This window comes from Puma concolor, chromosome A1 (genome assembly GCF_028749965.1).
Source record: "Puma concolor isolate L17-30 chromosome A1, mPumCon1.1.hap2, whole genome shotgun sequence".
Classification (NCBI taxonomy): domain Eukaryota; kingdom Metazoa; phylum Chordata; class Mammalia; order Carnivora; family Felidae; genus Puma; species Puma concolor.
The window spans coordinates 210995257-211067345 of record NC_141667.1 but is presented as its reverse complement, the minus strand read 5'-3'; the positions used below and the strand labels follow the sequence as shown (position 1 = coordinate 211067345).

Sequence of the window (72089 nt, the reverse complement as noted above, 5' to 3'; positions counted from 1 at the left end):
TCATGAGCTGAGCCATGAGAACCTGACCTGAGCTGAGGTCGGATGCTTAACTGACTGAGCCATCCAGGCACCCCTTATATATATATTTTTTTCAATGCCTTATTTCACTTGGTATTGGTTGTATAGTTAATTCCCTTTTATTGCTGAGTAGTACCCCAATCAATATGAGTATATATATATATGTATGTATATATATATACACACATACTTTTTTTTCATCCATTCATCTGATAGACATTAGAATGGTTTCCAGATTTTTGGTTTTACGAGAAAACTGTTCTAAATATTTGTGTATAAATGCTTTTATTTCTCTTGGGAAAATATATGAAATGAGACTGGCTGCTTTACATATGATAGGTGTATGTTTAACTTTTAAATAACTGACATACTGTTTTCAAGGTGGTGGTACAATTTTAAATTCCTAGGAGCAGTTTGTGAAAGTTGCAGCTGACCCATATTCTCACCTACACGTGGTTGTCATTTTTCATTTTAAACATTCTAATACATGTGCAAATGTTAACTCATTGTATCTTAATTTGTATTTTTATGATGAAAAGTGTTGTTGAGTATCTTGTCATGTGTTTAGTTTTTATCTGAACACCTTCTTTGATACAGTGTTTGGTCAACTATTTGACCTTTTGAAGTTGTGTTCTGTGCTTTCTTATTTATATATTCTGGGTATGAGCTACTTATGAGATATTGATCTGTTAATATCTCTAAGTCAGTGACTTGTGTCTTTTCAATTCTCTTAACAGTGACATGTAAAAATCAGATGTTCTTTTCTAATTTATCAATATTTTTCTTTTAGGGTTTGTGTTCTATTTAAAAATTTCCAATCCAGTGTCACAAAGATGTCTTGATTTGTTTTCTTCTACAAGTATACAGTTTTAGATTCAAAATTTAGGTTTGTAATCCATTTTGCATTTACTTTCAATAAAGAATATGGTTCGAGGTTCATTTTTTGCATATGGATCTCTAATGGTTCATTACCATTTGTTAAAAATTAGACTCTGTATTTGTTGGTCTGCTTCTACGCTATTCATTTTGTTCCATTGATGTATTTATCTTTATGGAAATGCCACACTATGTACACCATATTTTAGTAAACATCATTATCTTATATATTATTAGAAGAAAAATATTTCAGTGTACTTATGACATTATAATCAGGATATACAGCATGTAACTATTTATTCTTGACAGTTTAATATTCTATTAATAGAACTCAATATCTTTGCAAACCTTTTAATTTTTATAGAAGAAACTATAAATATGTAGTTGAAATAACTATTTACTATAGTTAGCATTAACTATAGCATTTACTATAGTATAGCATTAACTATAGTTTAACATTTTAATATTAAAAGGTATACATGAAGTACTTATGATAAATTGGAAGCTTACACTATTTTTATGGTATATTCTAAAGACTGGGCTCTAGAGCCATTCATTTCACTATTTTTAGTGAATTCAACTACCACTTAGAGAACACTATGGTATCGGTCACTGAATTATACACACACAATCACTGAGAATTTCACAGTAGACATAAAAAGGCATATATATTTGACATACAATTATAATATTCTAACTTATGTCTGCATTTTAATTGAAAACTGTTAACCTCCTAAAGTAGAAATTTGATCACGTCATTCATAGGATAAAAATATTTCAACAATTTTCTTTCTCTATAGAGTAATATTCTAACTACTTACCTATCCTTTTATTCATTTCATTAGTGGCCATGAGTATATTTTTAGACTGATATGCCTCTGCATCAACCCTCCTATATTATCTACATCAAGGCGTTTGTATTCTCTGCATTTCTCTATTCCGTATTGCTTTGTTTTATGAAATTTGTTTTATGCAAATTTAAAGTATTAGGGGCCATCAAAAATGTGAGAAGTAGATCTAGAATCAGAAACTTTCAAATGAAAAATTAGGTATATCTCCAGAGAACTATAACTTGAAACTTACAGGCTTTGAGGTCAGTTTGTTTGTTTGTTTGTTAATATTTGTTTTTATTAGCCAATCTAACTTTCCCTGATTGGAGTCTGGTTGCTTCCATACAGATTATACTACACGTTACGGTTCAATTACATTAAATATAGTAATCAGTGGTCCTCTCTTGGTTTGATGAAATCAAAGGAAATGCAAAAAACCTACAAGACATGACTAAAATTCATGTTGGTCTGAAAATGACTGTAGGTACTGCCAATTCAAATTTTATAGGAATGATAAAGCTAATATAGCAGCATTTTTTACTGTTTAACAAAATTAAGTAAAAGGACTCAAATATTAAAATAGAGCACTATGAAAAAGACCGTACAAATATACAACACAGCTTCTAGGAATAAAACAAATAATGCATTCCCTTAAAACTAAAGAAAGGAGGGGCGCCTGGGTGGCGCAGTCGGTTAAGCGTCCGACTTCAGCCAGGTCACGATCTCGCGGTCCGTGAGTTCGAGCCCTGCGTCAGGCTCTGGGCTGATGGCTCGGAGCCTGGAGCCTGTTTCCGATTCTGTGTCTCCCTCTCTCTCTGCCCCTCCCCCGTTCATGCTCTGTCTCTCTCTGTCCCAAAAATAAATAAAACGTTGAAAAAAAAAAATCATTAAAACTAAAGAAAGGAAATACGCATTATATTAGGAAGAATTGAAGATAGGATTAGTTTGAAGATATCGCAAAAAAATTCCAAATGAAAAATAAAGATGTTGAAAATGCAAGAGTGCTTAAGAGAAATAAGGGAAAAGTTGAGGTCCAGTTATCTTTGATAATGTTTACATAACCCATGATGAGAAAAAATGGGGGAGAGGCAATATTAAAAGAGAAACTGGCAGGGTATTTTCCAGAATTATAAAAAGTCTTAAAACCTCAAAATCAGGACACAAATTGAGCACTATAGAGGCCAAATAACAGGCAGTTAAGCAAGACAACATATACAAAGATAAATTCCTCAAAGCAATCAAAAACAAAGGAAAGCTTACATACAATAATCAATAACCACTGCACTACATGGACATCTAACTAGTCACAGCAATAATAAAATCCAGATGATAATGTAGTGCAAGAAAATGGCAGTCAGCTAAACCTTTTAAAACATTAATAGTGTAGGTTAAATATAGATATATTTAGACCAGATTTGAATCTTTAACAGACCCTCAATGTGGAAGATAAAATAATATATGCTTTAGGAAAAAGAAATTTATTTATTTATTTTTTTTTAATTTTTTTTTTCAACATTTATTTATTTTTGGGACAGAGAGAGACACAGCATGAACGGGGGAGGGGCAGAGAGAGAGGGAGACACAGAATCGGAAACAGGCTCCAGGCTCTGAGCCATCAGCCCAGAGCCCGACGCGGGGCTCGAACCCACGGACCGCGAGATCGTGACCTGGCTGAAGTCGGACGCTTAACCGACTGCGCCACCCAGGCGCCCCAGGAAAAAGAAATTTAAACTTTGAAGAGTGGAGTGAAATGCAAGAAGCAGTGATGAAAGTAGTGACTTGGGTAAATTTAAATAAGCATTGGCTAAAAATATGGTAGTAATTATAATAGAAAATGTTTGAAATAAAAGGTAGAAATATTGTATTGAGTTAACATTGGAAAAAGAGAGCATCCTTTTATTGATTAAATTTGACTATATAAAATTAAGTAGTGATAGTAAAATTTTAAGTGTAATTGTCAAAAGAACAAGAATATAATATGTAGCTTTCAAGCTAGATGTAGAATAACAGATTTTAGAAACCTTATTATCCACGTAGGCCCAATGTAATTGCATGAGCCCTTAAGTGCAGACACCCAAACAGGTTGTACAGAAACCAAAATGGCAGTATAAAGACGACTTAACCCTCTATCACTATCATGTGCCAAGGAATGCAATTGGCTTCTGGAAACTGGAAATGACAATCAAACGCAGAATGCTCAGAAAGGAATGTGGCCCTGCTCAGACCTTGATTTTAGTCCAGGAGGACCTCTCCAGGACTTTAGACCTCAAGGACTGTAAAATAATAAAATTGGCTGTTTTAAGCTACTAAATTTGTGGCGATTTGGTATAGTATCAATAGAAAACTAATACAATGATGGGACAGTACCCTTTATTATTATATGGTGTCCTTTTTTTGTATCCTGTTACAGTCTTTGTTTTAAACTCTGTTTGTCCATTATAAGTATTGCTACCCCAGCTTTCTTTTGACATTAATTTACATGATAAATGTTTCTCTGTCCCCTCACTTTCAATCTTCTGGTGTCTTTCCATCTGAAATGAGCCTTTCTCTTGTAGGCAGCATATGGGTCTTGTTTTTGGTTTTGTTTTATACACTTTGTGACCCCTGTGACACCACCCTGTGGTTTTTGAGCATTTAGTACATTTAAATTCAAAGTAATTATTGATAGATATGTATTTATTGCCATTTTGTTATTTGTCTTGCTGTTGTTTCTATAAATTTTCACTGATCCTCTTGCTCTCTTTCATGGTTTGTTGGCTTTCTTTAGTGATATACTTGGATTCTTTTCTCTTTATTCTTTCCATATCTATTACTGATTTTTGATTTATGGTTACCACAGGATATAACAATTATGAATATTTATGAATTGTTTTATTTATTTGGGTGCTCCCATGTTGGGTGAATAAACATAAAGGAAATAATCAGTAGTGATACTATGTAAGTAGGGAACATTAACACTCCACTTACATCAATGGGCAGAACATCAACAAATAGTGGCTTTGAATGACACACTGGACCAGATACCTCTAACACATATATATTCAGAACATCCCATCCTAAAACAGCAGAACACATATTCTTTTCACATGGGATGTTCTCCAGAATATATCACACATACTATCTCACATAACAAGTCTAAATAAATTCATTCAGAATCATATTAGGCATCTTTTCTGACCACAACACAATGAAACTAGAAATCAACCACAAGAAAAAATCTGGAAAGATCTCAAACACATGGAGGCTAAATAATATGCTACTAAACAATGAAGAGGTCAACCAAGGTCAAAAGAGAAATAAAAAATTACATGGAAACACATGAAAATGAGAACACAATGATCCAAAGTGTTTGGGATATGGCAAAAATGGAAAGTTATAGCAAAACAGGCCTACCTCAAGAAGCAAGAAAGATCTTATACAACCTAGCCTTATACCAAGAGGATCTAGAAAAAAACAAATAAAACTCAAAAGAAAGGAAATAACAAATATTAGAACAGAAATAATTGATATAGAAACTAAAGAACAAAAACAATACAACAGATCAATGAAACCTGGAGCTGGTTCTTTGAAAAGATCAAAAAAATTTATAAACTTCTAGCCATATTAATAAAAGAGAGAGAAAGGAAGAACAAAAATCCCAAATGAAAGAGGAAAAATAAGAGCCAACACCAATGAAATATAAACATTTGCAACAAAATATTGTGAAAATTTGCCTGCCAACAAATTGGACAACTGAAAAGAAATAAATTACTAGAAGCATTCAACTTACCAAAACTAAAGCAGAAATAGAGAATTTGAATAGACTTATTACCAGCAGTGAAATTAAATCAATAATAATAAAAAAAATCCCCCACTGCAAAATAAAAGTCCAGGACCAGACAGCTTAACAGGTGAATTCCAAGAAACATTTAAAAAAAGAGTTAATATCTGTCATTCTCAAAACTCTTCCAAAAATTCCAAACATAAAGAAAGAAACAAAGAAAAGCTTCCAAATTAATTCTATGAAAGCAGCATTATCCTGACCAAAGCCAGAGAAAGACACTACAAAAAAAAAGAGAACTATAGGCAAAGTCTCTTAGGAATATAGATGCAAAAATCCACCACAATGAAAGTATATTAGATTTTTTTCATAATATTTTAAGTACTTAAAAAATAATTAAGTATACTCCCAGGAAGGGAGGTAGGCGGGGGAATGGGCTAAACTGGTGATGGGTATTAAGGAGGGAGGGCTCTTGAGATGAGCTCTGGATTTTATATTAAGTAAATAATCTCTAAATTCTACTCCTTAAACTAATATTACACTATATGTTAGCTAACTAGAATTTAAATAAAAACCTGAAACATTAAAAAAATAGTAAAAAGTAAAAAAAAAATAAAATCATACACCACAATCAAGTGGGATATATTCCCAGGATGCAATTGTGGTTCAATACTAACAAACAATCAACATGATACATCACATCAATAAGAGAAAAGATAAAAGCCATATAATCATTTCAGTAGATGCAGAAAAAGCATTTGACTTAGTACAACACCCATCCATGATAAAAACCCTCTGCCATGTAGGTCTAGAGAGAACATACCTCAACCTAATAAAGGCTGTATATGAAAAAATCACAGCCAGTATCATGTCTATTCTCAAACCACTTTTATTAACAGGGTACTGGAAGTCCTAGTCACAGCAATTAGAGAACATAAGGAAATGTTAACACTTGAATTCCATGATACAGTTAAAAAAGAGTTAACATCTGTCGTTCTCAAAACTCTTCCAAAAACTACAAGAAAGAAAGAAAGAAAGAAAGAAAGAAAGAAAGAAAGAAAAGCTTCCACATTCATTCTATGAAAGCAGCATTATCCTGACCAAAGCCAGACAAAGACACCACAAAAAAAAAAAAAAAAAAAAAAAAAAGAGAGAACTATAGGCCAAAGGCATCCAAATTGGTAAGGAAAAACTCTCACTATCTGCAGATGACATGATAATATATGTAGAAAACCCTGAAGACTCCACCAAAAAACTACTAGAACTGAATAATTAATTCAGTGAAGTCACAGTATACAAAACCACTGTACAGAAATCTGCTGTATTCATACACATTAATTCTGAAGCATCACAAGGTGAAATTAATAGATGAATCCCATTTATAATTGTACCAAAAATAGTAAAATACCTAAAAATAAATGTAACCAAAGAAGTGAAAGACCTGTACTCTAAAAACTATAAAACCCTGATGAAAGAAATTCAAGATGACACAAACAAATGGAAAGACATTCCATGCTCATTAGTTGGAAGAATGTTATTGAAATGTCCATCATACCCAAAACAATCTACAGATTTAATGCAATCCCTATCAAAATACCAAAAGCATTTCTCACAGAACTAGAACAAACAATCCTAAAATTTACAAGGAACCACAAAAGACCCTAAATTGCCAAAGCAATTTTGAAAAAGAAAAAAAAAAAAAAAAAACACACAAGACTGGAGGTGTCACAATTCCAGACTTCAAGCTATATTACAAAGTGGTAGTAATTAAAACAGTATGGTACCTGACACATAGACGCATGCCTCAATAAAACAAAAAACCTAGAAATAAAGCCATCATTATATGGCCAATTAACATTCAACAAAGGAGAAATGAGTATAGAATGGGAAAAAGACAGTCTCTTCAAAAAATGGTGCTGGAAAAATGGAAAAAGTAGACAGCCACATGCAAAAGAATGAAATTGGACCCCTTTCCCAGACCATACACAAAAATAAACTCAAAATGGATTAAAGAGGTAAATATGGGACCTTAAACCCTAAAAATCCTTGAAAAGAGCACAGACAGTAATCTCTCTGACATAGGCCTGAGAAACATTTTTCTATACATATTCTGTGAGGGAAGGGAAATAAAAGCCAAAAACAAACTATTGGGACTACATCAAAATAAAAATTTTCTGCACAGCAAACAATCACCAAAGCTAAAAGGCAACCTATGCCATCAGAGAAGGCATTTGCAAATGACATATCTTATACAGAGTTAGTATCCAAATTATAAAGAACTGACACAATTCAATACCCAAAAAATAAATACTCCAATTAAAAAATGGTCAGAAGACATGAGAAACATTTCTCCAAAGACATACAGATGGCCAACACACACATAAAAAGATGCTCAGCATCATTCATCCTCCGGGAAATGCAAATCAAAACTACAATGAGATATCAACTTCACACCTTTCAAAATGGCTAAAATCAAAAACATAAGGAACAAGTATTGGCATGTGTAGAAAAAGGAACATTCTTGCACTGTTGGTGGTACAAGCTGATGCAGCAACTGTGCAAAACAGTATGGAGGTTCCTCAAAAAATTAAAAATAGAACTACCCTGTGATCCACAAGTCACAACACTGGTTGTTTAGCCTAAAAATACAAAAACACCAATTCAAAGGGATACATGCACCCCTATGTTTATTGCAACATTAATTACAATAGCCATAGTATGAATGTGTAAGGAAGATGTGAGGTACACACACACACACATATATACATACATATATATGCATATACATATATACACACACATATATATTTGCTTTTATTGTGTGTGTGTGTATATGTATATATATATATATATACATATACACACACACACATACACACAATATTCTATATACAATAGAATATTATTCAGCCATAAAAAAGAATGAAATCTTGCCATTTGCAACAATGTGGATAGAGCTAGAGTGTATAATGCTAAGTGAAATGTCAAAGACAAATACCATATGATCTCACTCATATGTGGAACTTTAAGAAATAAAACAAATGAGCAAAGGGGGGGGGGGGAAAGAAAGACACAAGCCAAGAACACACTCTTAACTATACAGAACAAACTGATGTTTTTCAGAGGGGAGGTAGGTAGGAGGATTGGGGAAATAGGGAATGGGAATTAAAGAGTACACTTAACATGATGAAAAAAATGAAATAAAAAGAGAACTAATACAGTGATGATAAACAAAAATAAATACATGGTAATTGAGTAAATTTCCACCAACAAAACAAGGAACACACATAATTAGAAAATATAATTTTGAAAAAATCTATGATTTACAACACTTCTAGGAAATACAAAGTAGGAAGGAATAAATCTAACAAGACATTAGAAGTCCTTGGAGAAACATTGTTTTTAGAATTATAATATCTCTTTGGAGAAAACTTGGACAATATATATGTCCACACGTGCTCTAAATCTGAGCACATTTTTCCAAGTGCCTAAGTGGAGATCTGAAGCCTGAATTAACTCTCTGAAGAGACGAAGGCGGGGAGAAGTGTTCTTGAAAAGGAAAGATTTTTTATTTTCCCGGAACTGAAAAAAGCATGTTGTTGGTGCTAGAGAGCAGAGTGGAGAGCCCACACTAAAGCTTAGAAGGGGAACCTGAAGCCAAATTTTACAGACATTTTATTAGTCCAAGTTTTGAAGTTTATACCTCATCTTTCAAGCAGTAGAAGGACAAGCAGGTTGAAATAACTGAGTGACCTGGAAAGGTTTGCATGTTTAAAACATCTAGAAGGCTGCTTTGTGGATTGAAAAGGGTGTGAAAAATAATTGCAGCATAGTCTCTGCCTTTATTCATTCAGTTGATCAGTCAGTCCAGTCTAGACAGTAGACCTGCCTTCCACGATCTTTTGCTGTACTGGAAAAAGAGACAGACACTGAACAAGTGAGCACAATATATAGCTTTTCAAATGGCAATAAATGCCATGGAAGCAGGGAAGGAGAGTACAAAGTGCAGGGGTCAGGACAATTAGAAAAGTCCCTGCTGACACTTTGGTAAGGACTGACAGGAGAGAGTGAAAGATGGCTGGGGGTAGAGGATGTTAATTATATTTCACTTAATTTTCAAGCTGAGAAATACTAGAATACACTGTACTTCAAAGAGCCCTGTGTCTCTGGGTAGCAGTAAGTAGTGGTTTCAGATACCCACTTCTTTTTGGAACTCTCTGCACTTTCCACTTCTAGCTCTTAAGAAGCTTCTGGTTCTCTTCACCAAAAGAACTTTGCTTCCTCCCTTATTGCTCTATAATGACTGTGATGTCAAGGACTATAGGGTGGACTTTTTGCATCCCCAGACCCTGCCTACAGGATAAATAAATGACTGTAGAGCTCTGTGGATTGAAAGAAAAACCTTAATCTTATTTACACCATTGTAAATAATGTTTGCTTTGAGTAATATATTCCTGAGGTATTTTTCGTGCTCCTTTGAATTAATTTGTTCAATATTCATTCAGAAGTTACTTATTGATCACCTGCAATGTACCAGGCACCAAGACTAGCGTTGGGTTTTCAATGGTGAAGATAACCATGGCCCCTTTGCTGATGAAGCTTCTCAGAATTTAATAAGAAAGGGTACATATCCTTAACAGCTACTGATAATGTGCTTACATTTGGAGAGGAAAGCTATTAAATTAAGGAATGTGTTTTGATTCAGCAGACCAATGTGAGTGTTACCTCCTTGACAAGCATTGTGGCTGAAGTAACAGAGATGAATGAGACTCCATTCCTGTCCTAATGGAGTCATAATCTAGCAGAAGATATTGACTACAGAACTCAAGTAGAATGAATTATACTGTGATTGTGTGACTTGAGTCTGTGGGAACATAGAGAAGTGAGCAATGTTATCTGTTTGAAGCTATGGGAAAATTCCCATGTTATCTAGGAAAGCTATGTGTTATCTAGGTCTTGAGTCTGGAACTGATTTGCTAAGTAAGATCTCTACAGGACATTCTCAGTGAAAGCAAATAAGTCAAGTCCAGCATGTAGTGATTTTTCAGAATTATTAACCAGCCTTGATATCCATTAAATATTTAAGGAACAGCATCATATCATCTAAATTGTGTCAAAGCCTAGTTAAGTGGTGAGAGTTGCTATGGGAATGTGACTCCCTTATAATTGGGATTGCAGGTGAAGCTATTTCTCTATTTTAGTCTCTTTTATAAAGTGGCCTAAGAGTTATAGTGATCAGCATACAGCTCACAAAAATAATTACCTCTTTGTAAATTAGCAAAAATAATTTTTGTGTTTTTTAACATCCTTAAAAACAACTACTCTATTAAACCTTTCCATTAATTGCCATGAATTAGTTTAACCCAAAGTCAATTTACACACTCACCCATCCTACCTGTATGGATTCAACATCAGTCATAATTGTTCTTTATTCCATTTCATGGAGAAATGTAACCTTGTAGAGACCCACCTCCATTATAGTACTGCTCACTCTGTTAAAGTGGGTCATTGGGCTTATTTATATCTCTGGTACAGAGTGCAAATTGCATGCAAGAATATGTTTATTGATGCAATTTGCATTTTTCTTTGGAGTTCATGATCTTTCATTAAATTCTCAAAAGGAACCAAAACCTGATAAAGGCTCAAAAAGCACTTGAAATTCTTTTCATGTTTGCTGGTTCTTGGCAAACTTGAAAAGACTCCAATCAAATGTTTTCATGAAAACAGTAGAAGTTACCTTAAAACATTTTTCATAAATCAAAAAAGAAAAAGTTACTTCTCATAGAACCCACTACAAAACATCCATAATGCCTATTCTTTTCAGTGGTCTGTGGATTACTCTAGATTATCAACTGCTAATGTCTGAGATGGAATCCTATTTGTGTAGTGTATCTGGTATTTAGTACAATATACGTCACACCTTCATAGATGTGGAAAATTTGAGTAAAAAACATAAGTTCCATTCTGTCTTCAATGTTCCTGGCTAAGTGTAAGATGCCATGTAAACCCTAATCGTGCTGCCCTGGCATAGGTTCCGCCCCCCTCCTCCGCATCAAATTTGTTTATTTTTGGGAGAGAGACACAGAGTGTGAGCAGGGGAGGGGCAGAGAGAGGGAAACACAGAATCTGAATCAGGTTCCAGGCTCTGAGCTGTCAGCACAGAGACTGACGTGGGGCTTGAACTCACAGACCACGAGATCATGACCTGTGCCCAAGTCAGATGGTCAACTGACTGAGCCACCCAGACACTCCTGCCTTGACATAGTTTGTTTTATGGTTATATCCATTCTGTGACATGAACTATTAAGGTCATAATCCCTGGTTATAGTAAATGTTTAAATAATATAAATGTATAATAACTACTTAACCAAAACAAACAAATTGATGACTAAACCTGCTTTTGTTTACTTAAAGACAAACAAAATATTCAACATATTTCACCTTCAGGTATTCTAATTATTTGTAACTCTATTTTCATCATTCATGACTCATTTTGTTGTCCTTTAATATTATAAAGTTGCCAGTGGGGAGTCTAAGCTGAAATGCCTGCCACAGGAGGATAGGACTACATTTTAATGAAATCAGCAGAAGTAAGTCTCAGTGCATTTTTATCATAATTTAAGGCCTAGTTGAAGCATGATAAATGATCCTTGTCTCTGATCATTATGCTACCTGAACAGCGATATGTCATTCATGTCTTCCCATTGTACTTTTGGAACTGCCACAGGGGTAGCAAATGTACAATAAATATATCACTTGATTAAATTTATATTTCAGAAAAATTCAATGTGTTAGAAAAATAGGAGTACTAAACTTAAATATAGTTGAGAATACCAGAGTGAAAGAGATTTTACTGACCACCCTTGGCTCCATCACTTATCTTATGGCTCAGAAACAGAGATTCAAGTATGTTGAATATTTTCCCCAAGATGATAACCAGTTACTATTTGATCTAGAACTAGAACACAGGTTGTTCACTCATATAGTCAACCCATAAGCATTTATTGAGTGATTGCAATGTTCTAGGCACCATATACTGAGTATATATACTCAATATACCATATACTAAGTATATATTGAGTTAAAAGACAAATTATGCTCCGTAAGTTTTGGGTCAAATAGGAGTGACCAATATTTTAGGAATAATTTCAATACCGAGTAAATAAGAATAACTCCAAGGCACTTACATGGTTCAATTAAGGCCATAGAAAATTCAAAAAGGTCATTTTCGTGAAATCAAGGAAGGGTTCATACAAAGCAAATGGGTTGAAAGACAAGTAAATGTAATCTAAAAGAGGAAAAGGCTGAAGGAACTACATTCTGACCATGACAGAACTTGTAATTCAACTAAGGAGTATGTACTTGAAAATAAAGGAAAGTCACTGAAGTGTTTTAAGCAGGGAATAAATACAGTAATGAAGTAATACATCTTCTGTGTACAGAAATATTTCTGGTTGCAGTATGGAGGTTGGATTGGAACAAGAAGGGGAGTGAAGGCAGAGTCACCATTGAGATGCTTTTGAAGGTATTTAGGCAAGAAATGATGAGTAGCAGGGAATGTAAGGGTGATAAATGGCATGGTATATACCATGAGTAAGACTAAGGATATGAAAAGCATAGAAAAACAGGCAAAATTTTCTTCCAGATTGTTGGCTTGGAAAACTGAGTAAACAGTGGGTCTACTTGAGGCAGACTTCCAGAATTCCATGTGTTTTGCTAACAGGATTATACCAGCAATTCACTAACTGGGACATAGATGCCCTTGCAAGTGTGCCAGGGCAAAGGAAAATCTTTAGGATAAAAATGACACTCTGGCTAGGCCACTGGTTTTATTCAGTTATAAATAATTTAGAGCAGTATTTTTATACTAACATAAACTCATATATGTATGAATTACAATATCTTTATTGTAAGAAACAAAACTTCAAAGAATTTTGTAATTCGAGGTATGTGACTTAAAGCAATGTATCCCACAGATTTAGTTATTGAAATTTCTCTTTCATTTGGGTTCTTTAGTAGAATATGTGAGAAAAACTTAAAACACAAAGGTTAATTCATCCTGGTTGCTGAGAAATGTGGTTGTTCTGTGTGATTCTTGCTGTTTTTAACATTATTTGCAATGCTGCACAAAGTCATTTATCTGTTTTTTGTTTTAAAGTGAGAAAAGGCCTTCTTACAGGATTTTTGTGTTGCCATAAAATGTAAAGAACATCTAGCTAATCATTGATTTCTTTAATGTTTCTTATTTATTATTTATTTTGAGAGAGAGTGCAAGTGGAGGAAGGAGAGAGAGAATTCCAAGCAAGCTCCACACTGTCAGCACAGAGCCCAACATGGGGCTCAATCCCATGAACTATGAGATCATGACCTAAGCCAAAATCAAGTCATTTGCTTAACCAACTGAGTCACCTAGGCACCCCTGATATTTTTTGGTTGTTGCTGATGTAAGTATATCCTGAAATATAAAATCCAAATTTAACTGTTATCCTGTATTTTTGTTACAGTGGATGACCCATTTGTTGTTGAAAGCTATTCCCTATTTATAGACTGAGATTTTGTGGTGTTTTAAAACATCTTGTTTCTTTAAACTTAAGCTACCTTTTTTTTTTTTTTTTTTTTTACAAAATTTCAATGAACTACTGTTTAAAATCCCATTAAAAATATATTATTTATTCTATATAAGTACCTGGTACAAATTTTTTACAACAATTAGTGTTTACATTAACTTCCCAAATTAAGGTAACTTTGTCTTCATTTTAAGTGAATTGAGATAAACTAACTTTTATTTAATTACTTTTTAGCCCATGTTCTGTCAGGATTTCTAAAGGAAATTCACGCGATCTACACATTCAACTTTGATGGTCTGACCCTTAAGTGTAATTCCTACTTTATTTTTCTGACACCCCAATTATTTGATACAATCAAATCTAGTGTTTCTAAGAGTAACAGTAGGACTGCTACTACTCTAAAACTCTAGTAGTAACTAAATAACCATCTAAAGATATTGATGTGCTTCCTTAGACACTTTGCCCCAATAGTAGATGAGGTACTACCTGTAATCATTAGCTGAAAGTAAGTATAGACAAACAATATTCTGATAATTTATAGCTGATGTTGTGCTATATATATATATTTTAAATAAGACTTACTAGATTCTAGGAAATTTGTTGGAGTAGGAGCAACCATAACTCAAATCGTCCCGTGAATACAACTAGAAAACACCACATCAATGTAAGTAATGCAGAAAATGAGCCAAAGTCTGACAGAACAGAGTCTCCACTGCTAAAGGTAGGGAAGTGGCCACACTGAAAATGATAGGATGGATAGAAACATAGTCATGAACCAGGTCAGACCTGTGAGACTGTCTGCAGGAGGGAGGGCCGTTGCAGGCATGGAGAATGAATGAGAAGCAGACCCCACACCAGTCACAGGACACCCATACTGGGAGATGAATTCCCATAACATTTGGATTTGTAACCCAAAGGGATTTAACTTTCCAAATTATTACAATCACTAGGACCACCTGGAACTTTGAAAATCAGGGGGGGCTCAGCACTGGGAGAGCCTGGAGGGAAAGAAGAAATGGAATCCCAACCTTTAGAGACACATCACAACAAACAGGCCTGCTAAGATACAGCATAGAAGCAGCGCTTTTAAAAAATCTGAGGTATATGGGAAGGAGATGTGTGTATTAATCTCAGCCTGTGCTGGACAGGCAGGAATCTTTGGGAGATTTCTCCAAGAACAAAAGGGCTGGCAGATGCCATTTCCATCCCCTGTTCCTCAGTCTGGATACATGGATACTTATGGGAATAAGCACATCATGCCCACTCTCAATAGGTGGCTAAAAGCATGCCCCACCCCATACTCCTCTGTGGACCTAACCCTGCCCACAATAAGCAAAGACAGCCATTTGCAGATGACTGGACTGAAGACAAATGTGGCTCAGCCAAACAGTAGGGTGCATGAAACACACATAGCAGACATCCCTGAAGTACCAGGTCCTGGTAAACAGGGGACATTACACTACAGGGCACCACAAGACCTCTTCTTCATAAAGCCCCTACTTGCAAGAGCAGAAGATGTAGCTGACTTTCCCAACACATAGAAATAGAGACTTAGATAAAATGAAGAGACAGAGGAATATGTCCCAAATGGAAGAACAGGGATAAATCACAACAAAAGACCTAAATGAAAACAGAGATAACTAATGTGCCTGATAGAAAATTTCAAGCAGTGGTCATAAAGAGAGTTACTAGACTTGAGAAAAGAGTGGAGGATTTCAGCAAGACTCTAAACAAAGAGATAGAAAATATTAAAACAAAAACCAATCAGAGATGAAGAATTCAGTAACTGAAGTTAAAAATACACTAGAGGAATAAAAAATAGACTAGAAGAAGAAGCAGAACCAAGCAGTGACAAGGAATAGAGAATAACAGAAAGCAATCAAAATGAACAGGACGAAGAAAAAATATTAACAATACATGGGACTAGATTAAAGGAAATCAGTGCCATCAAGCACATTATCAAGCATAGTCACATTCACATTATAGGGATCCCAGAAGAGGAGAAGAAAACTTGTTTGAAAAAAGTAGAGTTGAACACTTCCTAATCTGGGGATGGAAACAAAACTAGATCCAGGAGGCACTAAGAATCCCCCACAAAATCAACACATACCAAGACACATACCAGCGAAAATGGCAAAAGGTAGTGGTAAAGAAAGAATTTTAAAAGCGGCGAAAGAAAACAGCTACATACAAAGGAAACCCCATAAGGCTATAAGCTTTTTTTTCCCCCCAGCAGAAAGTTTACAGGCCAGAATAGAGTGGCATGATATATTTAAACTGCTGAAAGGAAAAAACCTGCAGCAAAGAATATTCTATCCAGCAAGACTATCATTCACAGTAGAAGGATAGATAAAAGTTTTCCCCACAAAAGTTAAAGGAATTCATGATCATTAAGCTAGCTCTACAGTAAATGTTCGTGGAGACTCTATGAGTGGAAAAGAAAGATCCTAAGTAGGAGTAAGAAAAGTAGGATAGACAAAAGCACTAAAATTAAGTGTATCCATAAAAATCATTCAAGGGACTCCAAAATAAAAGGAATTAAGGTATGACAACATATACCTAAAATGTTGGGTGGAGGATAAGAAAAATTTAATGCTTTTATAATGAATTCAAACTTAAGTAGCCATCAAATTAGTATACATTATTATATGCAGAAGATGATATACCCATCATTTGTGGTATCCACAAATCAAAACCAGTATAGATATGCCAAAAATTAAGAGAAAGGAATCCAAGTATATTTCTAAAGAGAGCCATAAAACAATGAGAGAAGACAGCAAGAGGAGAAAAGGTTAAGGAGGGCATTACAAAAACAACAAGAAACTAAATGCTAATAGATACCTATCAAGAATTAATCTAAATTTAAATGGACTAAATCCTCCAATCAAAAGACACAGGTGATGGAATGTATAAGAAAACAAGAGCCATCTATATACACCCTATAAGAGACTAATATCAGATCTAAAGATACAAAATATACTATAAAACAAAGACTGTAAGGGAGACAAAGAAGGACAATATACAATAAGAAAAGGGACAATCCAACCACAAAGTATACCAATAACACATATTTATGAATCCAACACATGAGCACCTAAATGCATAAAACAGTTAATAAAAATATAAGTGAACTAACCAATAGTAACAAAATAATAGTAGAGGGTGTTAACACCCCACTTACATCAAAGGACAGATCTTTCAAACTGAAAATTAACACGTAATAGAGGCGTTTTTTTTTATTTTAGAGACAGAGAGCTTGAGCAGAGGAAAGAGGCAGGAGCAGCATGAGAGGGAGAGAGAGAGAGAAAATGAATCTCAAGCAAACGCTAACACAGCATAGAGCCCAACACAGGGCTTACTCTCATGACTCAAGCTAAAATCAAGAGTCTGATGCTTAACCAATTGAGCCACCCAGGCACACCAGTAATAGTGGCTTTGAATGATATACTGGACCAGATGGATCTAACACCTGTACATCTCATCCTAAAACAGCAAAACACATTCTTTTCAAGTGTACATGCAACATTCTCCAGAACAGATAACATATTAGGCCACAAAACAAGTCTCAAATTCAAAGGATTGAAATAATACCTTGCATCTTTTCTGAACACCAGGCTATAAAACTAAATATCAACCATAAGAAAAAAATCTGGAAAGAGCACAAATACATGGAGATTAAATGTCTTGCTACTAAACAATGACTGGGTCAACCAAGAAATCAAAGAAGAAATAAAAATTACATGAAAGCAAATGAAAATGAAAACACAATGGTGCAAAATCTTTGGGATGCAGCAAAAGCAGTTCTGAGAGGGAGGTTTCTAGCAAAGCAGGTCTACCTCAAGAAGCAACAAAAATCTCAAACAACCTAACCTTATACCTAAAGGAGTTAAGAAAGGAGAACAAACAAAATGCAAAAACAACAGAAAGAAGGAAATAATAGAGTAGTTAAATGAAATAGAAACTAAGGAAAAAATAAAAGATCAATGAAACCAGGAGCTGGTTATTTGAAAAGACCAACAAAATTGATAAGGCTCTAGCCAGACTCATCAGAGAGAGAGAGAGAGAGAGAGAGAGAGATTGAGAGAAATATGCAACACCACAAATGAAAGAGTGGAAATAGAATATTATGAAAAATTATATACCAACAAATTGGACAACCAATTGAAAGAAGAGTTAATAGCTATTCTTCCCAAAACTATTCCAAAAAATAGAACAGGAAGGAAAACTTCCAACTTCATTTTATGAGGCCAATATCACCCTGATTTCCAAAACCAGATAAAGACACTACAAAAAAAAAAAAGAGAACATGCCAAGATCTCTGATAAAAATAAATGCAAAAATCCCCAACAAAATATTAGCAAACTGAATCCAACAATATATTAAAAAATCATTCACCATGGTCAAGAGGGATTCATTCCTGAGATGGGAGGGTGGTTTAGTATTCACCTATCAATCCACATGATACATCACATCAACAAGAGAGAGGATAAAAACCATATGAACATTTCAATAGATGCATAAAAAAAATGGAAAAAGTACAACATCCATTCATGATAATATCCTTCAACAAAGTAGGTTTAGAGGCAACATACCTCAAAATAATAAAGGTCTTATATGAAAAACCCACAGAAAAAAATAATATTCAACGGGGAAAAAAATGAGAGTTTTTCCTATAAGGTCAAGTAAACGTCCACTCACAACACTTGTATTCAGCATAGTACTAGAAATCTTCACCACAACAATCAGACCACAAAAAGAAATACATCCAAATCTGTAAGGAAGAAGTAAATTTTTCACTATTTGCAGATGACATGATACTATATATAGAAAACCCTAAAGACTCCAAAATACTATTAGAACTAATAAACAAACTTTGTAAAGTCACAAGATACAAAGTCAATACACAGATATCCATTGCATACCTATACATGAAAATGAAACATCAAGAAGTCAAATTAAGGGGCACCTGGGTGGCTCAGTGAGTTAAGTGTCCTACTTGGGCTCAGGTCATGATCTCGCAGTTTGTGAGTCTGAACCCCTCACCAGGCTCTGTGCTAACAGCTTAGAGCCTGGAACCTGCTTCAGATTCTGTGTCTCCCTCTCTCTCTCTGCTCCTCCCCTGCTTGTACTCTGTATCTTATTGTCTCTAGAATAAATTAAAAAATTACTTTTATGTAAGTGAAATTAAGAACACAATCCCATTTATAATTGCCCCCAAAATAATAAAGTACCTAGGAATAAATTTAGACCAAGTGGTGAAAGACTTGTACTCTGAAAAGTGTAAAATAGTGATTAAAGAAACTGAAGATGACACAAATGGAAAGACATTCCACGCTCATTGATTAGAAGAATAAATGTTATTAAATTTTTTAATCTTTATTTTTCAGAGTGAGAGAGGCAGCGAGCAGGGGAGGAACAGAGAGAGGAGACACAGAACCTGAAGCAGGCTCCACGCTCTGAGCTGTCAGCACAGAGCCCAATTCAGGGCTCAAACCCACGAACCACAAGATCATGATCTGAGCCGAAGCTGGACGCCCAACTGACTGAACCACCCAGGCACCCCAGAATAAATGTTATTACAATGTCCATCATACCCACAGCAATCTACAGATTTAATGTAATCCCTATCAAAATACCAACAGCATTTCTCACAGAACTAGAACAAACAATCCTAAAATTTGCATGGAACCACAAAAGACCCTAAATAGCCAAAGTGCTCTTGAAAAAGAAAAAACTGGAGGTATCACAATTCCAGACTTCAAGTTACATTGCAAAGTGGTAGTAATTAAAACAGTATAGTATGGCAGGAATCAATCAATCAGTATGGTACAGGCACAAAAATAGACACATACCTCAATAGAATAGAACAGAAAATCTAGAAATAAAGCCAACATTATGTGGCCAATTAACATTCAACAAAGGAGGAACAAATATACAATGGGAAAAAGTCTCTTCAACAAATGGTGCTGGGAAAAATGGAAAAAGTAGACAGCCACATGCAAAAGAATGAAACTGGACCCCTTTCCTAGACCATACACAAAAATAAACTCAAAATGGATTAAAGACCTAAATATGGGACCTGAAACCATAAAAATGCTAGAAAAGAACACAGGCAGTAATTTCTCTGGCATCAGCCATAGCAACATTTTTCTAGATATGTTCCCTGAGGCAAGGGAAATTAAAGCAAAAACAAACTATTGGGACTACATCAAAATACAAAGCTTCTTAACAGTGAAGGAACCCGTCAACAAAACCAAGAGGCACCCTAATGAATGGGGAAAGATATTTGCAAATGACGTATCTGATAAAGGGTTAGTATCTAAAACCTATGAAGTACTTTTACAACTCAACACCAAATAAACCTCCAAATAGTCCAATTTAAAAAATGCACAGAAGACATACAGATGACCGACACACACGTGAAAAGATGCTCAACATTGCTCATCCTCAGGAAGATGCAAATTAAAATTACAGTGAACCATCACCTCACACCTGTCAGGATGACTAAAATCAAAAACTCAAACAAGTGTTGGTGAGGTTGTGGGGAAACAAGGAACCCTTTTGCACGATTGGTGGAAATGCAAAGGAGTAAACCTACTGTGGATGACAGTATGGGGTTTCCTCAAAAAATTAAAAATAGAACTACCCTATTATCCAGTAACTGCATTACTGGGTATTTGCTCAAAAAATGCAAAAAACACTAAAGGGATATATGCATGTACCCAAATGTTGATTGAAACATTATTTACAATAGCCAAACTATGGAAGCAGCCCAAGTGTCCCTCAATGGATGAATGGGTAAAGAAGACTTAGGGGATGTGTGTGCATGTGTGTGTGTGTTATGAAATATTATTCAGCCTTTAAAAAGAATGAAATCTGGGACACCTGGGTGGCTCAGTCAGTCGAGTGTCTGACTTCAGCTCAGGTCACGATATATCACGGTGCATGAGTTTATGCCCTGCATCAGGCTCACTGCTGTCAGCAAAGAGCTCACTTTGCACCCTCAGTCCCTCTGTGCCCTTCTCCTGCTCATTCTCTCTCAAAATTGAATAAATATTTATTTTTTTAAAAGAATGAAATCTTGTCATTTGTAACAACGTGAATGGATGCAGAGAGTATAATGTTAAGTAAAATAAACCAATCAAAGAAAACAAATACTATATGATCTCACTCACGTGTGGAATTTAAGAAACAAAACAAAACAAAGGAAAAAAACAAAAACAACAACCCACAGAAAACAGACTCCTAAGTATAGAGAACAAAAAGATGGTTACCTGAGAAGAGGTGGAGTTGAGGATGGGTTGAAATAGGTGATGGGGATTAAGAGTACAATTATCGTGGGGCACCTGGGTGGCTCAGTAGGTTAAGTGTCTGACTTCAGCTTAGGTCATAATCTCACAGTCTGTGAGTTCGAGCCCCGCGTCGGGCTCTGTGCTGACAGCTCAGAGCCTGGAGCCTGTTTCAGATTCTGTGTCTCCCTCTCTCTCTGCCCCTCCCCTGCTCATGCTCTGTCTCTGTCTCAAAAATAAATAAAAACATTAAAAAAATTGTTTTTAAAAAAAGAGTACAATTATCTTGATAATTGCGCCGAGTGATATATGGAAGTGTTGAATCACTATATTGTACACTTGAAACTAATATAGCACCGTATGTTAACCACAGTGGAATTAAAATAAAAAAATAATAAAGTATCAGAAGATTTGCTAACAAAAAGAAAATTGCTGTGAGTTAAAGTTAAGTGTTCCCACTGATGATAGATAGATATAAGCATATGAAGTGATGGATCTGTTAATTGACTCATTGGGGGAAATCCTTTCACAATGTATACATATATCAATTCATCACCTTGTACACTTGACATATCTTACAATTTATTTGTCAATTATACCTCAGTGAAGCAGAGGGGAAAATATTTATATTGGGTTAGGTGAAAATTAAATGCCTAAAAGTAAATTGGATTCATCTTTATCCTCACTGACAGGAAAATTTTGATCAGGTTGAAGACTCTTTTATAAATTTTGCACATAAATAATGGGGCAATTTCTTAGGAATTACCCTAATACTTAATGACATTATAATAAACATCAGGATGCCCTATAAAGACAAGAGGTTTTGTCTAAAAACAAAAACAAAAAGTTGTTTTCCCAAAAATACTTGAGTCCCTTCACAGGCAGAAGTGAACATCCCTCATACTATGGGAATGCTTGTACAATCATGAACATCCTTCCTTCTGTCTCTGATTCTTTATTCCAAGAACTCTTGATACTTATAGTTAGTGAATGACTTGAAGTAGTATCTTTTTAGTGACAACACTGGATTTAATTTAAAACGTATGGCAGAAAATCCATCGCTTCAGTAATGTACTTACTTTGTGTCTATTAAGGATGGCCTTTGCTCCCAATAAAGTTATGTAGGCACAGTTGTTCTCTAGTCATTATAACATTATTTTCTTAATGAGATGGTTTTACTTTTACTTCAAAATGAAATAAAATATATTTTATTGTACTCTCCTTGGGTCTATTCAAATTATGAAAAGCATAATGCTTATTAATGACAAGTGAAGAAAGCAATGGCTAATATTCTCTCATCCTTCCTGCCTGCCTCTGAAAATGATAATTACAATTTTAATTTGAACACTAGGCATACTTTTGAAATGTTCACCATGTGATACTTCTAAGTTGACTCTATAGTTATTTTTTATTATGAATCATACAGGCACTATAGTTTGAATTAAATTTTTCAATCATAAAAACATTTATATTACTACTATTGATTTAAACATTAAGAGTTTCAAGATGCAGTCTTTCCCAGTTAGTGATATTTATGGTATACACTTTCATAAATTTAATGGCCACCATTGCAGAGGAGATTACTGCTATTATGAAGCGTTAAAGGGGTCTGGCTATTTTCTCATAAGCAAACGCTGTGCCAACAAAGCTCAGCAGAGTTATCTGTTTTCATAGGATTTTTCTAAATCAAAGATTACATTTTATTCAATGGTGAAAATATGTTATTTACAAACAAAAACAGAGGAAAGAATTAGCTAAAATTAAAAACATTTCTTATTTATGTAGAGTACCACTTATCTTAAAATGCATTACATTTTTTAATTTTTAATATAAATATATAGTTATCAAATTATTTTGATAATTATATTATTTTTAAAATATTGTTCCTAAAATCCTTTTAGACTCAATGAAAAAAAAGTGGTTACCCATAACAAAGTTGCAGTAAGAGCAAACTTAAAAGCCTTACTTTAGACATAGAAGTGTGGCCTTTACCTTCAGACTAATGTTCTGAAATTTTTATGTAATTTTATATTTCCTTATTACCTCTTTATAATTCCTCAAAGAATTCTTATTTCATATGTATTTGCTTAGAATGTTTTTCTAATAGCTTCTTTTCAATATGCCTTTAGAAAACTTCTTGCAAAAGGTAGCCTACAAATATATTACATTAATTTTAAAACATGTACTGAGTAAAATATTCACCAACTTATAAAATTTTCAACTATTTTTATAATTTTGGGCAATAGTGGAAATAGATCACTTTGTTAACATTCTTTTTTGTTATGCTTTTCATTACTTTGAAATTTCCGTAATGCATTTTATTCATCCCTGGCAAATATGTCCCATATCCACCTCTGTGAATCCTGGATTACAGATTACTAGGTGGTGCTTTGTTTTGCTTCATGCCTTGGTTCAGAGTATTAATTGTGGATATCATAGTTCTGGTGAAAATTTTTCTTATTAAAAAATCTTCAGGGCACCATGAGAAGATGGCAGGATAGGAGGACCCTAAGCCCCCCCTGGACCTTCTGGTATACCTAGATAACACTCACATTGGCAAAACCCAAAAGAAATGATTCAAAGACTGGCAAAACAAACTCCACAACTAAAGATAGAGAAGAAACTATACCAAAAAGATAAGAAGGGGGAGATGCAGTTTGGGAGCAAAATGGACCATGGCCATCCAGGGTGAAAAGGGAGCGAGTGGCACAGAGAAGGGCACAGAAATAGATTATCATACTGGGGAGCCCAAATGGGGAAGACAAATCCCCATCATATTTGGCTTTAAAAGCAAGAAGGGCTGAATTTTGTGAGTTCTTACAATCAGGAAGACTTAAAACTTGCAATTCAAAAATTAAGTGGGCTAGGCTCTGCGAGAGTCTTGAGGAAGCCAAGTTCCTGCCCCTAAAGAGACAGCAGGACAAACAGCCAGAGGAGACACAGTGAGGAAGCAGCAGTTTGAAAAATGACTGGGGCAGAAGGGAGGGAGATTGTTTAGTCATCTCAGAGCTGGCAGTTAGAGGCAGGGATCACCTTGAGACTGCTGCAGGAACAAAGGAGCTAGATGACATTTCCCTCCCCCACCCCCCAATGTAAACACATAGCCACCTGCAGGAACCAGCACAGGGCTAACACTCCCTACCAAATTTTCTTCCGTGAAGCCCAAAACTTCCAAAGATCTGCCTCTGCCAATTACAATTTCTTCAGTCCTGGCACTGAGGACCTCTTCCTGAGAAGACCAGCACAAACCCCCACCAACACCTTGTCTCCTGACCTGTACACTTTGCAGGGCTTCAGTTCCAGCAGCAGTGGTGGACTAGCACAAGCAGACTAGCACACCCCTTGTTAAAACCTGCCCCATATAGCCAGGGACCAAACAGGGCCCACAACAGGCATAGTGAGCTTCTCCAGACAACTGGACTGAAGGGAAAAGAGTACACTCAGCACACATAGGAGATGCTCCCTCAAGTGCCAGGCCCTGGGGAAGAGGAGACACTCCACTGTAGGTCACTACAGGACCTCTTCCCCACAAGGCCTTTACCTTCAAGATCAAGAGATGTAGCTGACTTTCCTAACACACAGAAACAGACACAGTTAGACAAAATGAGAATCCAACGGAATATCTCCCAAATGAGAGTGTATAAAAACAAGACCCTAGAAGAGACTCATTTCAGTCCAAAAGACACCTGCAGATTGAAAGTAAGGGGATAGAGAAGCATTTGTCATGCAAATGGTTGTCAAAAGAAAGCTCAAGTAGTAATATTTATATAGGACAAAATACACTTGAACACAAAGACTGCAACAAGCGACAAAGAGGAACTATATAATCATAGAGGGGATAATCCAACAAGAAAGCATACCAATTACAAATATTTATGCACCCAACATGGGATCACCCAAATATATAAAGTAGTTAATAACAAATGTAAATGAACTAGTCAATAGTAATACAATAATAGTAAAGGAAGTTAACACCCCCACTTACATCGATGGACAGATCATCTACATAGAATCGACAAGGAAATAGTGGATTTGAATAACACACTGGAACAGATGGCTCTAACACATATCTATTCATAATATTCCATCCTAAAACAGAATACACATTCTTTTTTTTTTTTTTTAATTTTTTTTTTCAACGTTTATTTATTTTTGGGACAGAGAGAGACAGAGCATGAACGGGGGAGGGGCAGAGAGAGAGGGAGACACAGAATCGGAAACAGGCTCCAGGCTCTGAGCCATCAGCCCAGAGCCCGACGCGGGGCTCGAACTCACGGACCGCGAGATCGTGACCTGGCTGAAGTCGGACGCTCAACTGACTGCGCCACCCAGGCGCCCCAATACACATTCTTTTTAAGTGCACATGGAACATTCTCCAGAATAGATTACATATTAGGTCGCAAAACAAGTCTCAACAAAGTCAAAGGATTGAAATTACACTATGCATCTTTTCTGACCGCAATTCTATGAAACTAGATATAAAGCACAAGAAAAAAATCTGGAAAGAGCACAAATACATGAATGTTAAATCACATGCTACTAAACAATGAATGGGAGTCAACCAAGAAATTGAAGAAGGAATAAACAATCACATGAGAACAAATGAAAATGAAAACATATGGTGCAAAATCTATGGGATGCAGTACAAGCAGTTCTGAGAGGGAGGTTTGTAGCAAAGCAGGTCTACCTCAAGAAACAACAAAATCTCTAACAACCTAACTGGATACCTCAGGGAGCTAGATAAACGATAACAAAACCCAAAATGAGCAGAAAGAAGGAATAAAGATTAGAGTAGAAATAAATGAAATAGAAACTTAAAAAAAAAAAAAAAAGGCAGTAGAAAGGGTCAATGCAAACAGGAGCTAGTTCTTTGAAAAGGTCAAAAAAATTGATTACCTCTAGCCAGACTCAGAAGAAAGGCAAAAAGAAGGGGAAGGGTAGAGGATGAGGAAGAGCAGGAGCCAGGACCCCAATAAACACAATCACTCATGAAACAGGAGAAATAATAGCCAACACCATATAAATACAAGCAGATGTGTAAGAATATTATTTAAATAATTATGCCAGGGTGCCTGGGTGGCTCAGTTGGTTAAGTGTCCAACTCTTGATTTTGCCTCAGGTCATGATCTCATGGTTCATGGGTTCAGGCCCGGCATGGGGCTCTGCAGTGACAGTGTGGAGCCTGCTTATGATTCTCTCCCTTGCTCTCTCTGCCTATCCCTCCTCTCCGTCTCTCTCAAAATAAGCAAACATTTAAAAATTACAGCAACAAATTGGACAACCTGGAAGAAATGGATAAATTCCTTCAAATATACAGCCTCCCAAAACCCAATCAAGAAGAAATAGAAAATTTGAATAGATCAATAACCAGAAAATAAGTTATAAGCCTATCAATGTTGTATTCAGATTGTTACAGTGAATATGAAGCATGCGGTCTCTCCTTTATAAAGAAAAAGACCATAAAACTTGAGTATGAAATAAAAAAATAAATAAATGAGAAATTAAGACACTCCAGGTAAACAAAAGCAAAGGGTTACTACCACTATACTACCCTATAGTAATACTAAAGGAAGCAAAACTATATGGTCAACTAATCTTCGACAAAGCAGGGAAGTATATCCAATGGGGAAAAGACTGTGTCTTCAACAAATGGAGTTGGACAGTAACATGCACAAGAATGAAACTGAACCACTTTCTTACACAAAAATAAATTCAAAATGGGTGAAAGACCTAAATGTGAGACAGGGAACCTTCAAAATCCTAGAGGAGAACACAGGCAGCAACCTCTTTGACTTCATTTGGAGCAGCTTCTTACTAGATATGTAACAGAAGGCAAGCAAAGCAAAAGCAAACATCAAGATAAAAAGCTTTTGCACGGTGAAGGAAACAATCAATAAAACAACTCCTATGGGAGAAGATATTTGCAAATGACATATTGGATAAAGGGTTGTTATCCAAAATCTATAAAGAACTTACCAAACTTAACACCCAAAAAACAAATAATCCGATGAAGAAATGAATAGACACTTTTCCAAAGAAGACATGTACATGGCCAACAGACACATTAAAATATGCTCAACATCACTCATCATTAAGGAAATACAAATCAAAACCACGATGAGATACCACCTGACACCTGTCAGGATGGCCAAAATTAACAACACAAAAAAACAGGTGTTGGCAAGGATGTGGAGAAAGGGGAACCTTCTTGCACTGCTGGTGGGAATACAAACTGGTGCAGCCATTCTGGAGAACAGTATGGAGGTTCCTCAAAAAAAACTAAAAATAGAACAACCCTATAGTCTAGTAATTACACTATTAGCTATTTACCCAAAGGACACACAAATGCAGAGTTATAGGGGTACATGCACCCGGGCATATATAGCAGCATTATCAACAATAGCCAAACTATGGAGAAAGCCCAAATGTCCATCAACAGATGAATGCATAAAAAAGATGTGGCATATATACACAATGGAATATTACTCGGCCATCAAAAGGAATGAAATCTTGGCATTTGCAATGACATAGGTGGAGCCAGAAAGTATTATGGTAGATAACATAAGTCAAACAGAAAGACAAATACCAAATTATTTCACTCATATGGGGAATATAAGTAATAAAACAAATGAACATATGAAAAGAGGTGAGGGAGAATAAAGGAACACAAACCACAAGGGACTCTTAACAATAGAAAACAAACAGAGTTTATGGAGGGAGATGAATGGGAGATGGGCTAGATGGGCAATGAGTATTAAGGAAGGCGCTTGTTGTGATGAGCACTGGGTGTTGTATGTAAGTTATGAATCATTGAATTCTACTTCTGAAACCAATACTGCACTGTATGTTAAATAAAATTAAATATATATATATATACATATATATGTGTATATATATATATATATATATATATATATATATATATTCTTTTAAAAACTATTCCAAAAATAGAAGAGGAAGGAAAACTCCCATATTCATTCTATGAGGCCAATATCACCCTGATTCCAAAATCAGGCAAAGACATTACCAAAAAAAAAAAAAAAGAGAGAGAGAGAGAGAGAGAGAACAGGCAAATATCTCTGATTAACATAGATGCAAAAATCCTCAAAAAATAATAGCGAACCAAATTCAGCAATACATTTAAAAAATCATTCATCATAGGATCCCACCAATTGTGATTTATTTCCAGAATGCAAGGGTAGTTCAATGTTCATAAATCAAACAACACAATACATCACAGGAACAAGAGTAAGAATAAAAGCTATATGATCATTCTAATAGATACAGAAGAAGCCTTTAAAAAGTAGGTCTAGAGGGAACATACCTCAAAATATTAAAGGCCTTATATGAAAAACCCACATAAAAATCATACTCAATGGAGAAAAACTGAGAACTTTTCCCCTAAGGTCAGGAATAAGACAAGGTTGTCCACTCTCAATGCTTACATTCAACATAGTACTAGACGTCCTAGCCACGGCTGTTGGACAACATAAAGAAATAAAAGGCATCCAAATTGGCAAGGAAGAAGTAAAACTCTCACTACTTGCAGAAGACATGGAGCTATATACTGAAAACCCTGTTAACTCTACCAAAGAACTACTAAAACTGATAAATTAATTCAGTGAAGTTGAAACAACTTCAATGGACAGAAATCTGTTGTAGTTCTATACAGTGAAATTAAGAAAACAATCCTATTTAAAATTGTACCAAAAATAATAAGATATCTAGGAATAAACTTAACCAAAGAAATGAAAGGCTTGTACTCTGAAAACAATAAAACATTGAGTAAAGAAACTGAAGATGACACAAACAAATGGAAAGAAATTTCATGTTCATGGATTGGAAGAACAAATGTTAAAACGTCTATGCGACCTAAAGCAATCTACAGATTTAATGCAATCCCTATCAAAATACCAACAACATTTCTCACAGAACTAGAACAAACAATCCTAAAATTTTCATGGAGCCATAAAAGACCCTAAATAGCCAAAGAAATCTTGAAAAAAAAAAAACAAAACTGGAGATATCACAATTCCAGACTTCGAGCTATATTACAAAGTGGTAGTAATCAAAACGCTATGATACAGGCATAAAAATAGACACATACATCAATAGAACAGAAAACCTAGAAATAAAGCCTTCATTATATGGTCAATTAATATTCAGTGAAGGAGGTATAAATATACAATGGGAAAAAGACAGTTCTCTTCAACAAATTGGTGCTGGGAAAAATGGAAAAAGTAGACAGCCACGTGCCAAAAAATGAAATTGGACTCCTTTCCTAGACCATACACAAAAATAAACTCAAAATGGATTAAAGACCTAAATATGGGACCTGAAACCATAAAAATGCTAGAAAAGAGCACAGGCAGTAATTTCTCTGGCATCAGCCATAGCAACATTTTTCTAGATATGTTCCCTGAGGCAAAGGAAATAAAAGCAAAAACAAACTATAGGGATTACATCAAAATACAAAGCTTCATAACAGTGAAGGAAACTGTCAACAAAACTAAAAGATACCCTAAGGAATGGGAGAAGATATTTGCAAATGACATAGCTGATAAAGGGTTAGTATCCAAAACATATGAAGTACTTCTACAACTCAACACCAAAAAACAAATAATCCAATTTAAAAATGAACAGGAGACATGGACAGACATTTCTTCCAAGAAGACATATAGAAGGCTAACACATACATGAAAATATGCTCAACATCAATCATCTTCAGGAAAATGCAAATCAAAAGCACAATGTGATATTACCCCACACCTGTCAGAATGGCTAAAATCAAAAACATAAGAAACAACAAGTGTTGGCAAGGATTCGAAAAAAAGTGACCCCTCTTGAATTGTTGGTGGGAATGCAAACTGGTGTGGCCATTGGGGAAAATATTGTGGAGTTTCCTCCAAAAGTTAAAAATAGAACTACCCTGTTTTCCAGTCATTGCACTACTGGGTATTTACCTAAAAAATACAAAAACACTAATTCAAAGGGACACATTCACCCCTGTGTTTATTTAAGCATTATTTACTTACAATAGTCAAACTATGGAAGTAGCACAATATAGTGGTCTATATATACAATGGAATATTATTCAGCCATAAAACAGAATGGAATCTTGCCATTTGGAACAGCATGGATGGATCTAAAGAGTATAATTTTGGGGCGCCTGGGTGGCGCAGTCGGTTAAGCGTCCGGCTTCAGCCAGGTCACGATCTCGCGGTCTGTGAGTTCGAGCCCCGCGTCAGGCTCTGGGCTGATGGCTCAGAGCCTGGAGCCTGTTTCCGATTCTATGTCTCCCTCTCTCTCTACCCCTCCCCCATTCATGCTCTGTCTCTCTCTTTCCCAAAAATAAATAAACGTTGAAAAAAAAAATTTAAAAAAAAAGAGTATAATTTTAAGTGAAATATTCAGTCAGAGAAAGACCAACACCATATGACTTCACTCATATGTAGAATTTAAGAAACAAAACAAAGGAGCAAAGGAAAGGAAACAAAGACACACACAGAAAATCAAGAGAGAACAAACTGATGGTTATCAGAAGGGAGGTGGGTGAGGGGACAGGTGAAATAGGTGATGGGGTTTAAAGAATACACTTATTTTTTTAAAAAGTACATTCATATTAGTGAGCACTGAGTAATTATAGAATTACTGAATCACCTGAAACTAATATAACACTGTTATTTATGTGGGCATTTAAAAATAATGATTTTTAAAAAATCTTCATATTCAGGTTTCTCATTTCTGAATACCTCCATTAGTAGATATTGACTGTCATGAATCCCACAGATGCAAACGTAAATTTTTAAAAGTTCAGATTATTTTAGTTAAGGATTTGTGAGTTATAGGGATGGAATGATTAGTTGCAAAAGTGGATTCCTTGGAAATTACTTCATATCTATGTAGAGGTCTTCTGAAAACTTATCAGATTTATTATCACCTCAAAGTTTCTTGGGTTTTATGAATTTTCCAAGGTGATTTGCCCCTGAACACTTTTACACTTCATAACTTGAGGCAGGATGTTTGTATCCATTCTGTTTTGTTATGCTCTATTTTTGCTGTCATCTGAAATTCCCTTTGAAAATATATTAAACAGTTTGGGGGAGCCTGGGTGGCTCAGTCGGTTGAGCGTCTGTCTTCGGCTCAGGTCATGATCTCGCAGTCCGTGAGTTCGAGCCCCGTGTCGGGCTCTGTGCTGACCGCTCAGAGCCTGGAGTCTGTTTCAGATTCTGTGTCTCCCTCTCTCTCTGACCCTCCCCCGTTCATGCTCTGTCTCTGTCTCAAAAATAAATAAACATTAAAAAAAAGAAAAAAAGAAAAGACATTAAACAGCTTCTTTAACATATGTGTTCTAATACAGTGTATGAAATCAATTCACTAATCCACAAATTAAAATAATGCCTAGATATACCTGATGTTATAGTGGAGATCTATTTCCAAAGATGACCCATTAGCCCATGATTGATTATTAGTGTGGACAAATTTTTCAGATAAATGCACTTGAACTAACCCAGAAAAATGGGACTTTGATTGCCAAATGGGACAGAGAGGCATCCCATTTTGAAGGCAAAGCATTGTTGTAAGAAGTAAAACATGGATGTTACCTTAATGAAGGTAAACTGAGGCTACATTTGACACCACAGTTGTGAGGAGTGAGTATGAATATGTGATGTGCCTTCAGAGCTTTCTGAGAATTCTGAGTGTCCAAGAGAAAGAGCAAAACTATGAGGAACATTAAAGAACATTTGCTTTTTTTTTTTTACGTTACTGATGTAGAAACTGAAGTAATCAACTTAATGTATCGTCCATATTGTACCAGACTCTGTTATTTATTTTTAAAACTGTGTAAGATCATGTAATAATTTCCTACTTTTAACCATGTTGACAATAGAATTTTGTTTCTCAGATATAATCTTTAAAGATTATACACCTAGTCTTTGAAGTAGCTTGTTAAACATATATTGTAGGAGATTGTCCTACATATCAATTTTACCCATCTTTGTCTGATTTGCTCTTCCGTGTATTTATTTACATTGCTTTGCACCCTTTGCATTTTACCCATGGGTACTACAGGGATGTCTTGAAGTGTTAACTAACATCTCTAACAGTTTTTGACATTGCATGATCCCTGAGGAAAACTATGGTTGTGTATTCTATGTCTACATTAATTATGACTTTTACTTATGCAAATTTGATAAGTCATTGGAGAGTGGAAATGGTGAGTATGTTGGAGATAAAGTAAAATCCTTTCTAGTTAATTGATTTTTCATTTGCTTTACTGCATTAAGTGGAATTGTGTTAGCAATGAACTTAACTCAGACTGGGTTTTATTCCTTTGATCTATTGCTTCATGAAATCTATCTCTTCCTTTCTTTTCATGTATGGTAAATGCTTACCATTCTGCTTTTTATCCTCTGACCTAAGCTAATTAGTTTCCTTCACCGTCATAACACTATGATAACTCTTATTTCTACCACTCCTCTTTAGAATGATACAAGTATAATGAAGAGTCCTGTGAATTACATTTTAACTGTATAACCACATAAAATGTGAAACTTTTTGAGAAGTGAGTCAAACATATTATGCATGCGATGTAACAGATCTCATCTGTTTCTCATCTTAAAGCTCCTTAGATCTTCTTAGGGACAACATCTTCAACCTATAAAATGATATTTTGAGGAGAGCAGACATTTCAGTGAGTCTAAATTTAAAGTTAGAGGATTATCTCCAAGGTTGATCTATTGGAATTACTTATCTGGACCGAAGTAATTCAAGTAATTCAGGTGTAGTGAAACACTTCTAATTTTAAATTCAGAAGCATTAAGGAGTGAGTTGGATTATTGGCTATAGCACTTAGTTGATCCTCTTTCTTATCATCCTTGACTTTTAAAGCCTGGCCTTTTTTTAAATGTTCTTCAGAAATCCATGTGCTCACAGCATTTGATTCATTAATTTTGAATGACTATTATAAAGGCCTTTTAAGTGATAAGTTCAGAGATACCTAAAAACCCAAGTGTGAACATACACAATTAAAAGAAAGAACTCTGTAAAAATGTCATAATGAATCAGAAGTTCCAAAGTGAATCTTGGCTGAAAGGAGACTGATCATATTATACAGGCAAGTCATTTTTTTTTTCAAAGTCTGAATCTTCACTAAATGGATCCTTGGCATTGAAGGTGGGCAGAGGATAAAGAACTTCCTTTGTGTCCATATGCTATAATTGTTTTTACTGTATACATTTGTAAGCCCTTATCGTCTATACTTTTATAAGCCCTTTATTTTTGTTATTATCAAGTGCTAGAAAGGGATAAAGAGAAAACAGATTTTATAGATATCAAGCTAAATGTCTAAGTAAAGCAGGTACCTAATTTTATCATAGAAGCCTAGGCATAAACTAATTTTCAAGACATTGTTCTTTCTTCCTTCCCTTCCTTCCCCTCTTGAAAGATATATTTTTCAAGAGTAGTAATGAAATTGCTGCTATTAAAATCTCAGTTTTCATCCAATACTCCCTATTGTAGTGTATATATATTTATAATATATATATCTACAGATGAACACACATATGTAATACATAATTATATATTATGATCTGCGCAAAATACTGTTTCAGATTAAGAACTGTTTATAAGATGAGCTTCTAGTTGCTTAACTAAATTGTATTCCAGCATTGATCTGAACCATTTTGAACTAAGTAGCAATAATGGTTTTATATATTTCAATCTTTTATCACCAAAGATGTCATTTATTTGACTTTATTTTCCAATTATATATAGCTTTTTTGCCATCATGCCGGCACAGCAGAGGTAAAAATCTGCATCACTATGTTGTTTCAAATTTAAACAGTTTTTCCACTCAGCTGGACAGAAACAAACCAGTAACTACTACTTGATCTGGGCCTTGAGACAGAATTAGAATTATTCCAGGGAGAGGAGAGAGAAAGGTAAAGGGCCTCTAAGACTGGGGAAGAGCGTGCAAAAACAGAGAAGGGACAGGGATGGCTATGAAAATTGGAGGGCAGTGAGGCGAGAGCCCTGCTGTGAGCAGGGGTAGGGGAGCGGGTATTGGACAAGTTGGGAGATACTCTGCATACATACTCAGGGCCCCCATCAGAGAGAAGTTGAATAGTCAGGCTGAGAAATGGTTAGGTTACTGCATTAAGAGCAAATATTTCTAGGCAAAGAGGAAAGAACAAAGACTTAGAGAAGATCAACAAGAAAAATAAAAAGAAGAAACAATTTCCAAGTCTCAGAAGACAAGAAAGAAAAATGGCTAAACACAAAGGAACACAAAGCATATGTTAGAAAAGTGAAGACGCACAGGGATTTCACCCTACATGATACAGTTCTGCCATTCACTGCAGGCAAGGCGAATTGACCATAACATGTTTTTCTTCCAGAAAAACCTGATCAGCGCCACAATCATTTACAAGCCAGGATTGCAGGAACTTCTTATCCGTCATTGCCAGCAGATTAGATGAAACCTATCTGCTCTCTTAGAAAGAATACATAAGAGTGAAAGAGGAATTCTAGATAGAAGTCACTAGAGTTATCATTTTTACTTTCAATCATGTAGACAAACAATTTTACTATTTTTTTTCCTGGATGGATAGTTCATTGGTGGGAGACTGTCTGCATACACAGAGTTTATGAAGCTATATTTCTCAAATTATGATCTGCAGATCACCTCCGGCAAAATCTCTGGATTCTAGAACCTCTGGATTCTTCTGTTAAGGAATGCTGAATGAAAATCCAGGGCAGGGAACAAAGAAGCTGTATTTTCAGCAAGTACCTTGCATGAATCTGTTGCACACCAAAGTTTGAAACACATGAGTTTAAGGAGCATTCGTCTGGGTAACTTTCCTATCAGCACTCAAACAGCAAATGCTGACAGAGCCAACCTGGCGAAGTTACTTTTCCTTAAAGATACTTAAGTTTCTTTTAATTCACAGCTATAGGAAGGCATCAAACACACTAGCCGAGATAAAAGTTTACAGTAATTGTGTTTGCTAAACAAACACAGTATACATGCTTGCACAAAACTAAAATAATATGTTGATATAACTATATTTGTTTTCTGATGTTAAGTACCAATGATTTAGACTATGAGGGTGAAAACTCCAGCAGCTATGATTAGGGTATGCATCCTGAGTGGATTCTCTTTCACTTTTAGCCTGCTGGTTGTCACATCACTGTGTTAGTCTTATTCCTTCTGCTTGTGTTCTATAACCCAAATGGAGTGCTGCCCATTGTAAATTCCTAATAAAGACTTGCTAAATTAAATTGTGCTTGATTTTCCCCTCTGGTGATGCAAAACAAAGTAACATGCCATCCAGAGTTGTGAAGGAAGGAAAATAGCTTTTCACAGGTAGTTAGACTCAAGCCATATCTTATTTAACATCATATTCAGAGCTACTGATAGTCCAGCTAAATCAAAATTTAAAGCCATCCCCCACCTTATTTTCCTTCACTTTTCCCTTATATGTGCTTTTTACCTTTTCTGCCTTTGCTTACACTCTATGACTTCTGCCGGAAATGCCCTTATCCCCCGCCCCATAACCTATCCCTTCCTCCTGTTTGCCTGTCTAGATGAAATATTTTCAACCCATGACTGTCCACAATGTGTTACCATTTCCCTCTCATGGCAGTAAAATATACCTTATTTTTCTCATGTTTATGGTGGTATAATTTCTTGTTTATATAAATGTCTCCAAAGGCAGATTCTCTTTGCTTCCCCCTTTGAGCACCTAGGTGTACACAGTAGGTGCTCAATTATACTTACTAAAATTAACGAATTAATATCTAGTTAAGAAGGCCAGCTCTGGGAGGACTGTATAAGGACAGATTCCTTTTTGCATCATTGGCACTGTAAAATGACCTTGCTAGAAAAAGTTTGCTCTGGCTTGGATGTAGAACCACTCTATCAGTCCTGAAATAGAACTATCTTACACTTACAAGACACTAATGGATGTTTTTGAGATTTTCATTTGTGCATAGTACCACGGTTACCAGGTAAACACACAAAGTGTGGAGAGAAATTCAATTATTTCTTTGTGACTCACTGACATTCCACCTAAGTGAACTCTTGTCAATTTGTTTTAATTATTCTTTCTGGAAGTTTTAGAGACAGTTAAGAAAAGGAGTTATAATGCCTAGAAGTCTATAAAAATAAAAAAAAAATTAACAATGGACTATAAGATTTTATGACAAGGATGGAACGTGAGATAGGAAAGACATGCTATGTATTTAAATGCATTTGAATCCATTGTCAGAGCCCCTGCATGAGATACACTCAGTGTATGGATAGGCATTAAAATGAGTAAGAGACTGAGGTTCAGTGAAGCTCAACCAAGTATTCCAAATGACTCTGGGAAAGAAAAAAAAAAAGCCCAGAACTTTGAATACTTCTTTGAAAACATAAATTTTGAAAGAATACATTTCTGAGAATATTTCAATCTTATGTCTAATATATTATCCTGAAGAATAGTCTCCTCTCTTGCCTAAAAGCCAAAGACTAAATAGTAATTTATTCCCTGAGGTAGTGGATGTTGAGGCTTTGTATTATGGGACTAAAATTTACCAGAGATAAAATAGAGTTATTCACTAGAATTTTTTTTCTCAGGATCTCTTCTATTATACACTACCCTATCCCCCTAATTCATATTATGACACTGAAAAATACCAGGTCGTCAAACTTAGCTATAAATTACTTCACACCCCTAGAAGCATAGGCATTCCAGAAAGTAAATTAATTTTTCACTTTTAGTTTCAGATTACTGACTTTTCGTAAAAGGGTTATGCTAATTTTTCTGGTCGAGTGTCAATTGATGAGTCCCATAGGGCACAGTTAAAATGCTACAAAGATCACTTTTCTTTATCAAATATCTTTAGGCAATTGTGAAACCAAATGAATAGATTTATCCTACTCCACCCCCAAAATAATGGGAAATAAAGAGAAAACAAAAATCTTCAAAAATTTTTACCTTATTACTGCATAATAGCTGTATGACTATATATTTAGCCTCTATTTTATTTTGGGTATGTTTTATTGAAATATGCAAAACATTAAACAATTTTAAACCTGTACAAAAGTAATATAATAAAATGGAAGCTATCCTTTCATGTCACCCTTTGGAAAGGAAGTTAGGAAGCTGTTATACATATTTTCTCTGAATCTGCCTTGAAATATGCATAAATTCACATGACATTTTGGTAAATGTATTTCCCTAAGAAGATTCCATGCATTTCAGGAAGTGTATAATTTGGCAATTACTAAAGAAATTATTCATTTCTCATGTATAAAAAATAAATAGTTGCATTAAATACATGTAACCTGTCAGAATATGACTCATGGTTGCCTCCAGCAATAGCAATGTATGTGCTCTGCTCATTCAATTTAATAATACATTTTCAATAATAAATAAATTAGCTCATAAATTTGTGTTATGTGCTGGAACCTAGAAATAACTCTCCTCTCCCTCCCCTCTTTCCCTCACCACCTCCCCATAATTTCTCTCTCATTTCTCTCCATCTTTCTCTCTCTCTCTCTCTCTCTCTAACGCCCAATACTCCACAGGTAAATGTCTTTTGAAAAAAGTAAAACAAGTATTATGCCAACAGAAAAATAAATAGTCCAAAAGGAAAATGGGCAATAATGAATATGATCAATAATTCTTAAGAACTCTTCCTTATAATTTTATTGACTTTTACATCTCTAACCCTCTTTTATACTAACAGATCCCTCTGAGGATCTAGAACATTCCTTCAACAATTCAGCATCAGTGGAAATCAAGGTCTATTGAGGTCACATGATTGCACAGTCCATAGCAAGTAGTAATTCCTGTTTGGTGAATAAGGCTGTTGGTGTTAAAAAGCAGAAGAAACCTTTGGTGGGGAAAAGGCTACAGCTACCAAGAAACCAGCCACTGAGAAGAAGCCTACAGAAAAGAAACCCACCACAGAAGAAAAGTAGCCACTGAATAAACTTAAATTTGTTTATTCCATAAATGTCAATCATTTTGAACAGCTAGTTTTGAATAAAGCCCTGATCAAAGGCAGTGAGAAACATGAAATAAAAGGAAGTAGTAATTAGTAGCATATTTAGTTTGAGGATAGTTTTCTTGACTTCAGTTCCATATTCTTTCTATGGAACAAATAAGTAGATAATATTGGAATGCTAATTCTCTCATTTAATTGAGCTGGCTTCATGGCTTGTCCTTTATATACTGTTTTAAATTCTTTTTCTTTGCTTCTTTCCTAATACAGAAATTTCAGCAGTGAAAAGGGATGCTCTTGCTTTGGTCTCAAAGACACAGTTGTGTCTCATGGGTTAAACTGCACCTGGTGTTAAATGCCAAGGTGATGTATGAAAAGGGAGTAACAGAAAATTAAGACCCAGAGGCTAAGAAAACAGGACCAATGCAGGTAATACTACAGATTTTTTTTTAAAACAATGAAGCAGGACAAGCAAAGTAAACTCAAATCTTGAAATACACAGTGTAGCTCTTAGCTGAGAGTTTATATATATATATTTTTTAAGTTTATTTATTTTTGAGAGAGAGAGAGAGAGAGAGAGAGAGAGCGAGCATGAGTGGGGGAGGGGCAGAGAGAAAGGGAGAGAGAATCCCAAGCAGGCTCCACGCTGTCAGCACAGAGCCTGTCGCAGGGCTCAAACTCACAAACCTTGAGCTCATGACCTGAATCAAACCCAAGAGTCACACGTTTAACTGGCTGTACCATCCAGGCACCCCTGAGATTTTTTTTAAGTAGGGATTAAAACTTGACATTTTTTTGTAAATTACAAGTATGGGGTGTGTAAAGGGACTGGGGATAGGGACCTGCTATGGTCAGTGGTTGCAAGTTTCATGTGTTCTTAAGGTGAAATCATCATTGCTAAGGTCTTTAGTCTATAAATATACTTGTTTATAAAGGAAGTATTTGGGATTTTGTAAGGTACATGGTTGTTTATGAAGGGCACAGCATAATAAAAACAGCGTAAGTTAGAATTAGATAAATAGGAGCCTTAACCCCAGCTTTACCAATGATTAGCTATGCGTTCTCAGAAAGCTGAGATTCAAATTTTCAACTAGTAACATGATGAAGAGTTGTTATAATATTTAAATAAAAGAAAGCATGCAGGTGCTAACTAAATGTTTACTGAGTATTCTCATCTTGTTCCTTGCAGATCCAACCTTGCTTCTCTACCTTGCACTTCATTGATACTCTATTGACACTCTGTTGAATTACTGTTGTTTTCTGGTATATTTTGGATTCAGACAATGAAAGTTATCCACAGGAGAAGGGAAAGTGAGAGAAAAAATTGACATACAATTTCATTCCTCAGGTCTCTTCCTATGAGGTTGGTGGGGACCACCTTTCTGTACCAAAAGGAGAACCAGGATGTCCCTGTAGATGCCCCTCTCCCACCCCATGGTTTCCACTCCTGCTGGGTTCTGCTAATAAACCCTCCTTAACCTAACCCATTCAGACCTAGGGTAATAGTGCCTTTCCTGCTATGATTATCTCCAGAGTGTCACATCATTACTTGTTGACTTCCTTCAAACCCCTCACACCTTTGCAAATAGTCCCTTTATTAAACTCTCCTCAAACGCCCCTTTTTGATATGCCATCTGTTCCCCAGCCAGGACACCAGTGGAATAGTTATTATCATTATTATCATTATTACAGAGTGGTCTCTCTGAATGCCATGCCAACTGCTCTTATGAAGGCGATTCATATTAACTGCTTTGATAATTGTGACAGCTAACAAGTGACACATGGAAATGCAGAACTGTCAATCTTGTGATTAATTATCCAAAGTGTCAGACATCATAAAGGGACACAAAAGTGTTCATGTCTACTGAAAAGTGAACTAATTTACTAATTATATATATATATATATATATATATATGTACATTTGGTTGTATATTGTTGAAAATTGCACAAACATGTATCTATCAAATTATATAATTGTAAATATAAAACTAAGACAAAAATAGGTTTTATCTTTTGCATTATGAGAATTATGAAATATATGTCTTCTAGAGAGTGGCTGGGATGGGGACTGGTGAGAGAGAGGCCTCTGCCTTCAGTTCTGGGGAGGCAGGACACAGTGATCACAGCTGTGAACTAGCTTGTCCTGCCCTTACAGGTGGCTCTTACTCCAATGGCGGACACACTGTGGGGATTGGTTTCACTGGGATAAACAGCAGCAAGCAAAGTCTATTCTACTGCATGAAAAAAATAGAAGATCTTAAAGATTGGGCTTAATGAATTTAAAATATTGGCAAAAGATGGGGCACCTGGGTGGCTCAATCGGTAAGCATACGACCTCAGCTCACATCATGATCTCACAGTTCATGAGTTCAAGCCACCTGTTGGGCTCTGTGCTGACAGCTCAGAACCTGGAGCATCAGAGTCCGTGTCTCTGCCCCTCCCCTGCTTGCGCACATACTCTCTCTCTCAAAAATAAACATTTAAAGAAAAATTTAATATATACATCCAAAAGATACAAAATAGAATATATTAATATATATTATATACATATATAATATACATATACATATTAATATATATGATATATATTAATATATATATCATATATATTAACATATATATATTAATATATATATGCAAAAGATACAAAATAGAATAGGACCAAAACCGGTTTTTAATTTAGAATGCTACAAACCACATCAGTTAAATAATTTTAGTAGCATAACTTTTAGAAATCACACACTGGCTGAAGCAATTTAATACATATCAGAGAATATCAGCTTATTCACTTTTACAAAGCCAGAGCAAAATAAATTAGGGTGAGAGATTCTCCTCCTAGTAAATACTGAGAAGATGAGCATTCATTTTCTGGATGTTTCCTATCAGTGAGATTTCCAATAACCCATAGTTTCAGGCAATTCGCTCCTTCTACCTCATTTGGTTGACCCAGGCATTGGGATTGATTGCCACAGGTTTAATATAGCTACAACTAATGGCTTGTAGATTCTTTTATAATCAAACCTTGCTCGAAATGTCTATTAAAGTTTGCCCCAGGAATCAGAATGTCAGAGTACCTGGGACAAATGACTTTCTCCAAGTCAGGTGTAAAAACACTTCCTAACAAGGTAGCATAGCAGTTGTTTATTTTAGAACTTATGAAAATTAAGGAAAACAAACCAAAACTTAAAAATGTTTATTAGTGTTTTAAATAATAAGTAATAAGGAAGATTTGGGGACATCTCTAGAGGTAAAATGTATTTTACTGGCCATTGGGAACACGATGGAGAATATAAACTGAGGACATGTTGCTGCTTTTCACTAAGAATGTTGGCTGTGGTTTTGCCATCAATGCACACAGACATCAGAGATATCAGTCTAACAATCTTAAACTTCATTCAAATGTGGACCTTTTAAAATCATTTGAACTTTGTGTTTTTTTAAGAATGAACATCTTATGGCTTCAAATACCACGGGTGAAGACAATAAATTGAACCCAATTATCTGGGTCTTATCATGGAGCCAGAATTTGTTCTCTGATGATATTTTTAAATAGTTATTTCTTTGTTGTGCCTATAATTTGTTTCTTATAACTTGCACTGATATAGTTACTTCAAAATGTATAAAAACTAATTTATTTTCCCAAGACATAAGTTGAATATATCTTAATGCATAGTAAAAGCAATATATAAGTGAAGTCTTTGTACTTTTTAAACAGGAATAAAAAGGAAAGGAATACCAAAAAGTCTCAAACTGACTGTTGAGCAGGGAGAATTACATAAGGATGAGAAATTCAATTTGGAAAATATTTACTGATATAGAACCTAACACGTGGTTATTATTGAGGGTGATGATGTACTGGTCCAACTTAACATATAATTAATTATAATTGACTTACCAACAGAAAATTGTAACAAATTCTCATCTCTGTGCACAGAGAGTCTGAAACCTACTTCTTAGGTTTAATTCAGGAGATTTCATTAATATAGTTAACATAACCAAATATTTTGACACATACTTATTTAAAACTACCATATATTCAAGTATATCTCATTAGATTTTTGTGTATCTAAGAGTATTTGGAAAAAATTACAGTGTGAATATAATTAAAATCTTAAACTAAGAAATAATGACATCACAAGAGAACTAAGATCAAAATGTTGAACCATATTGTTCATGGTTTAACATCCTACATCCAAGTATTTCTCAATGTGTCTGGTGCTTTGACTAGTGCCTTAAAAAGCTAGTTTGCATAAATATTCAAGAGTTACAAGAAGAGCATTTCTTTACCTCAAAAGGTCTCATACTTACTCTTAAAGGATTATCTCTTTGATTAAACTCAAACTAGAAATCAATGCAAAGAAAGAATTAAAAGCTCCCAAGCTTTCAAATGCTTTGAATATGGGTAAATGTATGAAGCAGGAAGCAGCAGAAGGACAGTTACATTAATTATAAACAAAGGTGCAGCTTTATTCCTGTGACTGTACAAAATCATAGTATTTTTATAAGGGGATATTAAAAAACTGAAATTATGAAAGCTTTACTGTAACAACCAGTCTTTATCCTACAATGACATGTTTTCTACTTAGTTGTATTTCTGCTTGCACACTTGATTTTATTTGATCATTCTGACATAAAAACACCATTCCATCTTAGGGTTGTCTGGGTGACTTAGTTGAGTGTCTGACTCTTGATTTTGGCTCAGGTCATGATCTCAGGGTCATGAGATCAAGCCTTGGATCCACTCCACACTAGGCATGGAGTCTGCTTAAGATTCACTCTCTCTCTCTCTTTCTCTCTGCCTCTCCCCCTTTCCTCCACTAGCATGTGTGGTCTCTCTCTCTTTCTCAAAAGACAAAAATAAAACAAACACAAAATCCCTGCATCTTAGTAAAATATATATATTTCCTGTTATCTTTTAGTCATTTGTTATTTTAGTCTTGATGGGTTGAAGATTTTATTTGATTAGATTTGTTTTTTGATAACTTGCCATCTGTGATTATTTGAAATCAATGTGAAAATGAAAGTATGAAAGTGATTGTTGTTGTTAATTGTTTTTAGTCCCTGCTCATGCCTTAGTGCCATTTTTGGAAGGGTAACTGGGGCAACAGAAAAGAAAATGAGGAACAAATATAATATGAATAATACATGGTTATCAAATGTCTTTATACATCAAAATTCATTTGTTTAATCAATATAAAATTACATTACCCAATTGTATTTAATTATGAGCATATGGTAAAAATTAGCAAAAGTTTTTTAATAAATGTTTTGAATTGCCTGAGGCTGCTTTGATCTTCAAAACTAGCATGGTCATCTTTAATAGGTGTTCTGAAGTTCATGTGATTGATTTCCTAACGCTCATTGTGTACCCATAAATCTTACATTCCTTTCTAGGAGGAGAATAGAGAACCCTTGCACATCACAGAACAGGAATCAGACCTCTTGCACAAACCTTTCAAGTACTTAAAGCTGTAAATAGGCACCACTAAATCTACATTGAATCAGGAAATGTTTCAGGCCACTGCACCCCCTCACTGATCAATGACCCCCTGTCCCTTTAAAAACCTCTTGGCTAGGCAGAAAGCACAGAGATGGCTTTTGGACAAGAATCTGCCTTCTCCCCAGGTGGCCCAGGCTGCTGAATAAAGCTCATACTCCTTTCCAATCAACAGTCATCCCCTGACAAATGGCCTTTTGAGCAATGGGCAGCCGAACTTGGGATTTGGTAACAACTTTTGGGAAGCCAACTAGGAGCCAATGCTCCTGTGGCATCCAGTTCCCCCTGGGAACTCCAAAGCAGCGCAGTTGTCTAGGGCAGCACTCCAGGGCTTACTTGTTCATTTCCTGAGCTAGTAACTTGGATTATTGGAGGGGGTTAGCTGCTCAGGTTTAGTTGGTTTCAGGGAGAGAATCTGAAGAATCTGTCCCTGCAACTGCAGAGGCTTCTTTTGTCTTGGGGAAATTCCGTGTTGATTCCTAACACTTGCTCTTTGACTTGAATGGAAAGGGAAAGAGCATCTGGGGCAAGCTAACAAGCTTTTGGACTGGGTAGGTTTGTTGAAAGTGCACATCAACATAGTTTCTGTTTTGTGAAGAGCTAGGAACTTTTGTTTTCATTGTCTGTGCTTTCCCATTCTGGAAGTGGCACAACAGTTGGGAGAAACTAAGAATTTGAATAATATTCAATTGGTCAATTCCTTTGGGATTTGGAGCAGCTATGTCTTTGGTCTGTGTGTGTGTGTGTGTGTGTGTGTGTATCATCTTTGGTGTAATGGGGGTTCTATCTCTATCCCGCTGACATTGGGCCAAATTTTGAATAAAAGGAAGGAGTATAGTCAGGAATCTATGACTAAGCAAAAGCTGATTTTCAATTGTAATACTGCCTGACCAATGTACTTTCTAGAAGCAGATGAGAGATGGCCCCTAAATGGATCTTTAAACCATTACACCATTTTACAACTAGGGATATTTTGTCAAAGAGCAAGAAAGGATAATTAGATACCCTATGTTCAGGCTGCTTGTCTTTACATAGTAAAGATGCTGCCCAGGAAAAAAAGTGTATTAATGGTGCAGAGACAAGGGGAAAAACCAAAATTTTTTCCTGATGATGCTATACAGAATATAGGAATATAGAAATGAAAAATAGAAGGGATAGGAAGAATATGTGGCAAATCTAACCCCACTGCCCCCTCTGCAGGAGCTCTTACCTCCACCTTCTCCTCCTCACCATTCTAAGGGGTGGAACAAAGGAATCCTGGAACAGTCTCTTCCTTTAAGACCTGGCAGGGCACCCAATTTGGACAGGAAGCACCCCACTATGGGTAGTGGGCAATATCCTTAAGGCAACACCCAGTCGAGGGCATTGGTGCTCAAGGACAGCTTCTCAGACGTTATTGGACATATATTCCTTTTACAACTTCAGACTTCATGAGTTATAAAAATGCCAATCTCCCCTTATAGTGAGACCCCCCCCCAAAAAAAAATGGTAGAACTCTTCTTGAGCACTTTTGCAGCTCATCAGGTCAGCTTGGGCAGATATCCAAGCTTCAGTGAATACCATATTAACTTCAGATGAAAGATGAAAGATGGCTAGTATTAGTCAATGAAATGAGGAAGCCCAGCACCCCCATCATGAGGATCCAGCCCAGACCCCACACCTGCCTTCACATTGGTTGAGCCCAATTGGGACCTAAACCAAGGGGGTTTGCCTGGACCTGAGCATTATCAGCAGTACATCTTGGCAGGTTTAAGTAAAGGTCTCCCAAGCAGTGCAGTTTCAGTAAGATTCAAGAATTGAGAGATGCAACAGAAAGTCTGGCTTGGTTAGAAAATATTTACCTAATTTATCAGAAATGTACAGATATATCATCAGAGGCCCCAGAAAATATCCACATGGTAAACATGACATTCATAGGGCACAGCATGCCTGATATAAGGAGAAAGCTCCAAAAGGAGAAAAAGATAGTAGGAATGGAACCATCACAGCTAGTTGATGTAGCCTATGAAGTATTTATTGCATGAGAAGTAGAAGGGCTCACCAGGCTGCAGTCAATGGAAAGTGTGGAAGGCAGGGATGGGAAAAAGAAAAGTAAGTGAACTCTAGGAAGTAAGAAAGGAGCTATTGGTGAGAATCAGTGCCACTACTGCAAAAAGGGAGGGCACAGAAAGGGGATTGCCTGAAATTGAAAGGAAAACAAAGGCAGGGAGGAGGGACAAGGTATAAATAAATGATGATGGAAGGAGAGGAAGATGACAAATGAAGAGGCTCCCTACCATCTCGCTGATTCAGTTACCATTTCCCCACAGGAGCCCTGGGTACAATTTCCACTGAGGAATCAGCTGATGGACTTTTTAGTGGACACAGGGGCCATGTACAGCATCTTGAATACTAAATTGATACAAAACACCCAGAAGGCAGTCTCTGTAGTTGAGGGTCTCAGGTCAAGAACAACAAAGACCTTTCCTACAATGGCTAGAATGCAAGTTTGGTGATTTTTCTTTGAGACATCATTTTCCTTATATGCCAGAATGTCTGATCTTACTGGGCAATTCTTGCTTTGTAAACTAAACGCTCAGGTAACTCTCTCCAAAGAAACAAGCACCTACAAATAAAGGTACCTCCGGGTAAAGTGCTCCCATTACAAGCTGTTCTAACTCAGGTTAAGACACCAGAAGCAGACCCATTCCCTCCTGAAATCACTAAACAAGTAAGTAAAGTGATTTGGGCAGATAGAGTGGTAGGGAGGGCAAAAGATGTGACACCTGTATGAACAGACTTGAAAGAGGAGATTTACCATCCCTAGGAAAAGGCAGTACCCTTTAAAAAAAGGAAGTTCTAGAAGATATACAGGCCAACTTGCAGAAGTTCTTGAAATATGGCTTAATTTGAGCTTGAAGGCCATACGATAAATACAACCATTCTTCCAAAAAAAAAAAAAATACTCATGAGTACCATTTTGTACAAGATTTATGGGCCATTAATTAAGCCATACAAGACATACCTGACTTTGTCCAATCCATACACACTAACTGTAATAGTTGGTGATTATGAATGGTTGATTGTACTAGATCTAAAGGAAGCCTATTTCTGAATTCTGACAGAGAAGGCCCAATTGTTGTTTGCTTTTGAATGCCAGGACCCTTAGAAATCAGAACCACCTCCTGAAACTATTGGATGGTGTCACCATAAGGATTTAAAAATCACCCCTGCCCCACTATTTTTGGTGAAATCTTAGCAAAGGATTTGAGGATTATAAAATTAGCTGATGGGACTTTATTACGTGTATATCATTTGTTAATTGATACCCCCACTTATGAAGTTTGTCTAGACAATACTATTCTGGTTTTAAATCATTTGGCAGACTGCAAATATAAAATGCCAGCATACAAGGCCCAAATTTGTAAATAAGAGATTGTTTATCTTGGCTTTCAGCTGTGTCAGGGACAATGTATCCTCACTGATGGGGTGGGGGGTGGGGGGAAGAAACAGTTTTAGCTCTACAAACCCCCAGAAATCAGTGACAACTCTATGAGTTTGGGGGAATTGCTGGTTTCTGTCAGATCTGAATTTCAAATTATGGTTTGATAGTCAAGCTTTATGTGAAGCTCTAAGAGAATTGGATTCAGAGCCTTGAATTGGACTATGGAATATCAATTGGCATTTGAGACAATAAAGGAAAAATTGGCAAATGCCCCAGTTCTAGGATTACCAAACCCTAAAGAGCCCTTTAAGCTATACATACATGAAAGGCAAGGTCACAGATTGGGGGTCCTCATACACATTCTTGAGGATAGTCCACAGTCAGTGGCCTATTTCTCTGAGCAATTAGAACCCACAGCCAAAGGATAGCTCCCCTGTTGGAGGGCTGTTGCAGCTATTTGTGACATACTACAAGATGTTATGTTAACAAGATGAAGTGTTAACACTTGGGCAAGAGATAATGGTGTATGTGCCTTATCAAATATTAACCCGTTTAGAACAGAAACAGGATATTGGCTAATAGCTACAAGAATGAGTGGATAGCAAGCTATATTGTTAGACAATCCAAATGTGACTTTATAGCAACAACAGCATTGAATCCAGCAACTTTGCCACCTGATAACTTGAACACCACCTCAAGTAAGAATGAATGTGTTAAGATCATTGATGCAGTATATTCTAGCCAGTCAGACCTCCTCCATCAACCACTGCCGGCACCAGATTATGGGTTATTTACAGATGGTAATAGTGTCATGGACAATGGCAAGCAATGATCTGGATATGTAGTGGTCACACTGGTTCAGATAATAAAAGCACATGCTTTCCCCCCAACTACCTCCTCACAAAAGACAGAACTGATTGTTCTAACATGGGCCCTGGAGTTATCACAAGTGGAAAAGGTAAATGTTTATACCGACTCAAAATATGCTTTTGTGATAACTCATGCACACCAGACAATTTGGAAAGAGAGGGGTTTATTGATCTTCCCCAACAATGACATTAAATATTCCCAAGAAATCCTGTGATTATTAGAAGCTATCTATCTTCCTGCTGATGTAGTGATTATGTACTACCCAGGGTACCAGAAGGGGAATTCTCAAATATCAAGAGGTAACTGGTTAGCAGATGCAACAGCCAAAATAGTGGCCAAAAACTCACACTCGAGAGATCCTTGAGTGGATCTCTCTGCCTTTAAACCCCAGTACAGGCAATAAGATGAAGAGAGAACACACACAAAAATGGGGCTTTACTCAAACAGACCCCACTGCTTCATGGAAAATGAACTCCCACTGGATAATACTATTACCTGAATAGATAGTATTACCTATGCCCTGATAGTGAATATAGTCTTAAAGCATCTGCATGAAGGATCACACTATGGGAAGGATGCTTTAATGGATTTTATTAGGCCTCATTTGAAGGAGACTTATCTATAGAAAATGGCCCACACAGGCACCCAGAGATGTACTGTACGTGCAAAGAATAATCCAAACAATGAGAGACACTTACCAGGTCAAGGGATACAATATAAATTGGAATGTCCTTTTGAGGATTAGCAGATAGGCTTTACCCACATTCCTAGGACTACTTGGAATTGTAAATATTTACTAGTATTTGTAGGTATCTTTTCGGGATGGTTTTAAGTGTTTCCCACCTAAACAGAAAAAAGTCCAGATATTGTAAGACTCTTGCTGAAGGAAATTATTCCTAGATTTGGTTTATCCAGCACTATTCAGAGTGATAATGGGCCTGCCTTTCTATGTGAGGTGGTATATAAAGTAAATGTTGCTTTACAGATCATCCAGAAATTGCATCCTTCATGGAGACCTCAATCAACAGGAAAAATGGGGGAAAGATGAATCATACGTTGAAAAAGACTTTGACTAAAAGCTGTCAAGAAACTAACCTGAAATGGGATAAGATTGTACCTATTTCCCTTCTCTGCATTAGGATTGCCCCCAAAAGTGGGCTAAAATTAAGCCCTTTGAGATTGTATTTGAGAGACCCTTTTAAACCTAGGCTCTAGAGACAGCACCCTTAGACTTAGAAAATGAAAGTAAGATTAAACAGTATGTACAACATTTGAGTCAGGTATTAACTGTTTGCACAAGTTTGTCCTCTCCAGGTCTATGTATGCTTCAGATGAGCCACTTCATCCTTTTAGGCCTGGAAACAGAGTACTATTATAAAAGACCTGTAAAAATCAAGAGCCTGATCAAAAGTTGGCTGAGAAATGGATGGGGTGTTATGATGTTTGACTAACCATCATACCTCTCTAAAATTTTCAGGTATCAGCCACGGATACACTATACCAGAATGAGGAGGGTTCTAGCTACTGATGACAAAGAAGCCACTGAAAGTCCCTGCTGGGAAAGCCATCCTATTCAAGATTTAAAAGACCTCTTTAGGAAAGGAAACCTATGACAACTATGTTCGTTCTGTGGTCCATATTAATGATGTCTTCTCTCTCCCTAGGTTGGAAAGACAATGCACTCATACAGGTAACCCCGAATTTGGCTATAGTACATGTTCTACTGATTGCTGGATAGGTCATCCAAAAGCTCAGTGGATGCTGGACCATGGAGACCTCTTGGCCCACCCTATTTATAACACCCGAAGGCAACTGATTTCCAATTACAAAGGCCCAAATACTAATGTATAGGCTTAGAATAGTTAGATTCTTCCAAAATGATCATGAGGTACCCAGTGTGTTATGATCCCTCCAATTACTGAACTAAAAGAGTTAATCTTCAAAGGACAGAGCAGGCATATATTCCTCAATTAGCTATTATGTGAAACCACCTCCCAAAAGGGAGCAACTCCCTACGTGTAAACGATAGTCTGTTTTCTTTCTGGCTATGGACAATATCCATAGCCAAGTTCAGGTGGGCAGGAATTGGATGGAATTAGCTGCTCTATTACTGAGCTGATTCTAAGGCCTGAGGAGGTCTCCACATTTTGTCTTTGTGCTCTATTTGGGTTTGTCTTTATTTGCAAATTAGTCATGGCCACAGACCATATTACAAAGTTTTTTAACCCCAAACAGTGTCATCTGGCCACAAAACCAAACATTGAGCCACCTCCCTAAAATTATTTCCCAGACCGACTTGTGATCTTCCAGGCAATATCCCTGATGGGGATGAATATTTCTTTCATTATATATTGCTGTGGTGGGGGAGCTGCTGCCCAATAACATGTGCTTTGCAGTCTGTCTCAAACTCTCCACCACTGGGGATAATACAACTGCCAAATATTTGGCTAACTCACAGAAATCAGTAGAATCCCTTGCTAAAGTTGTCCTGGATAACCGTATGGCTCCTAACTGAGCAAGAGGGAGTTTGTGTTGTTGTTAATTTGTCTTGCTGCACATATATCAATACCTCCTCAGAGGTAGAAACCGGTATTGATAAAATCAGACAGCAAGCCACTTAGTTACAGCAAACCCTATATTTCTACCTGCTCTGTTCCAGGGAGGATATGATTGGTTCACAAACCTCTTCTCCTAGATACCATCAGGATTTAAGTCCACATTACAAGGCATTCTAAAATTAGGACTCACCCTGATGTTAGCGGTACTATGCGTATACCTAAGACTTAAGCTCACTACATTGTGTATATAAAAAACTTCAAGCAAGCCACATCAGCAGTCATAAATTAATGCTTCAAATCCACGTTAACATATTCCATCCCAAGGTCCTGAATATACCCTTTATCAGCCTGAAGAAGCTACAGAAGGTGAGTCTTCTCCCTCAATTCCATAGATATGGAATAAAATTAACAGTGGGGAATTAAGGCCACCTTGACCTTTGTAACTAACATGGTGATCTTTCATATGTGTTCTTAAGTTCATGTGATTGACTTCCTGACCCTCATCGTGTATCTATAAATCTTACATTCCTTTCTAGGAGGAGAACAGAAAGCCCTCATACATCACTGAACAGGAATCAGACCTCTTGTACAAACATCAAGCACCTCTGAAAATAAGCACCACTAAATCTACATGGAATCAGGAAACGTTTCAGGCTACTGCACCCCCTCACTGATCAATGACACTCTGTCCCTTTAAAACCCTCTTGGCTAGGCAGAAACACAGAGTTGGCTTTTGGACAAGAGTCTGCCTTCTCCCCAGCTGGCTGGCCTCCTGAATAAAGCTCATATTCCTTGCCAACCAACAGCCATCTCTTGAGTATTGGCCTTTTGACCAATGGGCAGCTGAACGTGGGATTTGGTAACATGCCCTTCTCATAGTTGGAGACCACTGAATTAAAAGTTATCAGAAAAAAATCCTCTTCTCCTATACCTTCTCAATCTTTATATCTCTTTCTTATATTTCTTATTTGAGAAGCCTTGAATTCTTGAGGACTAAGAAGTCTTCCTTGTTTTCATTTGAATTTTGATACAAATAACTTTGTTCCAAAGAACGTCAAAATAGATAGCTTACCAGGGGTGCCTGGATGGCTTAGTCAGTTAAGCGTCCAACTTCAGCTCAGGTCATGATCTCATGGTTGATGAGTTCAAGTCCCATGTTGGGCTCTGTGCTGACAAATCAGAGCCTGGAACTTGCTTCAGATTCTGTGTGTCCCTCTCTGTCTGCCCCCTCTCCTCCTGTCTCTCTGCCTCTCAAAAGTAAATAAACTTTAAAAAAATAGTTTAGCAGATATTAATATTCATGCCCTATTAAAATAATGTTTTATGTAATATTTTGTAGTATTTATAGATGGACTATCTATGAATAGTCCTTTTTGAAATGGTTTTATACTTTAAATAATATAAAATTAATTAATGCTTTATATATTTAAATAGTCATACAATAGGTAGAAATGTTGAATGACTAAATAAAAGGAATTTAGAAAAGATTATTTATTATCCACTGTACTTAAAGCTGAAAAGTGCTGAAAACAATTTTATTAGTTGTCTTTAATTAGAGTTTAAGGTAAATAATAAAGGAAACTTAGATATACTAAACTCCCCATAATACACCCTATGCAACAATACAGAATTATGTCTAGTATGCTACTCAAGATTAAGCATTAAAGAAAAAGCAGCAGATATCAACATTTACATTGGCAAATGCATTTATCTTCAGTTGATTAGAGCAAATATGGTCTTTTCAGACAACGTGGCTCTAGTGAGGTGAATTTACTTCTTGGTTTTAAATTCTGTACAATAAAAAGTAAAGGGATCTCAATTTAAAGCTGAATTCTTCTATGCAGCACATTTTATATCTACCTGAATTCAAGTTTATGTGCCTAATGAATGAGTTACAATGCTCAAGCACCTATTAATAATGAGAAGATGAAGTTAGATAAGATGCGGCTTGCCTGATCTTTGCAAGTCTCCCAGAACCAAGGTGCACTGCCATTTAAGCATGCATCTTTAAGAATCGCAGTGTGTGCAAGGATGCTTAGGTTTCAAAAAAATCCCTCAATGATGAAGAAGAAATTATCTGTTGTGTCATCACCTCCCAAGAAGCTCTTCTATAAATAAGGTTAACACAGACCAAATAAGACTTTTCCTTTTGGAGAAACAAGGACCACACATGTGCCTGTGATAACTCATATGTGTTTCATAGAAATGATAAAGTTATTATGCGGTGGCCTATTTGGCCAGTTTTGAATTAGAAGCCTTAGAACAAATTCCATATGTCGGAAATTGAGTGAGTAAACTCGTGTTGAATAATGAGAATGATAAATTAAAGAATATACGTGTGATTTATCATTCCTTCCTAGAGAACACCTTTAGCAATAGCAAATGTAAATTAAGATGACACTACAAAACAGATTAGGGGAGAATAGCATGCAGAATTCCAGCGAGATTAACAATGAGGACAGGAGGCATTTTAAAAATCACAGAAGATATTCAAGCACCTACTGGTCTTGGAAAGAGTCAGTGTTTGTCTAGTCCCTTTCATCCAAGAATCTCACTACATTTAAATGTATTTCAAATTGATTTTCACGTGCTAAAGCATTCATATTGTAATTTAAATCCAACAGATCAAAATAAAAATCACAGTGCCCTGTGTTTATTAAAAACTACAAAACAGAAAGAAAACTACTAATGAATCCCTCTTGGTAAATTATTCACAAACAGACACAAACACAGGGAAGATGAGCAGAAAACACTGTGCTTCACTAACACTGTGGGGTAGGATAATTTATTGGAAAATTCATTTGTGTTTTGGTTTCTCTGCTAAGGAAAAATCAGAAAGAATGAGTTCACAGTGTTTTGTGCTCTACATTTTTCCATCCGTTCTGACTAGGTCCTTGTATTTCTTTGCCTCAGGGGCTTCTCAGGGCCTAAAGCAGAAGGTGCTTGAAAATAACCTCTCTTCCTGGCTTTTTTAAAAGTCCAAACCAGGGGTCACACTCTCAAATACCAACAGAGCCAGGCTGGCACCTAAGTGAACAAAGTTGGACTGGGTTTAATTTTTCCCACATAGGCTCAATTTAATTGCATATTTATCTATGAAGGAATGTTTTTACACTAAGGAATACATTTTTCCATTTTCTAAAAAAAAAATGTTTAGAATTTTGGTCCACTTTTCTTCTCTTTTGATAGTGTTAATGAAAAATTGCACCGGAATTAAACAGGAAAGGAAAACTTTATTCAAGATTATAACAATAGAGGTGAAGACTGTTGCCACAGGAAAAAGACACCGAAGTCAACTTTGCTGAAACAGAAAGTAGGAGGATTCTTAAATGCTGGAGCAAGCTAATGAAAAATATAGGGAACATTGGGGAAGGCTGGTCTATGTGGTTAGGTCATCTGTGTTGGGTTCCTACCATCCCAGAGAGATTGGGATACAGGGGTACTAATTCTTTTGATTATTACATTTGAAAGGAATAGCCCCCAGGTCTTTGAGAAAGACCTTCCAAGGTTACAAAAATGGGCAAGAACTTGGGAGAAGACTTACATCTCAGAGGGGCAGAGAAAAAATTCAGAGGACCAAGTTTTCTAAATAAGTAAGCTCAAAAAAAAAAGGAGGTCAGAGACCTATTACCAGGAAGAAGCCTATACGAAATTTAGTTAAACCAGGGGGAAACTTAAGGCCTTCATGGTCAACAGTGACATAGCTGTAGGGAGATATTTCTCTTATACTAGGAAGACAACAGTGTAAATGTGATAACTGGCAAGGACCAGCAGGTTAATGTCCTGGGAGATGTTAGTTGTCCTGATGAGGAAACCTGAAGCCTGCAAGCCTCATCTAAACGGAGCAGTAGTACACTGCCCCAGCTAGTGTTCTCAGGAGGAACTGCAGACCTAGTTTTGCCAGATATGTTAATTTTTCAGGAGTATCCATATTTTTATCTAGGCAATTAATTTAAAGTTTTTCATCACTTTGAAATACTAGCAATAGACTAACCTGGCCAGTAAGTGACCAAGCTATCATCTCTGGCCAAAAAAAAAAAAAAAAAAAAATGTGTGTGTGTGTGTGTGTGTGTGTGTGTGTGTGTAAAAGCATCCTAAGAAGAGAAGAAAGAGGGGAAACTGCCCTTTTTATTCAGGGCTTGGGGATAAAAGAAGTGAAAAAGTGAAAAGACAGTTTAAAGGGAGGATTAAGGACTGTCTGCATGGGTAATGGATCATGAAATCAACTTGACTCCAAGCTTCCCTTCCACTGGAACCATGGGAAGCTTAAGGCTTGGAGTCAAGTAGATTTGATTCAAATTAAAAAAGAAATCTGATATTTTCTGTTCAGTGAAATTTGTGGTGTAAGAATCATACCCAGATAAAATGCATGTGTGATTTTACTGTTCTCATAGGTTACTTCATATAATAGGTATGTTCATTAAGGAGATAGGGATATGATTCATATTCTACCATTCTAACAAAAATATTAATGTTACTTGTTTTCTGTAACTGATGTCCCCATTCCCATCTATAGGGTACAGCATAGGAGCTGAAGGACTTCAAATTTGCCAAACCAGTCTTTCCATTTTTCAGACTTTCTTCTTTGCCTTTTCAGTCTCTTTTGAATCCCAGAGTCAGAATTTTAAAGTTAAATCTTCAAGTCAGGGCTGTCTCTCTTACTTCAAAAAGGTCACCATTTCTTCTCCCTTTTTTCCTTTTTTCAAGTGGCGCCTGGTTGCAGGAAAACACATATTCTTAGTGAAAGAAAGAGTCTCACCAGTGTGCACTAGAATGTGATTGTCCTGGTTCTTTATCTTGGGGATCAAACTTATAAGAAGTATTACATCACAAAGACCGGTATGTGTAGAGTTTAAGAGCACAGAAAGTAGGATAATATTGCCTAGGTTCACAGCTCAGCTTTGCCACTTATTAGCTATATGACACTGGGTAATTAAACTTTCTGCATCTTAATTTTGTCCTGTACAACAGGGAGATAAAAATAGTACTTACTCATGGAGGTTTAAGAGGATTCAATTATTTAATATGATCCAATTATTTCATATGAGTGCCTGATCTATGGCAAGTTCTCGCTAAATATTATCTATACTACATTCTATGACTGATGCCAGCTGAGGAGTGGTTGGTGGTGATGTACTGACATCTCTATGGTTGTTGCTATTGCTTCTGGTGAAGATGATACACATACATACATGGTCCCTTCCTTGCCCCAAACCATGGCTATTATGGTCAATATCTTCATAACTGTCCCAGAAGTTCTTTGCTATCTTCACCACGAAAAACATTGGTAGGTTTGGTTAATTCAATTATGATACATGACCCAATTAATGATTATGACCAGTAGGAATTTAGAATCTATTTACTATGAAAATATTATAAAATTATTTAAACTTTTGTCATTTCCATTCAAATAGTACTTACTGAACATTTATGATCTGCAAGAAAGCAGGTTAAGAGCTAGATATGGGAAGAGGGCTTACTCAAATTATAAAAGCATAATTTCTACTTCTTTAGAGTTGACTGTCATGAAGAAGTAGAGACAATTATATTCATATGCATAACACCAGAAATAAGGCAAATGTACCTTAGTTCTGAAAAGCATTTTACGTAAATACTAATACCCACACAGAATAAGAATAAGGCATTTCCACTGAGAAAAATGCCTCTAAGAAGAGGTAGCACATACAGTTTAAAACATCTGTAGGGATTCAATTATCAGAGAAGAAACACAATTATAATAGGGTAAATATCATTAGGGAAGATGTGATTAGTTTTTCTTTTTTAATAATTCTTAATTTGAGACCTGTTTTGGGGTTGGGACTAGAGACAAAGATTGGATAAATTACACGAGGGAGTAACAAAGGATATACTCTGGGCTTTACTCCCTGAGCAATGAAGAGGCTTCAAAGGTGCACGAATGTGTGAAGACTCACATTTGTGTTTAAGGATAAATACTCCACTGATAAATGTAACATAGAACTAAAAGAAGAAAAGTTAGAAACATGTGGACTAAATAGTTTCACTTGCAAAATTTTCCCTAATGTCCCTAATGGGCATTTATTTATTTATTTATTTAGAGAAGTTGGGTGCATTTGAAATCTATTTATTTATGTTGATTTTAGTTGTTGGAAGAAAACGGTGTATGAGGAACTAACCTGGTTGCTTAAGTAACAAGTTCTCTTTGCTGGGTTGTTTTACATCTCCAACGTGCATATATATATATATATATATATATGATAGATATATATATGATAGATATATATATCTATCATATATATATCTATCATATATATATCTATCATATATATGATATATATATATATCACAATAATTCTGAATTGATTTTGAGTGACTTAAACTCAAAACTTAAAGGTAAAATGAAGACTAAAGGAAATGGAAAAATATCTCTATTGTTAAATAAGGAAATAGAAGAAAAGATAAAACTCTGAACCTAGTGTCACAAAAGAAGCAAAATATGAGTGTTGATAAAAAGCACTAGGTTAGCGTGTACAACTGGACAGAACTTCAATAATGTGATTTAGAAGCTAAAGACTAATCTGTCAAAAGTATCTCTTTGCCAAAAGGTTATGGTGGTCACCATTTTATATAAAGTTCCATTAGGGATAATGTGTTCATTCCAGAAAATGTTTATATATCATTTTATAGGAGTTTCCTCCAAGTATAAATTCAACTCTCCAGAAATATTTCTTGGAAATTGTTTTCCTTTTTTTTTTTTTTTAACATTATAGTGTAGATAATGGAGTCGGTTATATTATAATCCTCAGTTCTGAATTGTCATTGTATTTGTCTTTTCCCTTTAATAATGATTGCCTTTCCATTCCCATATCCACTGGCAAGTGTTCCTTGTTTTCATAAAATGTGTATTGTTATTTTGTGTGCATATATTTTAATATACATAAGTTGATTGTGCCATAGATCTCACTAAACATTTTTTTCCCATTAAGCATTACACTTTTTTTTAAGTTTTTATTTTAACTCCAAGTAGTTAACATACAGTGTTATATTAGTTTCAGGCATACAATATAGTGATTCAATACTTCCATACATCACGCCAGGCTTGTCACGACAAGTACACTCTTCAATCCCATCACCTATTTAACCCATACTCCCATCTCCTTCTTCTCTGGTAACCATCAGTTTGTTCTCAATTAGGAGTCTATTTCTTGATTTTTCTCTATTTCTCTTTTTTCCCTTTTCCTCATTTGTTCTGTTCCTTAATTCCACATGAGTGAAATCATATGATATTTGTATTCTCTGACTTCACTAGCATTACACACTCTAGCTTCATCCATGTTGTTACAAATGGCAATATTTCATTCTTTACTATGGCTGAGTAATATTCCATTGTAGATATATATATGTATTACCTGTTCTTTACCTATTCATCCATCTATGGACACTGGGAGGCTTTCATATCTTGGCTATTGTAAATGCTGTGATAAACATAGGAGTGCATGTATCCCTTTGAATTAGTGTTCTTATATGCTTTGGGCAAATACCCAGTAGTTCTGAGTAACTTTTTGAGTAAAAAAAAAGTTATTCTCAAAAACTTTGACTTGTTCCTTTCAGAAATATTCATTTTTAATAATTTTGTATTTCTTACTTTTATACCATCACTTTTAGTCTCTCCTTCCCAAAGAGCCCCCTTTAATAATTCTTGGAGGGCTGGTTTAGTGGACATAAAATCCTTTAGTTTTTGTTTTTCTGGGAAAGTTTTTATGTCTCCTTTTCTGAATAATAATCTTGCTGAATAGAGGATTATTGGCTGCAGATTTTCCCCATTTAGGAATTTAAATATATCATGCCACTCCCTTCTGGCTTGCACATTTCTTTTGTAAAGTCTCTTGTTAGCCTTCTGGGTTTTCTCTTCTAAATTACTTTCTTTTGTCTTGCTGCTCTTAAATTTCTTTATCACTATATTTTGCAACTGTAATTATAGTATGTCTTGGTGTGGGTCTGCTTTTGTTGATTTTGATGGGAGTTCACAGTGCCTCCAGGATCTGGATGTCTTTTTCCTTCCCAAGATTAGGGAAGTTTTCAGCTATTATTTCTTCAAATAAATTTTCTTCCCTCTTTTCTCTTTTTTCTTCTTCTGGGACTCCTACAATGCAAATGTTGTTGCAATTGACAGAGTCACTGTGTTCCATAAGTCTATTCTTGTTTTACGTAATTATTTTTTCTCTCTTTTGTTCAACTTGGTTACTTTCCATTACTTTGTCTTCTAGGTCACTAATTCTTTCCTCTGCTTCTTTCATCTTGCTGTTCATTCCATCAAGCATGTTTCTCATTTCATTTATTGAGCCCTTTACCTCTGCTATGTTATTCCTTATCTCTGGGTTAAGGGTCTCACTCATGTCTTCCACTCTTTTCTCAAGTCCAATGAGTATCATTATGATAATTGCTTTAAATTCTTTACCAGGCAAGTTACTTATATCTGTTTTGCTTAGCTCCCCTGACATTCCTTGTCCTATTCTTTCATTTAGAGTAAATTTCTCTGTCTCTTCATTTTGTCTGCCTGTCTGCATTGCTTTAAGGATGTCAGCTATGTTTTCTGGTCTTGAAAGTGGTGAGTTTATGAAGAGAAGGTCCTAGAATGTCCTGCAGTGCCATGTCCCCTGCAACAGAACCTAGTGCTTCAGGAGAGTATCCTATGTGTTTTGTGTCTCAGTCACTTTTCCTTCAGATGACTGTATGGACTCTCTGTCTGTTGTAGACTGTGTTTGCTCTCTGTGGTGTCAGTGGGACCCAGGCAGGCCAGCTCTGAGGGGTCATGCCCACTAGGTGACTTGTAAGCAGGGTGGTGGTGTTAGCAAAATTTGCACTGGGTCACTAATTCTATGCCAGATCCCCGAAAGTACTATGGTAGCTGGCGACCACACAGGGGTGGCTGGGGACACAAGGCTGAGTGCACTGCCTGGTGATGGCTGTGCACTCAGCAGCTGGACACAGTGTGCATGGCTTTAACAAAATTTGCTCTGAGCCCAGGGCTGAGGCTAGCAGGCATGGAGTGGGTGAATCCTTAGGAGAACTCACTGGCATGGCACACTGCTAGCAGACTAGGTAGCAAGTGTCTGTGCAGCCCCACCTCCTACACATGGCCCCGTGTTTATTCTGAGGGTGAGGGAAAATGGCACCTGCCATAAAGATTAAACTTTTAAATTCTCTCCTTGTTTTTATATGTAGATATATTGCATTGCCTTTGACTTCTACTTGAGTTCTGTGGAGTGTATTAATTACACTTTATTTATCAATTCCGACAGTGATGGACACCATGATTAACTCTAATTCCCTACACTCACAAGAATGCTGTCGTGAATACTCTTGCATGTTTCCATTAGAAATCTCTATGATAATCTCCTAGGAGTGGCATTTGTGGGTTATAGGCTGTATTTACTCATATGAATTATAAACAATGTGATCTCCAGAATAGATATGCCAGCCTCTGTCTCACCAGAAGTGCATGGACATTCCTGTATTTCTACATCCTCACCAACACTTGCAATAACCCAGCTTTCTAATGAATGTAAAGTGATATCATATCATGTTTTCATTTTCAATTCTTTGTTTATTAAATTAATAAATGAATTTGAGCATGTCTGCGATATGCTTGTTAGCCTTTTGTGTTTTCTCTCCGGGGAACTGCATATTCTATTTTTCTAATAAACTGGTGCCAAAAAATTGATATACAGAAATTCATTATTTATTCTACATATATGTCTCCTCAACATTTTCAGGCCTCCCTTTTCAATCTTTTGAATAACTGTAATCTGTTATCTTGGCCTTAATAATTTTTTACTGAGAACAAATGCTTAATTTTGTTTTAATGAAACTCTCAAAATGTTAATCTTTTCCATTTTTGTTTTGAGGTTTTTTTTTGGGGGGGGGGGGGGCACAGAATTCTTCCTCACTCTAAGGTAACAAAAATCACTACCTTATCTCAAATTAATTAAAAATTTTACCACTCACATTTTTATTATTTCTAAGTTTTACTTTGAAGTACCTGTACCCATGCAATCTTATGGAAGTAATCATTTTACATGTCCTTTAAAACAGGGAAAAGTGAAGATAGGAAAAAGAAAGGATAAAAATTCATCTTAAAAAAATAACAATGCATAGTTCCTTGATAGAAAAGAATACAGAGAAGGGTATATCCAAAGGATCAAATCACATAAAAATTGTTAAACAGTGGTGGTATGGACTGAACGAGGCCTTACCAACCCCATTCATATATTGAAACTCTAACGTGACTATATTTGAAGATAGGGCCTTTAAAAAAGCAACTGAGTTAAAATGAGGCTATTAGGGTGACCTTAAGTCAATCTGACTGGTGTCCTCTTCAGAAGTGGAGATTAGGATGTACAGAAAGAACCACAGATGCCCCTGCAGAGAGAGGAAACCATCTGACGATACACTGAGAAGGGGGCATCTACAAGCCTGGGAGAGCTAGGCTTCAGGAGAAACTGCTGACACGTTGATCTCAGAACTCCAGGCTTCAGAGTTTAGTATATAAACTTCTGTTGTGGAAGCCACCCAGCCAGTGATACTTTGTTATAAGCAAGAGTAGACACTTCATTTAACATGGATCTACCAAACTAATACAAGTGGATTAACATGAAAGTGAAACTTCAGATGGAATTTCCAGAAAACATTCCTGCTACTAAATACTATTGGAATTATAAGACAATTACTCCAACTAAATGATGGAAATAGCATCCCTTGAAAAGATTTACAGCTACTAAGTGATAAATGCTAAATATCTTGTGCTTCAAGTGGTGTTTAACAGATGGGGCCGTGGATTGTTAGCTCATTTGTAGCACTAACTTCCATGTTCTATTAACTATTGTTCATTGTTTACTTAGTTATGCTGTTCTAAGAAGAAATGTGAATGGTGAATATACTGGAGCAGAATAACAACGTAGCTGTACATAAACAAAAGTAGCTGTTAGCTTAATTCCCCTTAAATAACAGTTTTAAGAAAGCACTGATCCGCTCTACTCAAATAAATCACTTATTCTTTAACCAAACATAAGTTGAAGAGTAACTTCTATTTCTTAGTTCCTTTGGTTCTCTTTGGCTCTCTAGTTCCCATTTAATAAATAATTCTTTATTGGGATAACAGTGACTACTATCCTTATGCAAATAAAAGTGAAGCATATTTCCACTTGTTATCAATGCTCTGACAGCAGAAGCTTAAGTTCAAAATAATGTTGTTTTTTTTTCTTAAATAGACCTCTTTCAACCTTTAGAAACTCTGTCGGTCTGAGATAGGTTTCTTAATATATTCAATGCTTTGATGATAACCAGCGCCAGGGCTGTATGCAACTGTCAATAAATACACATGGTGAGAAAAAGCATTATGAAATAACTCAAGATAAAATTTATTGGTGAGAACTGGAGCCACTATCATCACTCAACTGTCTCCTTTCATTTCGCCTAGGAATATGGCTTTTAATTTTTTTTTTTTAACTTACCAAGGAGCATATTGCAGAAGCTAAAGAAATGGTAAGGACTCACTCATTGATTTATGTAATGCACAAGCCTCCCGGCCTTAACTGGACTGAAGTTTACCTGAGTAATTCTTATATACCTAGACGATGACACCCTTCTTAAAGTGGTGATAAAACACCAACTCTGTCCAACGTTAAACCAGCCAGGCATAGAGGACAGCCACCTTCTCTCATCCTCATTCCTGTTGATAAGATTATATATCACTGGGACAACAGCATGTCTAATTCAAAATACGAAATGCCTCTTTGTTCTCTCACATACGCTGAGGAAAAACATTTCGAAGTTTCCCAGCTCCATGGGACTAATCATGACAAGTTGATTCTCATCAGGTGACAACCATTTTACTTGGGCCTATCAGAATATGTGCACTATAAACCAATTTGAAATGTCTTGAGATGATATGGCTTTCAGAATCTTATTACCTTATCTTTATTTTCACAGAATAGGGTCAACAACTGGGAGGAACATATTATGAAAGGGCATATGAAGGTAGTCTGTCTTTCTCATTGTTGCTCTGTTGTTCCCAGCTCTTGTGCGTCCCCATTCCATTCTAGCCCTCACTCCTGCTATCTCACAGTACAATGAGCATAGCACTGGTGTTGTCTTGATCTGGATTCAAATCCTGACTTTGGCACTTAATATCTGAGCCACTTTTGGGAAGATATGTAACTTTCTGAACTTCAATATCTATATCCATAAATGAAGTTAAGAACATTTACCTCATAGTGTTCTTGTAAGAATGAATTAAAATTATGAATTGATACTTTAGATACTTAGCATAGTGCCTGGAAAATGTGTGCCTCTTAATAAATGTTAGTATGTTCAAACTCTGTCTATATGTAGGAAAGACATTTTATAGATATCAAAGATTATTAACACTTAATTTCAAGTATTTTTAAAAGGGAGATGAATTTGTTTTGATTCAAAAGACAGGGAGAATCCAATGTTTTAGAACTCAAGATATAAGCAAGAGTAGACACTTCATCTAACATGCAACTTAGTATGTGCATCTAATGCCATAATGAAAGATATGTTTCCTATTGTCTTATTATAGAAAGCCTCATTCTATAGTTTTCTTATTAACTCTTTAATTGCCTGAGTTAATATAGTTTTAAATTTTACAATATTGAATTGTGCCATGTTCCATTGCAAAAACTGCTCTAACAATTTTTCCTTTCAAATGGTAGAATAATGAAGTCTGAGGATGCTGGGATATACAGGCTGCAACATTTGTCTTCTGAATTTATGCCAAATCCTTGACTGCATATGTACGAGCCAATATCTCAGGATTCTGACTTCCTTTTGGATTTTGATACTTGTAGCTTTGGCTTGAAATAACTTTCCCAGTCCCTTAAGAGTAAGGCCATGTTTTTCTATCTCTTGTTTTTAGTACTGACTTACCAAAGCTCTGTTTCTAGTAATGTTCATAACCTTCCAGTAAATAGATCACCTGACTTGGGTGTGCTTTAGATCTTTTTTCACGGAAAGCTTTTCAGTTGCAAACCTTTGGACTCTATGCAAATCAGCTCTTAAGCCTAGGGCTGGCCTGACTGAGGAAATAAGTACTTGGGTACTGTTCAAAGTATGTGTGCTAAAGGTCCAGTTTATCTGTCTGACTGACTTTTTAAAATTTCTGATTTATCACAGATAGATCTTTTTTTAAAATGCTGTGTTAATTTCACCTTATTTGACTGGGTCATGGAATACCCAGATACTCAGTCAAACATTATGCTGGGTACTTATATGACAGGGTCTCTTTTTTAAAAAAAATTTTTTTTTTCAACGTTTATTTATTTTTTTGGGACAGAGAGAGACAGAGCATGAACGGGGGAGGGGCAGAGAGAGAGGGAGACACAGAATCGGAAACAGGCTCCAGGCTCTGAGCCATCAGCCCAGAGCCCGACGCGGGGCTCGAACTCACAGACCGCGAGATCGTGACCTGGCTGAAGTCGGACGCTTAACCGACTGCGCCACCCAGGCGCCCGACAGGGTCTCTTAATGAAATTAACACTTAAATTGGTACACTGAGTAAAGCAGATTGTCCCCCACTTTGTTTGGGTGGGTCTCATCCAACCACCCGAAGGCCTAAGTACAACAAAAAACCAGACCCTCTTTCCAGTAAGAAGGAATTCCTCCTGCTTGACTGATTTTGAGGTGGGACATTGGCTTTTCCTGCCTCCAGATTTAAACTGGAATGTCAGCTTTTCCTGAGTCAAGCCTACTGGCCTTCAAACCGGAACTAAGCCATCAGCTCTTCTGTGTCCCCAACGTACTGACTCATCCTGATAGTGAGACTTGTATACCTTCATAATCTCATGAGCTAATTCTATATAATGAGCATAGTATTATAATATATAATGTATATGTTATATGTAGATATTATATGTAAGTATATATATTATATATTATATATGTATGTATATATTATATATGTATATATGTATTATATATGTTTATATGTATGTATATATTATATATATATAATGTATATATTAGAGACAGAGTTATGTAGAGATACATAGACATATATCCTATAGGTTCTATTTCTCTGGAGAATTCTGACCATACATATAATAAAATTATTTCTTACAAAAATTAAATAATTAAAACCAAACATGCAGAACACAAGGTCCAATTTTTATTTTTAGTATTACTCATTTAAACAGATGTGAAATTATTCTTAAAATTGCTATAAAAGTTTGTAAGTGCTTTCTCTCCATTTCTGTTCTTACTTTATTGGTAACCATTAAGGAACCATTAAGCTCATGGATGCACACATGTCTACAGTCTAAACTTTGAGCAGCACTATTCTAATATATTTTAATATATCACTAGTGAAAATGTATGTAAACCTTTCTTTTGAAGTAAGGAAAGGTTGTAGAAGAGTAGTTAAATTGGCATAGATCCTTTACAGTATTAAAAATATTCTGAACACACCCAGTATTGAACTTTCAGTATTTGTTACACTAAACACATGAGTAATACAAAATCATTAAGACAAAAACATTTCCTTAGTGCAAAGAAGTAATCCTGCTTTCAAGGAGAAAGGGATGATAGGAAACATGTAAGCAAAAATTCATTTAAGCAAAAATGTAGCACATATTAAATTGCCAAGATGTGTGATATTTTATTTCGTAAAGATAGAAATCGGTATTGTTTGCAAAATTGGCTTTCTTTTCTTAAACTCTGCAATCATTATGGAAGATGTGGGATAAAATGGACCTTGTAGAATGGGCAAGCCAGACAAGTGGAGACAAAAAATAATATTCCACGAAGAAGTAAGAGATGATTAATAACACACCAATAGGCATGAGCGTGATGTGTCAATGGAAGAGTAAGGAGATGCATGGCCAAAATTTTAGAAAGAAGTATTCTGAGAAATACCATTGAGGCCAGGTAATGGACAATTGTGGAAAAGATGAGAAGATTTATCTACTGGTAGAAATAGTAAGTTCCAGAGGTTGTGAACAGGACAATGGCATAACAAATGCTGTGTATTAGTACTGAAGGCAACATGCCACTGATATCAGGAAAAAAAAAAATTGGGAGTCAAGAAAAAATCAATATGATGGTGTCGACAGTTACCTTTGACAATTCAGACACAGTTGATGACATTTTCAACCAATATTGTTTTGTTTTGTTTTGTTTTGTTTTGTTTTGTTTTTGTCATCAAAATAGGCTTGAGACTCAGTGAATATGTCTTTTTCACTTCTCAAGAACAAAGGTATTTGACATCAAAGGAAGAAGATAAATGCTCCACATGAAGTAGACTTTGAGGTCTTTGAGAGTTAATACTCATGGTGATGATGGGTATTCTTTCTCATGAAATTTAGAAGATACCTAGCCATAGTCGTGTCCAGTGAAAAGTAAACTTGAGCCAAACTTCCCAGTGCTTTCCATGTACTGTGACACTAGAAATCACACCTCCTCTTTTGGAGCTTTCAGAAGGACAGACAGAAAGAGGTAAATACCTTTGACATCTGGCTGAAACCTGATGTGTTTTTTACAAAACACAGAGATAGGACTGGGTCTTTATTATCATGTGAACAGCAATGGAGAAGCTACAATGGGAAGGGTGAAAGCTGACCCTGCATGAATTCTAAAACAAAAACTAGAGAGAGGGGAAACTATAGGAGATCTAATGTAAGAATTAGGAAAATGGAGTTGGGGCATATAGGTGGCTTAGTTGGTTAAGCCTCCAAATTCTACTCAGGTCATGATCTCACAGTTGGTTGGTTCGAGCCCCACCTTGGGCTCTCTGCTGACAGTGCAGAGCCTGCTTGGGATTCTCTCTCCCCCTCTCTCTGTTCCTCCCCTGCTCCTGCTCGCTCTCTCTTTCAAATAAACTTAAAATTCTCTTTCCCTCTGTTCCTCTCCCCCACATGGTCTCTCTCTCCAAAATGAAAATTAAAAAAATTAAAAAGATAAAAAGATTTTGAAAATAAAAAAAAAAGGAAAATGGCTTTGGGGCTACAGGGGAGATCTATGCAAAAACAACGTCTAAAATCCAAAAGAGTAAAGCCTCGCCTTCCCTATCCTTTTCCCCCCAACCCTCCAAACTTTGTCCCCGGTTTTGTGGATTACATGTGGTAAATTAGCTCAATTTCAAACTCCTACACCGCTATTGTCCTACAGCCTCAAATAGTTAGAAAAATAAGCATGTCCATCAGGGGTCACTCTGTGATAATCCAGAAACATTGTCAAGCAAGGGTTAGGGACAGGAGGGGACACAGAGGAGAAGGATAGCACATATTCTTGTGGTCTGGTGGATTGTGGACTTTTAGGGAGATTTAATAGGCAGTAAACTCTCTTCAAACTTAAGAGACTAAATTGACTTGTTCCCTGAGGCTAATAAGTACCTGTCCAGAATTTAAAAAGAGGCTAGGTCACAAGAGTTTTATTAGAAAAACTATTCTTGTGTAAAATGAAGAACATAAAGACATCAGAATCCTAGAAGAATATAGTAATATCAATTAATTCCATGAGCAAGTATTTACTGAACGTCTATGTTCATAGTACTGTATTAATCACTGCCACTGAGATGCTAGATAATCTGGAGAGACATAAATGACAAATACAAGGTATTATACATTGTGTTATATAATGAGATGCTAAATTCTGTGATGCAGACGTTAGGAGTCAGAAAATGAGGGAAAGGGTATCAGTGTCGAGAGATAAGGGAGAAGAGAATTCTTCCAGGAGATGAAGCAAAGTTAGCCATAAATGACAAGTAATATGTGAATAGGCACATATTATGGAAGACACAAAGAATCCAGTTATGGATGATTATATTCAGAACTCCAGGCGCTGCATAGGATCCTTTTCTTGGAAATAAGCTAAGCTTATTCCAAGTGAACTGAGAAAATTCATCCCCCCTCACAAAGAACTATCTCATTGCCTGAAAGTACTCATTTTATCACTATAATTTGTGTTAGCGTACTCAAAATGTCACATCAATTTTAAGAGTTTATCCACGTGATTTATACATCAGACTTTCTTTGGCATCCAAAATCTCAACTTTCCTGTTCACACTTCCTTATTTGTTCCTAGTCACAGACTGCCACAATGACTGCTTCCTTGCTCCTGTTTTATTGCTTCCCCCTCATTGATAAATACAGGCAAACAGGAACGGCATAACTTATTTACAGATAAGAAGCTTACTATTTATGATCAATAATGTTATATCTCTTTGATCCAGCAACTCAGCTAGAACCATAAGCCAGAATTTATTACTAGTAAATCAATATGAGGTTCCTCTGCCATGCATCTCTTTCAGAATCTGTGTAAGTGTAAGGGTTAGCATCATATAATGAGTCCATTCTCTTCTAGATATCTGCATGTTTTTGGATATTGTAAACATGGGAATTAATTTTTCACAAGAGAATCTAGACTACATCTTCAGGGAATGACATGTATATCACTTAGTGGTAGCTAAGGTGCTGGTTCTAAAGTTGTCTTAAGAGTGAGTATATGCTGTGAGAGAAATTACTTAAACATTTTAAGGGCAGTATCTCCATGCTAAAATTTCTTTTCCATGTCACAGGTGCAAATAAGCAGCATTCTATTCACAAACTGATGCTCTTTTCTCATTGATTTGTTTCCTGTGGGATTTTATTGTCGGGAATATGGAGTTCTGCTTTAATTCCTAGATTCCAATGAGGTGAAACTCCCTGGCATGTCTCAGGAACTAGAGCATGTTAGGCAAACAGAGAAATAGTACTTGCCTTAAATTGTACTCGGATGATCTTTGCTTTGATTTTGATGGATCACCTAGCAATCTCTGTGAGTTTTAAGCATCTACATTTTCTGGGTTCCTGGTCACAGCTGTAGTCAGTTACCCTGACAGGTCCAAAGAATGTATGTAATGAAACACTTTCTTTTGCCAGGGTAATAAAAGACTATAAAGCTTCTAGGAGATCCATGAAAACTGATAGCATCCTTGATGGGCTTATAGCTTAGAGATCTCATCAGTATCTACCTCTGTCATAATGTATAACAAAAAAGAAAAACACTGGAAAACTGACTTGTTTCAGGAGGTGACTGCGACATTCTCATAATCGGATCAGAGATTCTATCATTGTTATCTTAGCAACAAGACGCTGCCTTACTTCTGAGACCACCTTGGTGGAAATGATTTTAAGCAATTCATGTTCTCAGCCTGTCTGCCTCCCACACCAACATATTCTCAGTGGCTTGTATAACCACAGAAAACGAGTATTTTCCTTGATAGCTCTGGAAATGTGACTCAAAGGGGTTATTCACAGAGCAAAAACGGAAATAGGTGTAAGTTGATAGACTTATCTGAGTCATTTAGAAATTAATTGTAAGTCTTTGGTGTTATCTTAACGTGAGAGATACGTAGAGCTGTGAGCTGCAGAGTAATAATAACAACTTTTAAAATCAGAAGGGCCACCTTATGTGATGGCAAGTGAACATATGCACAGGCATCTATATGGGAATTTTGCCTCATGAGATGACTTTATTATTGAATCTTACAGGACACTTGAGCTGCACTGTTCATCAAAAGATCTCAAGTTATTCAGATAGGACATTAATGACACATAGAAGGCAACATTGAAGCAAAGTCCCCTAACCCGAATAAGTTGAATGACAATGAACCAAATTGTCCATCCATATTTTGTATGGTTAAAAGGAGATTTTCTACTGTTGCATTTATTGATGTAAAATTTTCCCAAAATATTTGTAGCTCCTTGTAATACCAAGATATATCCTAATGATCTTTATTTGGTAGGCATCATACCTTTCTAGTTCTTTTCAATTGGTTAATCTAGTTTAGTTCTGATGTCCTATAGTGTATATGTTCCCTTTTTGAGTAGATATAGACAAGTTTCTAATACATACCTGCTTCCCTTCTCTTCAGTTTTTTATTTGTTTGTTTGTTTGTTTGTTTGTTTGTTTGTTTTAAATCATGGTGGTTGCCACAGGGGAAGTTGCTGGGGTGATGAGTGAAATACATAAGAGAGATTAACAGTACACTAGTCATGATGAGCAATCAGTAATGCACAGAACTGTTGAATCATTTGAAACTAATATAAGACTGTATGTTAATTATACTTAAAAACAAAAGAATGGTATGTACTGAAAAAGTTGTCTAAAAATAAATAAATAAATAAATAAAGTCATGGTACAGGCACTATTTCTTTAGTAGATCATGGATTGGGGTTTAAGTTAAATTAAAGTTTCAATACCACATATGCTACTTGCTTGCTGACAAATTTTGGACAATTCAAACTTGTTAAATATGAATTTCTTTATTTACCAGATGTATAAATATAGTATTATATTATGCTATATACAAAACCAATAGGGCATTTGTGAGGGTAGATTTTATTTTAGAACAGTTCTTTGAAAGTATCTAGCTTAAAGTAAACAATATTTTTATGAACTATGGGTAAAAAATATTATTCATAGGTACCTAAACTACATTTGCTAAGTAAGGGTAACTACATAGATGAAATATTCTTCCCTGTCAGAATTCTATCCAGAACTAGGGACAAAAAGTCAAGTGTATTTTATATATTTAACTTTACTTCTTGATATTTATTTTTGGTGACCTGGGCTCAGTTAAGTATTGTTCAGAATAATATTATCTTTGTCATCAAAGACCCATGCCTAGAACTCTGAGATCATGAGTTTCATAATTGCACTTCACTCCTAAAACTTTAAACAATCTCCAACTATAGTATTGACTTATGATTCACAATTTATTATTTATTAATATTTTTGATTCATTAAGAGGGGTAAAATTATATCCACCTAATAAAATTCAACCCAAGGGATAACTGTGAATAGAAACTGTGTCCACTGGATTGTCAAATATTAGTCATTTCTGTTTTACTTGATTAACTAAAACAACTGACTGGTGACTTCCTGGAAACAGTGGTCCCTCCAGGGCCACCCATGGGTCCCTTGGCACCCTGGTTGGAAGGCAATGCTCTACATAATTGACAAATAATTCTCACTCATGAATAAATAACTGTGCTGACCTCCAGGATGTTGCCTATAGAACATGGTACAAATTCCTTCTATTTTTTACTTTTTAATCTTTCTTAAAGTATTTTACTATTTCTCCCTTCTGTCAAAACATATCAATGTTATTTTGAAAAACTTTGATCCATAATGCCACTGTTCCACCTTTTCTTCCTTTTCTGTATAAATATCCATCACTGCTGACATTTAACGTTCATGAATGATTGTAGCAGATTTCACTTATGCATGATTGGGTATGATTTTCTATATTTAGACATGTGTTTGGTTTATCCATAAAATTTCTCAAAGGTTGTTAAAGCAATCACATTTATTTTTATAGAATAAATTTGACCAAGATATTTAAAATATTTTTTCAGCTTTTAAATATAAGTATATACTTTCCTGCCAATTAAAACAAACTAGTAAATCATTAGAATAGACATTTCACAAAATCTTATATGAAACACATTCAGAGAATTCAAATTAGAAGACCTGAGCAATGTCTTTTGATAAAACTGTGCTATACTACAGCCTGACATCTTATAGATGCTGGACTCCTTGTTCTTGTAATATTTCACCTGCTGCAGAATGAGCCTTAAAAGATCAGTTGAGATGCCACTTTACAGCTTTGCACACATGTGGCCACCAATGTAGGGTTGCTTCAAGAGTTAGCTGGGTTTTTTGTTTTGTTTTGGGTTTTTTTGTTTTGTTTTTGTCTAGTGTGATTCAAATTACCTGTGGTTAATTCCCACAGAGAATTAAAGAATCTTATTAGGAAACACTGTATTTTATTTTAGACACTACATTTCTTCTGTATGATTAAGGGAATTATCTACCAGTCTAGAAATAGCTTTGAATTAAAACATTTTGGGCACACATACATCCACATCTTGGGGGTCTTGCTCTATAGTGTTTTGTTTTGTTTTGTTTTTTAAATCATAAACCACCATTTGGTTAATTAAGATGCAGGGACAACTTTTACTCACATACCCAGAAGACATTACTACAGCATGGTTTCCTCAGAAGTCAGTCTTACTGCTTAGGCCAAAGAAAGTCCAAGTGTACACACGCATACACACTCACACACACACATGCACGCACATCCATGTGTACACATATGGACGTGTTTATATGATGTACACTGAGGAGTATACATATACATGCACAAATATATCTGCATAATGCATACTTGATTAAATTACAAATTTTATTTTAGATATCAAATAGCTTAGTAATCATAACTCATGGGAATTATCTAGTTTAAAGCAGATATAGCAGTCGAGGAAGGAGAAATGATCAGGTACTCAGGCATGAAGGGCAACCAGTCCAGAGGGCAGGGGGCAATGTGTCCACTCCCACAGGTTGCCTAGCTCTGTCATGAGCCC

General features: G+C 36.0%; 1 long non-coding RNA gene across 1 annotated transcript; it reads left to right on the top strand.

Annotated features, from left to right (window-relative positions):
* The first annotated feature begins 33356 nt into the window (after positions 1-33356).
* Positions 33357-51569, top strand: LOC147584734 (uncharacterized). Its single transcript, XR_015255938.1, has 4 exons — positions 33357-33517; positions 38606-38764; positions 49605-49817; positions 51222-51569. It is a non-coding gene; the product is annotated as an uncharacterized LOC147584734 (long non-coding RNA).
* The last annotated feature ends 20520 nt before the right edge of the window (positions 51570-72089 follow it).